Source organism: Eubalaena glacialis, chromosome 2 (genome assembly GCF_028564815.1).
Source record: "Eubalaena glacialis isolate mEubGla1 chromosome 2, mEubGla1.1.hap2.+ XY, whole genome shotgun sequence".
Taxonomy (NCBI): Eukaryota; Metazoa; Chordata; class Mammalia; order Artiodactyla; family Balaenidae; genus Eubalaena; species Eubalaena glacialis.
The window spans coordinates 102,922,666-102,994,754 of record NC_083717.1 but is presented as its reverse complement, the minus strand read 5'-3'; the positions used below and the strand labels follow the sequence as shown (position 1 = coordinate 102,994,754).

General features: G+C 36.6%; 2 protein-coding genes across 3 annotated transcripts; one reads left to right on the top strand and one right to left on the bottom strand.

Moving 5' to 3' along the window:
- Positions 1-16,053: 16,053 nt before the first annotated feature.
- Positions 16,054-34,709, top strand: SLC24A5 (solute carrier family 24 member 5). Its single transcript, XM_061180345.1, has 9 exons — positions 16,054-16,174; positions 16,861-17,040; positions 26,752-26,835; positions 26,924-27,027; positions 27,374-27,474; positions 29,167-29,450; positions 31,578-31,784; positions 33,707-33,808; positions 34,310-34,709. Exons 1-9 carry the CDS (start codon positions 16,054-16,056, stop codon positions 34,630-34,632), a joined length of 1,506 nt encoding a protein of 501 aa, XP_061036328.1. The 3' UTR covers positions 34,633-34,709.
- Positions 33,062-66,915, bottom strand: MYEF2 (myelin expression factor 2). 2 transcript variants are annotated; one of them, XM_061180346.1, is made up of 17 exons: positions 66,603-66,915; positions 61,480-61,688; positions 60,203-60,255; positions 58,968-58,975; positions 58,770-58,863; positions 54,560-54,751; positions 53,710-53,863; positions 53,122-53,171; positions 52,939-53,002; positions 47,846-47,947; positions 46,297-46,347; positions 45,932-46,000; positions 45,528-45,626; positions 45,154-45,225; positions 43,184-43,392; positions 43,053-43,104; positions 33,062-35,360 (listed from the first exon to the last, which is right to left on the bottom strand). In XM_061180346.1, exons 1-17 carry the CDS (start codon positions 66,761-66,763, stop codon positions 35,197-35,199), a joined length of 1,803 nt encoding a protein of 600 aa, XP_061036329.1. In that variant the 5' UTR covers positions 66,764-66,915; the 3' UTR covers positions 33,062-35,196. The 2 variants fall into 2 exon arrangements, with proteins under 2 accessions (XP_061036329.1, XP_061036330.1); XM_061180347.1 differs by lacking the exon at positions 45,154-45,225.
- Between the last annotated feature and the right edge of the window lie 5,174 nt (positions 66,916-72,089).

Here is a 72,089-nt window from a genome sequence, read left to right as displayed (position 1 = left end):
CAGGAACAAACACTCCCTTCTTTTTTAAATGCCCATAATGCCTTGTAACTTGATTCTGGCCTTTATTAATTCCTGCCTTGTTTTAGGTTATTTGTGTGTTACAGGTCTTGGTGACCATGCTCTAACTTTTCCACTGGGCTGTCAGAAACCTGAGGTCAGGGCTGCCGCCTCTATTGCTCATCCGCAGCTTGTCATCCGTAGCTTCTCATCCGTGTTCATTTTCACGTTGTGTCATCCTTATTGCTCCAGCCTGCATCAACAGCCCCACTTGATGCATGAGCAACAGCGATTAGAGATCCAAACTTACAGTGACTTTATATCACCACAGCCTCAGAAACCATGACACAAACCGAGAAATAATCAATGGCATAGTTTTTAATAGTGCAACTAAGATGGATTACCTGCTCCTAAGCATAGAGAAACAATTACAGCTGGAGCTGCTACGGAGGAGAGGGCTGATGTTCAATAATGTGAAATAGGAAATCTCATGAAGCTACAAAAATTGGTTATCTATTCTTAGCTCCAACCTGGAAGTGACTTTTTCACACAAAGGGATGCAAACCTCCTTACTAACCACAGTCCTTAAAAATTCAGCTTCTGGCCCCCAAATTGCTCATCCTTACAAAGGGAATGCAGTAGTCTAATCCGTCTCTTCTTAGAGCCACAAAACTCAGAAGTCTTACGAACCATAGGCAGCATGTTGGAGAAATATCGAAGGGAAACAAGGTCTTCTTAAAAGTACATCTGATGGACTCAGAGCCAGTGACAGCTCGGCCAGAAAGCGCATTTTCTTCTCATCAGCTTAAGCATACCTCAAAGCACATGTCATTCAGGGCTGTAGATACAATGCCTCTCAGACTTTATTCCAGCTTCTTTCCCCTACAGTATTTGGAAGAGTTACAAGGAACCCAGAAAGTAGGGGCAAGTCCTTATTTCTCTAATGATTTCCGCTGTCGTATTCAAGATTTATGTCCACATGATCCCTTGAAGTCTGACTGCTCAAAGCAGAAAGCCCATGCCCATCCTGCTCAGGTGCTCCAGTGAATTTTACCTCAGAAGTCTTGCCCATCCCAGAGCTCTGCTGGGAGCAGGGCATGGGTCCCAACTGCTCTCCAGATTAACCAGCCTCCAGACTTTCTTAATACCTGGGATTTCCCTGCTCTTACCTTGTCCTTGAGACGCTCCCTCGGCATCTCTCTTCTCCAGAACACCCAACACCATTTCTGTGACGAGCTCAAGATTTTAAAACACGTTCGAAGAGTTTTGGACCTCAAGCAGCTTCTTCTCTCTGCCCTGCAAAAGTTTCCAAGGTAAAGAAATAAGAACAACCTTGTTTCCCGTCTGAAACAGGGAAGGAGGAGAAAAAATTGGAAAACTCACACCAGTTGATACATCAGTCCTTTGTTCTGCCATAAATAAAGACTCTGTAATAAAGGCAAGAGCAAGATGCAGATATCCCAGGGCAGATGGGAGCTTTTCAGATAAGAGCAACATGAGACAGGCAGAAAAGAAACCAGCTTGGACCAGAGCTAGTCTAGTAAAAAGTTATCTCCAAGTTCCTTAGGGAGGAGGGAAAAGAGAAAAGGGCAGAATCTGCTATATATCTTTCCTTTGCAGCTTGCAGTCTATACATAAGAACAATGAATGGTGGTTCAATTCATTCTCCACAATACATTTACCACCTTCATAAAACCCAAGGTACAGAATCCTTTCTAAAAGTGTTAGAAACAGACATTAGATTTGGACGATGCACACTTGAACACCAGAGTCCAAATAAGTGGACAAAACCAAATAAGCAATGCCCCCTAAGAGGACTGGCTTAACCCCAGATTATTTCCATCTCTATGTGCAGAATATGAAAAATCACAGTTTTTGAAAGGGGATCCAGGTGTCCGGGTGAGACTTTTGCACGACATAGACAATTTGAAAAATATCAGATGCATTTATCCAATTTATCACGCTACTCAGTTACTAAGGACATGGATTCTGGAAGTCGGCCAGCCGTGCTTAACCTAAAGATTTGTGCTTTCCAAAAAGGAGTGAAGATAAACGTAGCTTATCTTTCCCATCTCAGACACAACCTACACAGGCAGAAGTTTTCCAGCCATAAAATACTGTTCCCAGGCTTCTTTTTCATTTTCCCTAATTGTTGGGCAAACGGTCCTGGATGAAACAACCAAAGAATCTTAAACAGGTGTGGTAAACAGGCAAACAATCAGTCTGCACACACGTGGGGAAATAATGTATAACTTTTTATTATGCAAGTCATCAAGTAATGCTTGTTTATTGTTAAACCAAAAAACCTAGTTATATGGGTTATATGGGTAAGTTATATGGGTAAGCCAATAGTAGAAATTAAGAATTGCCTATTATCCTACCACCCAGTAATAACCACTATTAACATCTTGGTATAAATTTTTCCAGACATTTTTTCATATGTACACATAAGTAGACTACATATCTAATTTTTACAAGATTAGGGTCATTGTACATGCTATTCTGTAACCTATTTTTTCATTTAGGAATATACTTTTATGTAAACAAATTTCTATTTAATCATTTAAATACTGACGGAGCACTCCATTATACCATAATTTATTAGAAAATGTAGGTTATCTCCAGTTTTTTGACATTGTAAACAATGCTGCAACGAATGAATATACTCTAGATGCATTTCTGGCCAGTCCCTTTGGAGAAATTCTTTAAAAAGGAATCTGAGGTCATGATGTTCAGATTTCATAGTTGTTTTGAGGTACAAAACTGCCTTTCAGAAGAGCTGTTCCAATTTATACTCCCACCTGCATGGTGTGGGTGAGTGTCCCAAGCATTAATCTTAATGCTGTGCAGTAAATGCACTGACAGACCCAACTTCTTACGGCTGTCAGAATCTGAAGCCCTAACGACACATTGTCCATCATTTGCAAACGAGCATACCTGAGAAACAAAATATGTTGATAAGTAATATACATGTGTTCAATCAAAACAAAAATCTTCAGGAGATGCTCATTTGGCAATGAACTCTTAAATCATGTTCTATTTTTAAGTACGTAGTTTAATCTAGTCACCGTGTGAGTCTCAGTTTCTTTATCAACTAGATGTTCTCTAAGGTCCCCTCTGTTCCAAAATATATGGTTCCATTCCACAACGGGAGAGAGAAAGGCCCCGGACCCCTGGCTGGGAACCGAAGGCCCTTCATGTGGCCCAGCTTCCTCTCTAGCCATCCCTGCACAGGTTCCTGCAGGAGCATCTTCCTGCCCGCTTGCTGTTTCCCGAGGGAGCCAGGTCACTTCTGAATTCTGTGTCTTTGGACACGCTATCCCCTCTACCTTAGAATATCACCCTCCTTTTCTATCTCCCGTGGCAAATTCTTCTCGTCCTTCAAGGCCCAACCCCAAGAGCACTTTCTCTGTGAATCTTTTTTGGGATTCCCCCCCGACCAAAGTCAGTCTTTGTTTTTCCCACGTCACCCCGTTTCTGCCTGTCTTACACCATCATGCGATGATCTTCTTCATGTCTGTCCCTCCCATGAGACTGTGTGCTCTCTATATTTCCTGGATTAAGAACTGTGATGTGCATATCCAAGGTGCTTTTAATAAGTACTTGATAAATGTGCAAATGAGCGCACAGGTTACAATTCTTCTGAGTCCATCTGTGACACCTCCAAAAACTTCAGAGATTTACTCAAATCTACATCAACTTGAAGACTGTTATTTTGCACATCTAGGTGCCAGGGTTTCTTCTGGGATTTATCCCAGATCCAGGCTCCTCTAAATAGTATGCTCTTCCCTCCTTCTTAAGAACAAGCACCTACTACTAGTTCCCATTCTTGGACTGGGGAAGAGAGGGATTAAACCCAGCCCATACACACAGTGCCATGGGACCAGCCAGGGACTATCTGCCATCCACGCTGAGGGTTCCAGGGAGAGAAGGGAGGGTTGCAGCGATTCTAGTTGAGCAAAGCTGGTCTGGTAAGTGTAATGGGACAGAGTCTTTGCACGCCCTTCCAGCAGCGACTATAGCATGACAGGGAAAATAAACGAGAGGGGATTAAAGGGGGAAATGTATTTCTACTACTATCAGCTTTATCTCACAGGACTCAGGCAAGGGCCCAATGTGAATTTCCCTCAAGCCGTGTGAACATCTGCAGGTACATCAGGTAACGCTTTAGAAGGTGCTAACACTGCACACGCAGTTCCCAAGGACACTCCCCTCCTGCTAATTTTCACACAGCAAAACTGTGAAAATTAGATTCCCAGCTGTTCTTCGATAGATTTTAATCAAAGATCTGTTTCTCTTTTTGCCATGAAACTGTAGCCTCGCCAAATGGCCGTGGCCAGAGCAGGGCTGCCACTGAGCCTCGGGGACCGGCAAACCCTGATGTGGGAAGCTGGAATTCCAGGAGCTGAGATCCTACCTTCAAAACTGCCCTCGAGGCCTGCAGTGAGATTAGCCCAGAACTTTGAGGCATGAGGTATGACGGCTGAAAGCGAAGCTTCCGGAGTTTGATACCCCAGGCTTGAAATCAGCTCAGCCATTTTCTGTGTGACCCTTGACAAGTTAAGTTACTTAGCCTTTTTTGAGTTTTTGATACGTCTTTTATAAAATGACTCACTCTCTCACTGTATACAAGTCTCTTCTCAAATGTCATCTCCTGAGAGAAGCCCTTCTAGACCACTCAAAAATGGTACTTCCTGCCACTCTCCATCCCCTCGTCTAGCTTTAGATGCCTCCTGGCATTTATTATTATCTATATTCTGTTAGTATTTGTTCATTGTCCTCCATTAGTAGGGAAGCTCCAAGAAAACAAGGTCTTTGTCTCACTCACTCTAAAAAAGTTGCCAGCACATATTAGGAACTCAATAAATACTTGCTGAATGCCTGAATGGGAATAGTGATTGTACCCATCATCAGATTGCTATGGGGATTAAATGCACAAAAATTGTTTAGCATATCGCTTAGCATAGTAGAAACTCACAGTCTATGATAACTAGAAGTTTTAATAACACTAATAATAAACATTCCATTCCTAGAGTCATTTTTTAAAATCAATAGTGGCAATATGACTTTATGTAGTCCTGTTTTATATTCTTTAATAAATAACCCAGCTTCTCCCAAAAAAGGATTTTAGGTAGTTTACAAAAATATGTAAAACTAGCTGTACCAACATAAGTTACATCATTCTGGAATATTTTTACAGTTGTCAATAAATTGTTAATGTGTTTTATTTGCTTACTCACATATTTCACGGCAAACACAATTAACAATCTCATTCTTCTCATACACAACACTTAATGAGACTAGTGATCAAACTTTAGAGAAAGAAGCATTCAGTTGTCCCCAACAAATACATGCAGTGGTCTGGTCTCCGCCCCACTGTGCGATCACCCTTGCTGAGCTGCGCTCCTTCTCTGTCCTGCCAGCTTCGCATCTCCATCTGAGGAAAGCAGCTCTTATAAAATACAATAGGTGTCAACGAGTGTTCTGGAATACAGTTTCCCACAATGACAGTATTTAACGGGCTTAATGTATTTAATGACTCTCCACTATGGTGTACTGCAAAGCTCACAGCTGTAACCTGTTTCCTCTGTTTTTCCCTTTCATTCCCTTTACAGTGTGTAGATCTTTGTGTTCAGTGTTCCCATGTGGTTAGTCCTATAGAGTTTCACTCGTCTTCTCATTTCCATTTATTCTTCTCATCCCGCAGTGGCCTCTGTCCATATGTGTCATCTTGATCTCTGCTTTAGTACCACATTTGCCTTTCTTATAAGGCTCCCAGAGTCTTTAGACGTGATTCAGTTCTTTTTACACTTCTTAAATTATTTGATTAAGCAAATATATGTCAAAAATTCATAAAATTCCTTAATTAAATTAATAAAGGCTCAGATAGGAGCCTTTGATTTAACTGATAAATCTTCAGAAATGTGTTTACTTTTTCGTAAACAATTTTGTACCTGGTATTGTCCAAGACAGATGACATGTTGAATATTATATATTGTAGAAATTCTAAGCTTAACTCAAATTAGCTCAATAAAGCCTCAGAAACGCGTACTGTTTATAAATGGACCTAATCTGAATCTTTACTATTATAGTTTATAACAGGCTTGCTTTCGACATGATCACCAGAAGTTTGCACCAGTTGAAGTGGTCAAGAGAAAACTTTATCCGACTGAACCTTGGGAAAACACTCTAACATTAAATATTCAAGAAAGATTCCAGAATAGAAACAAAAACATGAGAAGAAATCACCAAGATGAGGAAATCAGGAAAAGATAATCAGATAAAGCAAAGGGTAAAATAATTCATAACAAACAGATACCATATTTTTCTGCATACTTGCTGAAGTTGAGCCTCAGCCACACATCTGGCTGTAATGGGCAGAGCAAAGAGGAAAACATATTTGCATATGAGACTCACAAACTGTCTGTTCACTCAGGAGAGTCACAGGTCTTCCAAGCAATGAAATCCTAGAAAAAATTTCCCTTGTGGGTCTTAATGGAGGGAATAATGCGTAAGGGAGTGAATTACTTCCTCAGCAAGCCCCTATACTAAATACCATGGAGAATTAAACAGGAGTGCTTCTCACAGCATCCACAGCAGCAGTAAATGTCATTACCCACAAGGCCGCTCACAAAAAGTGGTCCATGAGGAGTCGAGACAGTGGTGTCCCAGGATGCACCTCTCAATCCAGGAATAACTTTTAGAATTTTTTAAAATAATAGACTTATTTGTTCATTCAGTAAATATTTATTGAGTATTTTATGGGTCAGGTACCATGCTGGGCATTAGGGAGGAAGTACTGACAAGACAAACGTCGTCCCTTCCTTCAGAGAGTAACATACTTGTTGGAAAGATAGACCAACAACTACAAAACGTTGAGATGTGTGCAAGATGAGAGGACATCCAAACTCTGGATTTCCAGCTCCCTGACCTTCTCATCTCCAGTTGCTTTTTCCTCCACTTTACTACAGCCGATCTAGTCTTATTACCACACACTACCTGGTTATTACTGCAATCAGCACCACCTCCAAATCTGCTTCTGAAAACCCGATCTCCTCATGATTTTTTAACCTCACTGACATCCCCAAACCATCAGCCATGTCCTCATCACCCACCAGTCAGTCCCCTCTTTTTATTTTCTTTCTTATTCATTTAGATCACATAGTCTATAATTTATAATCACCTCCTTGAAAATTTCCTCTCCTCCTTTATACCTCTCTCGTCTGTCAACACTTGCTTGGAACAAAACATGCCTGATGGAGTCCAGTTTATCCACACTTGCATTTTAAAACTAGAATATTACTGGAGGATAAACACACACACAAAATATAGGTGACCAGTTTCACTTTAAATTCATGATCAAAAACCTGAATAAAACACTCAACACTCCTCTTATGTTTGCCTGGTAAATTAGCTTTTCCAATATCATGAAGATTATTTCATATCGTCTACAGTTTCTCTTCTCAAACCTTCCTCAAATATGAATTAAACATGATTTTTAAAACGTTCTTTATGACTAAAAAATAGAAACCATCAGATAAGAATTTATGTATCCTCTTCCCCACCTAATCTGTGAATCTATATCCATCTTCTCCATTTCTCTTGTTTCAGTGGAGGAAGCAGAGCTTCTCCAACAAAAGCCCTCTGGAGCTCTGGAACCCTAACCCCAGCACCTTCTCAAGGATTCCCTTCTCTTTGCTGCATTTTCAATTCGTGCTTGTTTTTGGATCATCCCCATCAATGCACAAACATGCTATAGAATGTCCCATGGTAAAAACAGAAAAACAAAACCCCAATTCCCTCATCCAATATTCCCCTCCAGCTCCTCAATTTCTTTCACATACAGTAAAACAAACAAACAAAAACCCTCTGCTTTTTTCCTTCTCGTGGTTTATTCCAGCTTTACTTCTACCCATAGGATTCCAGTGAAACTTCCCTCTTAAAATCACCCATGATCTCTCTGCTCTGTGTTTTGTATTTCACCTTAACCTCTAACCAGTCCTCAATGAAAACTGTCCATCTTCTGCTCTGGGAATACCACATTCCTTTGGTTTTCCCTCTTGCCTCAGTGACCCTCTTTCTGAAACTCACCTGCTTGCTCCCCTTCCTCTACTGGGCTGCACCTCTGAGCTATGTACTCCTATATTCAACTGCCCACTTGACACACAGGTGTTGGAAGGACAGCTGGTGGCGAGAGAGATGATACCCTTGTCAGGAGGCTACTATAGAAGTCTGGGCAACAGATGATGGTAGCAATGGATATGGAAAGGAGTGTGTTGACCCAAGAGATGTTTAGGAGAAAGAGTTATCTGGACTTGGTGATTGACAGAGGTGGCAGAGGATGGGAGAAGTAGGAATCATGGATGACAACCAGGGCAGTATCTTTCACTAAGATTAAGTTGGAAGGAAAATGGGCTGCATACAATGCAACCTTTAGAAATTTTCCAAAAACCTGCCCATGGAATCAGTGGCATTCATTGTTTCAAGAAAAGGGTACACACAGTCTAAAACAAAGGAGTTATTCCTTTACTTTGAGTTTCAAATTCAATCTGTTTTTTTCTATCCATGGACGACAACATTTTTGAAAGCCAAGATTTGTTGAAGGAGAAAGGCATTTTCTCAAATCTACAACTCACTGTTCACATATCAAGGGTAAAGTTTGGAGTTCTGAGCATAAAACTCTACCAAGCTATCAGGTAGTCTAGGGCCTGTCACAGGTAGGGTTCTTTGAAGCTGTCATTTAGATGGCGTTTGGGGTATAAGATGTTTACTGGGGCTCAGCACCTGTGAGAGGAAAGGGAGGAAGCAGGATTTGGAAGTTAAAGAAGTTGAACTTCAAGGCAGGTCCAATGAAGCCTTGGTCCAACCAGTGGGGAGCTCTGAAATGAGCACTGTCTGTCAGAGTGGTCTGCTTGGGACTCAAATGGCTGGGCTTCTACACCCCTGCCTTACTTAGACGTGGGCTGCCCTGGGAACGGTGTGATCTCAGGTGAGGAGACTTTGCAGCTCAGGCAGTCCCTGAAGGGGCTAAGCTGCAGGCCAACTGCTGACAGCACCCCCCCATGCTGGGGCAACAAGTCCTCCCTCGAGGGGTATCTGGGAGGTACACGTCCATGTCTCCTACAGGGAACTTCCGGTTTGGGGAAGAACTGGAAAAAGCGGGAGAGAAGGGCAAGAGGTGAAATATGTGTGTCCTTAGGTTCTAGAAAAAAGTAACATAGTTCTAGTTCTTTGGGAATATCCAGCGAAAGACACAGCAGACTGAGTAGCCCCGCAGTCTGGAAAGCAAGCGTCCTTTTCACGGAGACTTGTGCCAACCACGCCTGCAGGTCTTTACAAAGAATGACCACAGTCACAGTACCAACAACAACACTGGCCTGCATGGGCATGGAGTACAAGCTACTGGTATGACAGTGGTCAATCCTCTTGGTCAACTCCCCTGCTTCTCCTCTAGCTCCATACCCTCCACGACAACAACAGTGGCAGAGCTATGACCACTTCCACCTCTACTTGCTAAGGAAGGACTTCGAAGCACATGAGGTGACGTGTATAGCCTATCCCAGCATGGAGAGAAATACGGAGCACTTACTGGAGTTCCCTCTTCAAGACCAGATTCTCTTATGTTCTGTCCTTATGAGCTCTAGGGCTCTTGAGTTCCAAGCCTAGGGGAGAAACTCTAAGCCCAGCAAATTTGGAAGAATCCCTGATGAATGCCTTTGTACCGATTATTTAGAGTAAAGGAGGCATCCATCTCCCTACATAGGGGTGGCAAGTCTTCACAGAGCAGACTAAGGAAAAATGATGATGCTAGCTCAAACCCTGAGGGGGTTTATTATATTAAAGTGAAAAAACTAAAGCTCCTCACTCCAGCATGTTTGAGTCAGGGTCCCCCCTCCTCTTGTCTCACTTGCCACCCCCTCAGAACACCCCAATGAAATAGAGCTAGAAGAGAAAACGACAAAGCTGGGTTGGGGCAGGCCCTTTTCCAGATCACTCATTAAACCACCAAGTACTGAAACACTTCGGAAGGCTTTTCTATCTAAACTCTGAGAACAAAGACAGAGTAAGGCTAGCACAAATGAAGTGGGTGGAACAAGGATCAAAATGCAGGCTAAAAGCAAAATTCCATTTTTTGGTAAATATAGCTAACGAAAATCCCTTATCTATTTATTTTTTTCCCCAGCTCATGGCCTGCCCTGTGCATTCAATTTCACTGAGCACTAAACAATCTGCCAAGTTCTGGTGACACAGAACGTGCTCTCATGGAGTTACAGTGTAGAGGGAAAGGGGATGAATATTTATGTTCTATGTCTGTAATCCCAGAGCCTAAAAAGCATGTGGTATTATCCCCATTTATTGAGTTTCAGAAAGAATGGAGGAGGGAGCTTTAACCCAGGTTTAGCTAATTCTAAAATTATTTCCACTCTAAAACGTTTTTTATTTTAAATCATATTTGATCTGCAAAACGCGAACCCCCCCTTAGTATTCAGAGAATTGGAATATGCCCTCCAGGAAAAGAAAAAAAAAATACAATTTTTGAGAAAACTCTGAAGGCCTTCTAGGAATTCAAAATGTTTTAAATAACTTTCACCGAGTTGGACCCACACAGCAGTGAATGAGACCAATCTGAACCGGGTTGGAAATTGGAAATGTTCAGTCATACTCTCAGCCAGTGCTTGACCCTGGGCTTTTGCCGATAAACGCACTAAGGATGAGGATGTGAGGAAATCGGCAGGTGCCTTGGGAATATGTGAACCATTGATCAGTTTGCTGCTCACTCACAGCCATGGCTATGGCCCCAGCTAGCAACTTCTGTGATGGTTAGAGATAAAAAATGAAGGAGCTCAGTAGACTGAGCTGAAAGCTCCTTGTCATGAGGATTCCCAGGTTACTCTCTTAGGAAAGCAGCCTGAGGGAGAGCCAGCCACTCATGGGACAGCAGCAACTGAGACACAGAGGGCTCCCTATGACGATGCACTTACAGTCAACATTCACTGCACCCCAGCTCTCTCAGGCTGTGCTTAACATGGTGACAATCAATCACTCATCTCATTAAGGGGTACCCATGGGGCTTGACTCTGCTTGTTTAAATAGCAAAAAGCAATGGCAAAGTATGTGCCCTCTTCTGTACGTATATTATATATTTTAACAAAAAGTTAAAAAATAAAAAGGTAATAATGACAAGCTGGAGTCAGAGCCTGGAACCAGCCTTACCCACCTGCTTCCTTTCCCTTCCTCTGTCATCACAGTAGTTGGGGCAGCCTACAAAAACCTTCATTTCAGGGTTGGGGTGCAGATAATAAAAGGCAGGGGCTGACCACCATTCCTAGCTCTCATTCCATGAAGGAAAGTCGAAATCTCTTTTCAAATGACTGATTTCACAGGGTTCCTCATTGTAGATTTTCTGTATTCCCTCCAACAGGAAGTTGGAAAGCTCAACCGTGTTTGGAGCACCAGCAGGTGGAGCTGGAGAGCTGACTGAGCCCCCTTGGTTAGGGGACACTTAAGACAAATGCTTGGGGAACTGAGCAGATGGCACTTGGATGGGACAAAAGGATCAACTTATAGAAGATGCTGTGTATTCTTATCCTGTGGATGTTGTCAAGGAAAAATCATTGTGGAATTCCTTATTTCATTCATTCATTCATTCATTCAACAATATTTAGTAGATGCCCATCACATGCCCAACACTGTGTTGAACACTGGAAATGCAGGACGAAATGAGATAGGCACAGTTTCGCCCGCATGCAAATTACATTCTGAAGAATTGGCTCAGCTTAGCAGGTAAGGACGTTCCTGCACTTTAGCATTAGACAGACCTTTGTCTGCATCCTGGCTCTGACATTTAGTTGGAACTATGTAACCTTAGATCTTAGGCAATTGACTCAATCTATCATCCATAAAACAGGGGTAGAAATATCCGTCCCAGTAGTTCTCAACAATCCTAGAATCACCTGGGAAATTTTAAAAAATATCCATGCCTAAGCCACTCCCTAGATTTTGATTCAATTGGTCTGGGTAAGTGTCAAATCATCAATAATTTTAAAAGCCACAGATACTTCTACTGAGCAGCCAGTGAAAACTACTCCTCTATCCTTTAGGGTTAGTGGGAGAATTACACTGAATAGTGCACATGAATACCTCATGCTTAGTAAACATAACTTCACTGTAAGCTTTGATTCCAAACATAAAAGATGCTAGCTCAGCAGAGGTCCACGTATCTGGGAGAAGACCGTGAGGGTGAAGATGGTCAGTGAGCAAGGAAGAGCTGAAGAAGATAATTTTGACAGTTTTATTCCTCAAAAGAAAAACATGACTACCAGCCTATACCCTGATCACAACTCAATAGCCACCTCTGCACTGATTTTAACAGGTTAGCTTACTTGGCTATTTCAACAGATGGCTTGTTCTGGGCTTCTTTATCTGTTTATTTCTTTTAATTGTCATTGTGAGTACAAACCACAGTTCAGAGTTTAATAATGTTATCAACATGAAAGAACTCAGGGAATATTGTTCCCATGAGCCCTTCCAAAGAATCTACTAGAATATAAGATTTGGGCATCAAAATATCTAGAGAAACATCAACCTAAGAGTGGTGGCAAGCATTAAAAATGTAGTTACGTGTAGTACCAAGACTAGATGAGTGTTAAAGGGAGAAAGAATATATTTAATGACTATATGCTCAGGCAATGCAGATAGGCTATAGCTCTTAGAATAGAAAGCGAATGGAAAGAGCATATGCAAAATCTTAAAACTCTTCTCAGTAATTATATGAGTAGTGGTGGTATCAATATCATTATTTTGAGACTCATATATGTAAATAGCACCAGTAAATGAGTAATTACGAAGCACTGGATATTCTATTGTCCCCTAAGTACTGGGACCCTTGAGAACTGGGACCCTTGAATGAGAAGTACCAGTTTGAACTCATGACGTATTCTATCAAGAGGTGTGTGTGCGTCTGTGAGACAGAGACAGAGAGAGACAATGAGCATGCCTAGCAACCCAGATTGTTAGGTCATGGTCTTGATGTACTTTCCATTTAAAAAAATAAAGAGGCGTTTTGGAGAAATGGCTGGTTTGAGGTATAAGATGGGCCTAGAACATCTTTTTATGTCAGGTAGTAAGAAAGCTACCAAAACTATTAAGATCATGTCAAAGGCTCTCAGAAGTCAATTTGAAGAGGCTCCCACTGGCTAAAGATGAGACAATTTGAACTTCAGAAAGGATAATAATTACAATTGGAACCCATCAAATATATTTAAATACACTAACTCATAATAATTGTTTAAATAGAATTGGTTATTTGGGAAGGAAAAGAGAGCGCCAAACATCTTGAGAAGTGATAAATAAAGAAGAGTCAAGCATATACATTGCCATTGGTACATAAACTGAGTACCCCTGGGTACCCACAAAGTGGATGATAGAAATCACCTTATTGTAAAATATTCCAAGTAATAAATGAAGAAGAAATTATAGAATAAGAATGCCATTCTTTTGCAAGCTCTGAAGGATTAATAGATTTAGTTAATGAGCATGAATGGCTGCTAAAATCACCACAAAAAGAGAGAAGCAGATACCGTGTGCTTTATGAGGGAAAGACCTCACCACCACCTTAGTGGTGCCAAAGTGTAGCCCAGTAGCAGAGCAGATTCTGAGCATGCAGAGCTAGTCTTGCCAAAGGGGCAGTACTGAGTCTGAACAACTTCTGCATCCAGCTGTCAATCAACAAAAATATAGAAAACGGAGGAACATATTGAGCTATACCATAGGACACAATCAATAAATCAGGACTGTGGGACACTCTACAGATCAAATGCCCTGGGGTTTTCCAACAGATAAATTATAGGGAAAAGAAAAAGAAGTAGGGGAAACCTATAAACTAAAAGAGACTTAAACGACTTCTTTTACGGCTAAGCTGTAGTATCCTTAGCATGCCCCCACTTAGGGATGAGCGATAAACTATTAGAAGTATACACACAAGGAGGTGACTGCTACAGAAGCCAGGAGACTGGTTACTCTCAGAGAAAAGGATAAGCTGGGATTGGAGCACATGAAAGGATTTCTGGGACGGCTGGCAAACTTCTATTTCTTGACCTGGGGAGTTTATAAGGAAGTCCATCTTATAAAAATAAATAACAACAATAGTAATATAATAACTATACACTTATTTTATGTGGTTTTTAAAATCTGTTTTATTTTACAATAAAGCTTTTTCAGATTCTTTTGCAAAATGAAGAATAAATGTATAAAGCAAATCTAATGAGCCTCCTAAATTCTCTTTTCTTGGTAAACCTATATTTTATTGGATAGTTTGTTCAGAACAAGTATACGTGTGTTCTGGGAATGTGTTTTCAAAAATCGTTACAGTCTAGTCAACAAATGTTTATTAAGTACCTACTATGAGCAAGATTCCACTGGAATTGTTTCATTGTAATTGGCTTATATCTTCAGATACTTGCTCTGTTCCCTGGATTAACAACATTCACTTTCACTGTGGGTTTGAGTTTTCCTGTTATTTTGTTTGTTTATAATGTTTAGTTCTATTAATTGATTGAACTACTGCATTTTGGAGAGGAAAGGTTCATGAGACACTTCCACTTACACAAAGGTAAGTGGTCTCTTCCCTGGGGCTTAGCACTGCTGGCATCGAGGCCAAAGGCCAGTGGTCCAGGGCGCCACCTCCTGCAGGTGTCAGCAGCCAGAACTCTGCTTGCTGGGAATCTGCTCTGTTACTGGGCTACACTTTGGTGACTCATCATCCCAGCCTCACAACCACACCACGTATCTGGATAGTCAGTTCCTGGAAATGACGGTTTCAGAGAGGTTTATAATGGGTAGCAATTCCCAGCAAAACAAAAGATTGTTTGAGAATTTTTACCAACTCAAGATCACAAACTTACTCCTTTCCACCAGAAAAACGCAGTTTCTAAATTTAAAACTTAGCAAGCACATCAATTTTTATGCTTTTTCTGCAAAGGAACCATGAGAGTTGCAAAACTAAAACATTCCTTTATGGCCAAGAAGCTTCTATCTTAATCAAAAGTAATACATTAATAATAATAATATAGATGATAGACAATGGATAGATAACATTGACCATGGGGCAGAGGCTGTTTTAAGCAGATTGCATGCATTCATTTATGTAATCCTCACACAACCCAAATACAGGGCACTATAACCTTCCCATTTTACAGAGAGTGAAACAGAGGAGCAGAGAGGTTAAATAACGTACCCAAGGTCATATAGGTACTAAGCAGCAATGCTAGGACTCAAGCCACGTGGTCTGGCTACAGAGCCTGTGCTATTCGCCACATGTTACTATACTGCCAGAAGTTCTTAACACCTTGGCAAGCCCAGTAAATGCTAGGGTAGGGAGGATAGTAGTTTATATTTGAACACTCCCTGGCTTGTCCAATTTGCATTTTAGAACCTCTGGCAGAGAGCACAGCTAACCAATGATCAAATAGCCTCCATCCACTACGACTGTTACTAGTTCTTGAAGCTGCCTACTTCTCTTCATCCCCATTGCCACTGCTCTGGTTCAAGCCACCATCATTTCTCCACTAGATTATTGCAGGAGCCTCCTAATTGGAGAGAGGACGAGAGGCCAAAACAGAAATATAAAAGGGTGACAGCCTAGCCAAAGAAGGCACATACACGAGCTCCAGCAAATTCTAGAAGCAAGGGCTGGAGAGAGAGGTGGAAGCAGTTATAAACTCAGGTCCTTACAAATCTAGAGAGAGTCAAAAGCAGAGCCAGTATGAAGACAATAAATAAAATCACTCCGTAAAGAGCAAGCCGCCTGGATCTGCCCTCGGGGACTGTGGGCCACGGGACTGTCTGCTTCCTCCCTGCCTCCTCCAGCCTCTCTGGGGCTTGGGCTCCTGATCAGAGTAGCTCGGCTGGCTCCAATCACCCTCCCTTGTCCACTGGCCTTGCTGTGATGTGCCCTGGGCAGGGCACTAGGCAGGAAGGAGACTCCTCACATGATCCAGCTTAATCCTCCTCTTCTCCCTTCCCAAGGCTGCACGTTGCAGAAAGACCGCTGCAGAAATGCAGACCAAAGGGGGCCCACGGTGGGCAAGAAGGGCCCTGCTCCTCGGCATCCTCTGGGCTACTGCACACTTGCCTCCCCCAGGTGCCTCCCTGCTCCAGCGGCTCCCAAGGGCTACAGGTAGGTGGACGCTGGGGTCAGCTATCCCTGCTGCTGCTGCCACATATGGATAAACAGACAAAGAGAGGGAAATTCTTACTTGACTCACTTTTGCTTATGCTTCCTGCTGTATTTGCTCTGAGTTTTAGCATTTGGTAGGCTATCAAACACTTTTGATCCTTCGAATAAGTTCTCAAAGATAGCTCTGAAATAATTCACAGACATCATGAAGCAGGAGAGTCTTCAGTTTTTATTGTTGGAGACTTCATCATGGAAAAAGAAATCTTCTTTCATCCTAGAAAATCTCTACAACAGCGGATGATTCTTTGTGGGCCTTGGGCTTTGCGGACAACTTGGGCTCTGAAATGGGAAAATGAAATTGTACAGATATTAGGAATCTCTACCTTCAAAATACAGTTTCTGACTGAGGAGGAAAAGGGGTTCAGAATTCCCTTTCAGTAATGAAGCAGACAAGAAAGACTGATTTCGTTATTTCCTCTTTTTAATTCACCTGCTCTCATTATCTTATTTCATTAAAGCACCTCTTTCAGGTCCCAAAGACAATTTTTTTTTAAGGATCTACAATTACATCATATTCAAAAGTGATTTAATCCCACACTTCCTGTTTTCTTAAGGAATTTCTCTTTGTGGGCTTGGAATGTGTGACTCCAACATCCTTCAAATTTTCACCTCCTTTTCCTTACCAGGAAATAGCACCCAATGTGTTATGTCCCCATCATCGGAGTTTCCTGAAGGGTTTTTCACAAAACAGGAGCGTGCAGATGGAGGCATCATAATCTACTTCCTAATTATCCTTTACATGTTCATGGCCATGTCTATTGTCTGTGATGAGTACTTCCTACCCTCCTTGGAAATCATCAGTGAATGTAAGTAGCTGGAAATCTCTACAACTTTCCAGAACAGGAGTGCCACACACATATACAGCTGTCTTTGGAGTAGCTCAGGAGCAATCCGGTCCATCTCAACTGGCTGCAGAACACTGACTTCTGCATTGTGGTGTCCTGTATCTTGAGGGACTGGCGTGAGAATGGTTTTTCTTGGTAGTTAATGTGCAGCAGAACATCTTTAAATGAGTACAAAGCAACTATTGTTATAGTGCCTATCTCCAGAAACGTGCAGTTTGTCTATTGTACTGCCTAGCTGTTTGTTAGTAAGCTGTTCCAAGTTTCATATACATGCACTTGGTATATACTCCTAATACACTGGACTCCTAATACTTGCCATCAAATACTTCAAAGTTTTTTTTTTCATTTTTACTCTAAAATCTCTGTAACTTTTTTGAAAAGGTAGATGATAAACAAATACCTTTAAGGACCGCCCTCCTCCCTCTTCCTTTCCCAGCCTCCTACCAGTAAGGAAACGAATTCATGTTTATGAACCAATAAATAAATAAATAAGTCCTGCATCTTATGTAAAGTGCCCTTTGGTATCAGGTAATTAAACATGAAGCTCAGTTACTGGTTTCTGGAAATAAGATCTGCCAAGCCCCTCAGTTCTACCCCTTCAATCATGTATATCGCCCAGAATTCTGAGCACAGACTTTATATTAGCACACTGGTCCCTAAAATCAGGATATCAGTGATGTTTTATGCCAAATAAGCAAAAGTGCCGGCGTTTCCAGTCTCTTGTCTCCTGCTTAATTAGTTTAATTGGTTGAGCATGCTCACTTCAGAGAAGGTCAAAGTTAAGGGTTAGATTTCCCACTGCATACTCCCAGGACTGCACAGAAATAGCATCCCCCCGCCACACACACACACACTGCTAGCACTTCTTCACAGGGAAAGAGCATGAATGTAAACTCTCCCTTTCTCCCTTTTCCCATGGTCCCATCCCCAACCCCTGCTGAAATACAAGTCATTTTCTCTCTTGTTCAGTGCAGTACAGCAGTATCCTTAGGACTTAAAACAGGATCTGGCAATAGCAGAGGCACTCAACACCTATTTCTCTAATGAAAAATAATTATAGAACAGGTCAGCGTAAGTTGATTATAATTATTATTTAACTTATACATATAGTTTTACATTGATACTACATTTGACATTGACATTGATAGTTTTCCTTAATAGAAATTAAATTACTTTAACATAATACTTTTACTTAGACTGATGAAATGCAAGCAGAATAGAAGAAAAAACAAATTCCTCTACATTTCTATCACCCAGAGATCCCCACAGTTATCATTTGGTGTATTTCCTTTCAGTCTTTTAGATCTTGCTACATATACAATTTGAGGTCGTTTCCTTTTCCTAAGATTATATTTAATCATTTAATCATGCACATTTCCCTATATTATTAAATACCCTTCAAAAACATGATTTTTCATGGCAGCACGATAGTTCCTGATTCTGTAAACGATTTGAGGACCTAACACTGGTTTTTATACATAATAAGCACCCAGTAGAAATTTATCACAATTTTTAAAATTATTAATCTTATTAGACATTTGAGTTTTAATTTTTTGTTCTAAATGATGTTATGTCCATACTTGTATCAAATCTTTGCAAACTTCTCTGATCATTTCCTGATAAAGATACAGAGCTATGCATATCTTAAGCTTTATATTATACACTGCCAAAAGCATTTCACAAAGGGTGTGCCAACGAAAACCTCCACAATGTGTGGTAGATTCCATTCCAGAAAACCAAGAATAATATCTTTTTTAAAAATAATTCTTATTGGGATCATTTTAAATGTCTTTGTTAATTGCTTTCAAATGGAAGTTATTTTATAAAATGTGTATTTATCTTATTATTTGTGAGGTTGAACATTTTATATGTGTATTAAAATTTGTGGTTTTGCTTTTGTGTTTTTTGCCCATGTTCTAATATGGGAGTATTTGTCTTTTACTTACTGATTTCCAAGATTTTTTTAAATATAAGGGTATTAACTTTCTAATATAATTTTTATATGATATACTTTTTATGGTTTGCTTGGTTTTGTATTTTATGTGTTTATCACATTGAAGTGTACATATTTTTAAGTGAATTTACAAATATTTTCCTTTATGATTCCCCTTTTGGTTTTATACCTAGAAATACCTTTTTATCCCTAGGTCAGAAAAATTGTCATCTTTTCTTCTACTTATAGTTTCTTTTTTTTTTACATTTATTTATTTATATTTAATATTTTTATTTCTTCCACTAAGAATTTGTTTTGCTATAGGATACAATGCTATTTTTTCCAAAAGTTGATCCATTTTCTAAACTCTCAACTCTATACTCTATTCTAATGATCTATTTGTTCATGTTTGTGCCAGTACCACACTTCTCATTAGAAAAACTAAATCATATTAATTATATAAAACTAAGAAATTTAAAATTCAAGGTACTATATCCCCACTTAGAATCCTTCTCATCCTGGAAAACAAACAAACAAATCACTTTTTTGTTTGTTTGTTTTTTGTTTTCACATTTCCAAACAATGACTTGACTTCTTTCAGTCAAAGAATAAATCCATCAAGAATTTTTTAAATAAAAACCTGTCTTGGGAGTGGTAAATAAATAGATAACTTTTGTAGCCCTGCAGAAGAAACTACTGCATTAAAATTTAGATTGCTACTTCAAAATAATCTTCATTAAGCAACTTCATAAAATATCTATAATAATGACTTCCACCATGCTATTTGTGGAATTACTTTGGAACATCATCAGCAAACATTCATTTCTCAAGTGAATCGCTCTTTGCTCTGAAGTATAACACAGTAGCTATTATGGATGTGTGATTGATGGATGCCCACATCACTGCCAAATCTTCAGCTGCTAAGAATTGACCCCGGTCTTGAGCATTGAAAATGCTGGCAACGAAATGAAATAGAAATAGTGCTAGCTGGATTCATTTTTAAATGCCTCTAAATTAATTCTGTCGTTTCTCTTTCCAAGGTCTTAGCATGGTCTTGTCCAAATTAGGACATCAGCAATAAAAAACAATTTCTCTGGAATTTCTTTACACCCACAGAAACTAACTTCAGAAAGTCTGCAAACGCTTTACATTTCCCCATAGTTCTTTGACAAGCTATAATAGTCCCACCCAACTAATAAGTATTAATATAATCCGCAAAACAATTTACAGAGCATTCTACAATGTACTGGAACGCTATTAATTATTTATGTATGTATTATAGTTATTTATCATAAAACAATTATAGAAGACCAAGCATGGTTCTAAATTAAACATATATGATCATATTTAGTCTTCACAAAAACCCTATAAAGTAGGGACTATTAGATTGGTTTTACTAATGAAAAAACCGAGGCTGAGAGAATATATAATTTCTCAAGACTACACAGCCAGTACACAGGAGAGCCCTGGTTTCTCTAATGCCAAAACCCAAGAATGTTTTCAATTGCTGTGTGATATAATTTTACACGTCCTTGTTTGAGATTAGCTGCCGTAATATGGTTGTTTCAGAAGAACTGTTCTTTTTGAACAATTTTAAAAGGTATTTTTCCTCCCAAGGGCACTGAAAATTTTGACCACAAAAATACATCAAATACTCACTGTAACTACAGAGGAAGTATACTACAAAATAGTGAGAATCCACCAAGTCACTTAAAAAAATCAGTTAAGAATTTTAGCAACCTACTGGGGGTTGTAAATTAATGTTATAAATGGTTACCTGCAATAATTAGACTCTTAGAACTAAGCATTTTGTCTATAATGTACATGAAATCATAGTGCAGCACTGTGGAACCAAACCATCATGTATAATGCAATGACTTTCTATGGAGTACATGTCTGAGTCCCAACCTAGGATACAATGGTTGAATTGGCACACCCCTGGCCCACCCCAGCCCCATCACCCCATGAACCCCTCCTCAAATCACTAACAGTGGTTCATTTGGTTAGCACAAGGGTCTTCAGCAAGGTGAAGACTAGAAAAGGCTCAGGACTGGAGTCTCCATGCAGGGGATAAGTTGGAAGTGGTGGAGGGCAGAGCCTCTTGCTGATGCCCTGGCCAGGCCCAACTCAGGCAAGTGAGTGCTCTTTCTCTGTCTGTAGCTATATATGCTGGTCTGTCAATTACCATTAGAACCACCACCACTTGAGGCTTTCAACAAGGATCTTTCCCTTTCTTGCTCAACTCATGATCATAAAAGTCACACAACCTCTCTTCCCCACCTCAAAACTGGAAAAGCAAGCACATACCCTGAGACATTTTGCTGTCATCTTAACTATGTAGAACCAATACAAGAAAATGTTGTTGCTATACCCCCCTCCTCTAATCCTATTTTCTCTTTTATCCATTTAAGTTCTAAAGGAAAAGAGACTAAAGATGATTCTTTGAACACATTTATATATAATATAAACTATATTAACTTGTAGCCCAAATAGTAGGACTATTACCTCTCATCTTTATAAGCAGTTCATTTTTAGAAACACAAAAGTTCAGTATAAAGTCAAAACAAATCCTTTTTATGTATTGTTTTAACATGTAATGGGGATCTCCTAGAGTTATTTAACCACTGTTTAAATCACCTTTCTTTAACTTTTCCTAAGCTAACTAGAGAGAAAAATGAGAACCCCTAATGACTGGTCACTTGATATAGCCCAAAGTCCATAATGAGCTAGTTATGAAACTTTTCTTTTTAAATGTTACACTAATATGCTATTCAGTTAGTAATTCTAATCCCTCCAGCATGTTGATCCTTTGAAGTATAACATGTCTTAAGTGAAAATGATCTTAGTAAGGTTTTCAGAAACATACTTAAATAAAATATTTACTTTTTTATTAAAAAATTATTCTTATTCACTCTGCTTTGAGCTAATATTTGCCCATGTTCTACTTTATGTTTCAGAAATAGACAATAAGAAAGAAAGGCAAGTTTTAATTCCAGGTAGAATTAATTCTAAATTGATAAAATTGAAAGGGAGTGGAATAATTCTGTGAGTATGGCATTTGGATAGCCGACAGTTTCAGGGGATTGTTTGATTCTTAATCCTTATGAAATTTACAGAGGCAAAGCCTTCCCAAAGAACAAAGAATCTAAGAATAGTGCTTCCTCCCTGCCACACAGGCACTCATTCTCCTCTTAAGAGCATTTTCATCCTCTTTGTTTTTCTTTTCCCTCTGATCTAAACTAATCTAAATTTAAGATATAAATAAATATATTGTGGTCACCTTGCATTGCATCTAAATCTACCCTAGGTATATGGATCTAAATAAGTGCCAAGTGGTCTGGATATTACCAAGATGCTATTCAGGAACAGGCAATGATGATGATCATGATGATAATAATAATAATAAAGCTATGTATTAATCTCTTCACTTACATGGGTAACAGAAAGAGCAGTTTTTTAAACTCAGAAAGGTCTAGCTGCCCATTCCATCTCTGCAACTACTACCTATGTGACCTTGGGCAAGTTATGGAGACAAAACTCAGGTAATTGTGAGCTTTGGAGATAAAATGTCTTACATATGCTTTATATGATAGACTTAGGGCAAGTGGAAATTAATTAATATTAAAGCTGTTAGATTAGGCCATGGGGGAGTCTTTCTTTTTCAGTGGAATCAGGCCTTTCAAAACATTATACAGGGTTTCAGAATTTATTCCATTATAGCTCAGACAAAATATGAGATGATAACTATAAAGTACTTCAAATGTTTTTATTTACTGTTAAAAGCACCACAGAGCATATACATGCAGTTGTGCATTGAGAGGCTAGGCATTTATTTCAATGATGCTGACTTCATTCAAAACATTTCTAGAATATATTTGGAATTAATATCAGAACCACTTTTGCAAATCATAAAAGACATTGGTTTGCTGTCATACTTCATTTTGAATAGAATTACTCAGCATGACTACCCACCCTAGTCACTAGAGTTGGGTCTGAATGACTTTTAATTGCTTCCAAAATTCAAATCCATTCACAAAGCATGAAAATTTGCTATCACTGAGGACTTTATAAAATTGTGCCAGAAGACACCAAATTGCTTATAGTCTACTCTTGTAACTCTATTAAACGCACATTGTGAAAAGAACTGGAAATACATAAAGAACGGTAGCAGTGGTTGAAATACAATGTTAAAATTATGAATGATCCTCCCCATTCTGTTTTCTCCTCCATTTTCTAAATTTTCAGCAACAAAGGGGATTTTTATTTATAAAACTAATTTATTTAACAGTAAGAAGCAGTACAGAGGCTTAAGGCATAGAATTCATATTTTATATTTTTTGTAAAAATTGATAAAATTAGAAGATACCTAAATATTGTGTAGTCCAACCCTCCATTTTACAGATGGCAAAATACAAGGCTTGTCTGAATGACTTATGTAAAGTCTCACATTAAGGTACTGGCAAGGCCAGAAGCCAGGTCTCCATTTTAGTTTAAAACTCTTTCTACTATATTTCCACAAGAGGATTTTCAAAAACCGTTATGAACTTTCCAACATGGTATCAGAGAAGAGAACTTTCCAACATGGTATCTGATGAGTTCCAGTAATCAGTTCATTATCATAAAGTTGCACTTTATATAAACAATGTAATATCTAAACCTATAAAGAAAACTCACCTTGAACATTTCTACTATATCCTGAAGGAAATATGATTATTCCTTTAGAGTAATAGAGAGGGAAAAAAGTAATAGCTCTTGGGAGCGGTGGGGGGGGGGGGCGGAAACCAGAACAATTTATCTTTAATAATAAACTATAGCAGAGAGAAATGCTACCCAAGGGTCAGTGAAGACAAAGCCAGTCGATTCTAAAGTTCAAAGGTATAAACCATTTTACAAAATATGCTTAGAACCTTAAGATATAACTTGTTAAAGTATCTTTGAAGTTTTACACATCCATCTGTACAGAACCTTTCTTTTCGTAACTGAAATAGAGCCCAGTGAATAGCAACAAGCTTTATTGTTACTGCCTTTTGAGAGTGAAAGTGCTCAAAAGGGCCACCTATTTTCTTACCTTGCAGCAGCTGGATGGATCACCCTTTCTCTCTCAAGGCTGAATTTTTCTAATGAAGCATTCTTCAGCCAGCATTAAATGAAGATTGGCCATTCACTCTTCAGCTGCCCCAAGTTTAGACAGTTACTTCAAGATAAAGCACTTTGTTCTTTTTCAATTTCCTCCACATATTATCTAGCCCTGGTTTGATTTGAGAAGAGAATTCATGGTAATATCACTAAATTTATACATTCTCTGGAATATGCTGGAAAACATCCAAATTATTCCTGACTCCCATTAGCTATTTTCCCCCTAGCAAGGAATGGAACAGTGGTAGTTATGTACCAGTACCATGAGGCAGGAAAGAAAATGACTCAATTGTCCCCCATAATTGGCCTAAGTGCCATTCTTATATTATATTGAGTTTCTGTGATGAAACAGAAATAGCACTGGGTTTAGAACCAATAGACTTGTGGTTTATGCCCTAACTCCTCACATTTAAGATCCTTACTCTCCATGTAACTTTTAGTTACTTAACCTTCTGGACCTGTTTCTTTATCTGTAAAATGGAAATACCACCACTCACATCTGAGGATAGCTGAGATGATTAAATTATGTATATGATAGTGAACTGTATACCATGAATATAAGATATTATTTACTTCATACATAAAATGAAAAAGTTAATAACAGAACAATATGCTTCATTTTGTTCTATTTTAAGTTTCATGGCCAATCGGTCCTACTACATATCAGAGTTGTAGTAAGAGTATAAATACTATATACTATATATATACTACATATTTATATGTAAAATTACTCTAACCAGTAAAAGAAATGCTATGAAATGTCACTTACATAAATTATTACTTCTCTCCCTTCATTAGTCACCACAAGTAGATGTTCATCAAGCAAGATGACCAAAGGAAAATAGTAAGGAATAGGATAGAGGGCCTGGATTAGATAATTCCGACTATCCTGAGAGGATTTTTCACAATGGAGGCTTAACAGGTGGCACAACAAGCTGGTTGGGCCTCTGAGACCAGATAATCTCATGGGGATAAAAAAGATGACTGCGGCTGGTATCACCAGCAAGCAATATTGTGGATGTCTTTCCAAGCACTTCCCATATTCTTCACAATAAAAGCCCAAGTCCTTGCTAGGATCCACAAGGCCTTACATGATCTAGCCACCTATTTATTACCTTTGACCTCATCATCTACAGCTCTCCTTCACACACTTTATTCCAGACATTCCAGTCTTTTTCTGTTTCTTGAACACACAGGCTAGCTTCTACCTCAAAACCTTTGCACTCACTCCTACCTAGAATACTCCTGGGTCTGTGTGAGGCTAGCTCCCTCACTTTGAAATCTTTGTTAAGTTACCATCTCAGTGAAGTCCTTTCTGGTTACCTAATCTAAAATTACAATCTTTCCTCCATGACATTTTATATCCCCCCACCCTGCTTTTGCTCCTTCTAACATAATACATAGTTTTCTTATCTTGTCTGTCTGTTCTCACTACAATTAAATTCCAGAAGATGAGAAACATTTGTCTGTTTTGTTACTGCCACATTCCTAGCACATAAAAAAAGCATCTGGCATACTAGGCAGTCAATAGATAAATAACAAATAAATGAACAATAGTCAGGTGTTCCAGTTATCTATGGCTGCTTAACAAATCACCCCAAAACTAGTAGCTTAAAAGAACAATCATTTCATACCTCTCACAGCTTTGGGGGTTTACTGGCCTCAGCTGAGTGGTTCTTGCTTGAGGTCTCTCATGTAGCTATAGTAAGAAGAGAGGACTAGAATTATCTGAAAACTCCCTCCTTCACATGTCTGGTGCCTGGGATGGGAAGATTCAAAACTGGGGGGCTGAACCAGCCAGGGTTCCTCAGGGATCTCTATTTCTATGTGGGCTCTTCACAAGGTCTTTCCAGGATGGTAGCCAGGGTTTTTATGCGATCACTTAGGGCTCTGAAGCAAATGTTCCTAGAGAGAGAAAACCATGAGAAAGTTTTGTCACCTTTTATGTCCTAGCTTCAGAAATATTACGGCTCTGCCATACTGTTAGTCAAAGCAGTCACAAAGGCTCATCTAGGCTCAGATGACGTAAACATAAACTCCACCTTGTTTTTTGTTTTGGTTTGGTTTTTTGATAGGGAATGGAGAGGTTCTGGAAAATCATGTGGGCAGAAATATTGTAGCTATTTTTGTTTTGTTGTCACACCGCCAACAACAAAAGGAATCAGTAATGTCATAGGTAGATGTCTCAGCAGAGAAGTAGAACCTGATGTGGACCTGAGAGTGAGCGACAGGTAATGGTCCCCACAGGCAAGAATAAGGAAATACTGACCACAGGTGAAAGGGACTCAACAAAGCACACCAGAGTTTGAGAGTCTGGAAAGACTGAGTGTCAAATATCAGTAGATATAGCAAACAATAAACATCAACAAAGGATTGCTATCAAAGCCTTGGAAACCTGAGTTTTAGTTCTAACTTTGACACTAACTTTCTGACCTAGGGTAAATAATGCCTAGCATGCTGCCTCTATCGGCTATTTTCCAGCTAAAGTTAATATTAGTGATTTTCTGTGAAGATGTAGCTTTGATATATATCTATTTAGTTATAAAGACATACTCTTTCATTTGTCACGTTACCAGGCATAACATAATTTCATTTGTCTTCAGACTTTGGATTGTCCCAGAATGTTGCAGGTGCAACTTTTATGGCAGCCGGTAGTTCAGCTCCTGAATTAGTTACTGCTTTCCTAGGTAAATATTGCTCCTTATATTTTCTCTTACTCCATGTGATTTGATCTTCTCCAAGTCAATACTAACTTAGCTACTGTCTTGCTTATAGGTGTATTTATCACAAAGGGCGATATTGGCATTAGCACCATTCTTGGATCTGCAATTTATAATCTCCTTGGCATCTGTGCAGCCTGTGGCTTACTATCTAACGTGGTATGTAAAAAAACTTTATTCAACAAAATTTATTGCCTTGACAAATTATAAGAACCGTTCAGCGTCTAGAACAAACAAGGCACTAGTAATGTGTTCAGTTAAATGTATTAATCGGTCGAAAAACAACATGTATTCAATTTTAAGTTAACCCACAAATACCTCTTGGTCAAATTTATGAAAATCAGACTAGGTTTAGAAACACAATTTTTCTTAAAATTCCTTTCTCTATGCAATATGCAAAAGATAACAATATTTAGCTACAAATATACAAACAATTTTATTATTGCACTAAGCAAGTACTTGAAGAAGTTACCGTGTAATGGAGAACATTAAATTATTTTTATAGGTTTCAACGCTATCATGTTGGCCCCTATTCAGAGACTGTGCAGCATACGTGATTAGTGTAGCAGCAGTTCTTGCCATAATATTTGACAACCAAGTTTACTGGTAAGCTTGAAATAATCATTATTCTTAATGTAAAACAATTACAGAGAGGATTTTTATAAAATTCTAATGGTTTAGTAACATTTCTTTTTTTTCAAATATGTTATTTCAATCACTTCTCAATTATCCACCACTTCCGTACCTTTTCCCTGTAGGTCTCTGAGCTAACCTCCTCACCACGATTGCTAGTTGGGTTCTTCTCCTTTCTTTGCAATTCTTTAGTCAAGTCAGTCTTCTTTTGTCTAACCACTGGATGTTACCACCCTTCTTTCTCCCCACTGCCTGTTGAGAAGATCTCCCAACTTTTTTGTCCGTTAAAGCCCCAACAGGTGGCTTTTTCATCTATTGGGTGGTTTACCTTTCCTCCGTTAAAAGTGACCATGGTCACAAGATTGGAGAAGATGACAAAGGAAGTAAAAGAAGTTCCTTTAAATTCCTCCAACTTTCTCCCTGATGTTCATTTAGTAAGAGGAACTATAGCCTTCTTCCTCTAAAAATCAAAAACGTTTAGGTTTCAATATTGAAAACTATTTGCTTTCTTTATAATCTCCCCATGCCTTGCTGTTCCAAGAAAATGAAAAAGCGGGTGACTTAGTGAACAGATAGTAACCGTTTCAGCTAACAAGTAGGTGTTTATCACTACACTAGGAATCTTAACGGATAAAGAAATGTAAAACACAGCCATACGGATTGTACATTGCCCAATGCCAGAGATCACCAGAAAAATAGAAAACACTGTAAATGGCACCCCTCTGGAATACTACAATTTGGCAGTGCTGCACCAATATCTGCTATCAAAAAACTTTAAACCTCGCAGGGAGCAAATGTTTTAAATGCATCATCCTGAAATCTAGCCTGTCTCCCAAGGAGAGACTGTTGGTTACAATGGGGATGCTTCTGGGACTCAGCAGTTGTCTGTAAGGGGACAATCACTGTGAGAGCATCCAAGCTAACGCTCCCCCCATTAGGGAAATCAGAAACTCTGTGCTTTCAAGCTGTAGCAGAGATTCACTGGCTATAAAATAAAAGGTAAATGCAAGGTTCAAATGTGATGGTATTCGCTAATGAAAATCCTTTAAACAGCAAACCAGGGTACAGGAAAACGATTCTCAGTGCCTTAGGTATAACTTTATTTTTGAGAACATCCTTGCTTTCTTGTGACTGCAAGCCAAACTCATTTACATTAAAATCGTCGAAAAATCTCTGTATAGCAAACTGAAAAGCTCCAGCCAAGGTCTAACATATTCTGAATATTTTACACAAAGTTCCTATACCAGAACAATTGAAATGAACAGATACTATATTTTCTTATAATTATTATATTCTTCCAATGAACTGAGGTGGAGAATGCCCATCACTATTCATTAGTTTCACTTTTATTTTGAAAGTCTATGATTACTATTATGTTTAAAGAACTTTTCATGCCTGCCATTCGGAAGGATTCTACAAATTAAGAAAATGAATTTATAATCCTTGTTTTTGAAATACAGAAAGGACAGTGTCAAGCTTTCATCAATAAATTTTTAATAATGCTGTAACCAAAGGTGGACACATCTACAAAACCAAAATATATCTAGAACATTTCCGTTCTATTGCTGCATTCGAAAATTAAGCAGATACTGCCCCAAAGCTACTAACTCTAAAATAACTTTCACATTTTTAATTGAAAAACACACAAATTTCTCTAATTTATAGGTATGAAGGAACTTCACTGCTTTTGATATACGGATTATATGTTTTGGTGCTGTGTTTTGACATTAAAATTAACCAATATATTATAAAGAAGTGTGGTCCTTGCTGCACCTGCCTTGCCAAAGCAATGGAAGAGAGAAGTGAACAGCAGCCACTGATGGGATGGGAAGAGGAGGATCAACCATTCATCCGCAGGCAATCAAGAACTGACAGTGGAATATTTCATGAAGATTCTGGCTACTCCCAGCTTTCTATAAGTTTACATGGTCTTAGTCAGGTTTCTGAAGGTAATAACCACATCCTGGCCACTGTTAAGTCTATTCACTAGCAAAACTTAATTTCATTTCACTTAATTCATTAAGTACTATATACTTACTATGTAAAAAAACACTATGGGGATTCAGGGATGATCAAGAGGCAGACCTATCCCTAAAGAAGCTTCCAATACTACAGGGGGAAAAAAAAAACAAACCCAAATAGCTAAAATGTGAACATTTAAGTACTGTAAAGAGAAACAAATAAAGCATAACTGTGGTTCCTAAATGGGACAGATGGTATAAAATTTGATGAGGATGGTTAGATAGGAAAGATTATCACGGAGAAGGGAGCATTAAAACTAAGCCTTGTAGAATAGTAAGATTTTAACTAACAACCTGATTTATGAGTAATAAGTAACAGCTATTGAAGTCTAGACTCCAATAGCTGTTAGTTATTAGTCATAAGTAAATGATGCAGAGATAAGAGTAAAGAGTATTCCATGGACTGACAAGGAAATAACATGAGCAAAAGGCCTGCTCAAGTACTAACATAACTGGAGCACTGAATGTGCAGAATGGAAGCAGAAGAAAGGTGGATAGAAAGGAAGAGGATAGAAAGAGTCTTAAATGCTAGATTAAGAATGTTTGCAGGTTTGTGAGTAGAGAAATTATCAGAACTGAAATATGGGATAAAGGACATGGAGGTCTTTAAGAGGCTACTAAACCAACTGATGTGTTTAGCAGATGTCTAGACAAAGTGAAGGCAGGGGGAATACAAGAGAACAGATGTGAGACATTGCAAAGGAAGCATCACCAAGACCAGGCAACTGAAGGGCTACTTGGGAGCAGAGATAATTCTGAGGCTTTTGATAATGACTGACTAAGAAGATAAGAACACCACTTACAAAAACTAGGAATTAAGGAAGAAAAGCTGGTGTGGGAAAAAAGAAAGTAGGAAGGAAACAGTTGAATTTTAAACATGTCATCTGAAGCAGTAGCAAAACACTTAAGTAAATATATTTAGTAGGAAGTCAAATTCAGCTACGGCCAGAAATACAAATTTGGTGGTTATTTTTTTATAAAGTGGTTGTAAGAAACAGATTCTAAATTTTATTTAGTACTTTAGACAGGGAACTTATTCTAATTTATTACCTTAAAAAGTTAAAATATGACTTTGCCCCTTCTTACAAAAATTATAGTTTCTAGTCTTTCAGGCGCAAGAGGTACACATGTCTAAGTTAAATTTTGTAACAAGAAACTCAAAAGAACCAGTCCAAACATTTTTTATTACACTAAAATTATATCTCTTACTTTCTGGCCCATTGGCTGAGGCTTGGCAAAAAATTTTTTATGAGTTATTTTACTAGCATTAGTTGTAATGTGACCTAATATATGGGTATAGTATTTTATAAATGCCATACAAATTTTAAACAATTTTAAAGTGAATTCCCCTTTTTATCCAATATATTATTGTCTTCCACTAAGTTAATAAAAAAAATTGAATTTAAAAAACATACTCAAGTCTTATAAGTTACATTGTAGATTCTATACTAGTGCCTATTTTCTCAAGGTTCTTTCTAAGAATTGTGGTGAATTCTGTGTTTGGTAAATTAATTAAAGAAAATAATGAAACAAGTCCCCTAAAGTCACTTACAATGAGAATTAGAAATATTCCACTTAATAAAAAGATTATGCTATAATTATCTTATACTCCCTAAGTATACATTATGTGATACATAGGGCAGGCTGGAGGTATCATCAATATTGGGAAATGGAAACAACGCGGATAGTTAAGGTTAAGACACCCGGTTAATCCCATAAGCAAAAGTTACTAAAGACCATCCACACTGTAGAAAACCAAGAGAGGTCGAACTGACACTTCATAAACATTATGTCTCTAACATACTTAGTGAATGACCCAAGACATCTTGATGGATTTAAGGCCCCAAATCAAGAAACGCTGAGTATCACATTTTACACCATCAGCCCTGAAGTCTCAATTAGTTTCTCTTTGCCAGCAATATCAGTAATGAGGTATTAGAATGCCTCTTAAAAACTGATACAGCTAATTTATTTCAATACAGCTTTCTAAATGAACATTTCTAACTTAATTGGCCACTTGAGAAAACTCAAAATCGTTTAATTTTTCCTTAACAGATCCACCAAGTGTTTTCAACATGCCTGAAGCAGACTTGAAAAGAATTTTTTGGGTACTATCCCTTCCCATTATTATACTACTTTTTCTAACCACACCAGATTGTAGAAGAAAGTTTTGGAAAAATTACTTTGTGATAACCTTTTTCATGTCAGCACTGTGGATATCTGCATTTACATATATCCTGGTTTGGATGGTCACAATAACCGGTATGTATCTTAAGTATAAGAGCACAATTTAAAAATAAAATTATCAGTTTTATATAAGAACAAAGCATATATTCACTAAGTGTAGTCTAGTTAAAGAGCAAATTTTTTTTCAGCAAAGACTAAAGATTAGTGCTATTTACAGAAAGATTAAATATTAATACACCAACAAGCTCATTCAGGTTTTGTGAGTTGTATATCACATGTCAACTACATTCTCACTGTTATACAGCCCAGGGGTACAAGTCAAAGGAATGTACATGTTATAAATGAAATCAAATTCACAGAATGTCTTTCTATTATGCTAATAATTAAATCACATTGCATGGGTGCACAATATAGTCTTTATATTGAATTCCATTCCATAATAAAAAATATGGCAAGGTGCCAGTGTTTCGAGAAAACGATGGGTACTCACTGTTTAACTGGATTACATTTTATTTTGCTTTTTAATATGGGAATATAAACGTAGTATGAAATGAATAAAAAGGGTATAAAATAAAGTTTCATTTTAGGTTTCTACTACCTTCATGATTAAGATTTCACTATTACTGCTTGGTCATAAGCAGCTCTAGTCCCACAGAACTCCTAGTCCAGAAGGAAAAACTGAATATAAACAATGAACAGAAAAATCAGGAATTTCTCCCAGAAAGGTTAAGCTGAATGGACTTATATCATAGATGAGCAAACCACCACCTGTGTGCCCAAATCGCTGAGTCTCCTGCTTTTGAGAGTTAAGTTTTACTGAACACAGTCATGCCCATCCATTTATATATTATCTATGGATGCTTTCACATTACACTGGCAGAGCTGAATAACTGCAACAGAGATCATATAGCCTGCAAAGCCTAAAATAATTACTATCTCACCCTTTCGAAAAAAGTTTGCTGACCTCTGACTCTTCTCAAATTAATATATGACTTAGAATAGTATGCTATTCTATTTCTTTTTACTTTTAAGAGCAAGATGAAAAAGTCCAATAGCTTGCATATTAAAACTCTAAATTTTCTCAGACAGATCACATTTGACATTAGGAAAGCAAGAAAAGAACAAAATGAAGTACTAGATCATAGAACAGTCCCCAAGATGATAAACATTAGTGTTATTTATGTACATATGAACTCTGGCAAACCAGTAACAAAATTAACAACCAATTACAATTCCAGTATCAATATATAAGCATGCAATAAATATGCTACTTGAAGTTCTTTTAATTAACATTTTAAGAAAAAAAAATTCTAAAGTAAGTTTTCAATTACAATATTAAGAGCAGTTACAATTACTTTTTTTTTAAAACTTCCCTCTAGTTCTGTTTCCCAAAATGAATACATTTATGAAAAATGTTGAACTGACATCAGATTTAACAGAAGTATTAAACTGGGACCATAAAGTTAGAAAGACTGAAGCCGAATCCTATTTTGTTTTCCTCAGATTTATGATTTCCCAAAGAAAACACTAAACGAAGGTCTGTCACTAAAGTAGGAATTTAAAAATGCATACCGTGTTAACACATTTACAGCTTAAAAACAGCTACAAATAATTTGCTTAAATCTGACCTCTTTAGCAAATGTTTTTAAAAGGGAAAAGAGAAAATGACCAATCTCATTAGCATATTTTAAGCAACAGCCTTGACAACAGTGGACAGCCAAAACTTCTGTTAAGCATACCAGGTAGGGAAATTACTCCTTGGTAGAATTTTGTGTATTAAATATCGATATCTGTCATTAAAAATCTGTGCTACCTGGGTTACCAATTCACCAATATTATTCAATATTTTGGTAGCTAAAATCTAAGTAAATACATATTGGTTCTGAAATCTAAATACGCCTATTTTCTGTTTCAGGAAAGAAATATCTGAAATATCTGCAGAGAACAGTTAGCGAATCTATAAGATTTGTAACTTGTAACATCTATGTTTATTACAGGGGAAACATTAGAAATTCCAGATACAGTAATGGGCCTTACTTTATTAGCAGCAGGAACAAGCATACCAGACACGATTGCAAGTGTGTTGGTTGCAAGAAAAGGTAAGAAGTAGGTCCCTCAAGCTGCAGTGCCCATTCTTAAAAGGCTGGCTGAAATACACTGAGCAAAGGTACCTTTAAAATATTTATTTCCTCAGTAACATACTTCGAAGAAAAAAAAAGGAGTGACTCAGAGGAAGGATTTACTATTTAATAGCAGATTAATTTCACTAAATCTAATCGCCCAAGTAATATTCATCTGAAATGTGCATTAAATCATAACTAACCATGTTAGAATGAAAAGCAACAAGTAATCTACATACCTTATTGAAAAATGGTTTAATAAATAAAGATAATTATTATTAGATAAATAAATGTTAAGACTTTAAATACTAACCCCCCAAAATTTAAAAATACAAATTCATTAAGACTTTTGCTCTAATACAACAATTTTCCAAAACAAACAGAGAAAGTATCCAGTGTTTTTTCTTATGAAGCTTATTAATAAAATACAGTATTGGTGTGCATATTTTAACAACATGCTTTTTTTTTTTTTTTTTACAGGCAAAGGAGATATGGCTATGTCTAACATCGTGGGATCCAACGTGTTCGATATGTTGTGCCTAGGAGTTCCATGGTTTATTAAAACTACATTTATAAATGCATCTGCTCCTGTAGAAGTGAACAGTAGAGGACTAACTTACATAACCATCTTTCTCAACATTTCAGTTATTTTTCTTTTCTTAGCAGTTCACCTTAATGGCTGGAAACTAGACAGAAAGTTGGGAGCAGTCTGCCTATTATTATACTTGGGGCTTGCAACATTATCAGTTCTGTATGAACTTGGAATTATTGGAAATAATAAAATAAGGGGTTGTGGTGGTTAATGTTATGTGGAAAATGTGAATGATGGGGAAGGGCAGAGAAGGAAAACTCCATTTCTCCATTTAAGTCAAATAAAAAATATTCTGAACTTTAGAATCTAAAACTTACTTACAGTAATTCTTTATCACCAACAAAAATTTAAAACCAACCAAAATCATATCTTAATTTGTCTGAGCCCTTTCTTTTCAAGGACAATTACATATATTAAACAGAAGTTTTGAAAAAACCATCTATGTTTTACCTTACAGTAAGTTGATAAAAGCTGGGGACACTTGAACAAACAAATCCCACTATGCAGAACTGAAAATAACAAGAAAATGGCTTATTTCATTAAAAATAGTATAACCATTCATTTAAACTGAATGACCAGACTTGCTGTCTTTAAAAATCCAAACTTGAGATTAACAAAAATCACAGTATATTAACACTATACTGTTAAAAGCTGGTGGGAGTTTTAAAAGTTCATCTTTACAACTTTTGTAAGCATACAGTATTACTTAAAAAAATGACTTTTATTAGGAGATTCAGCAAAACAGATGTAAGAATGTTCCAACCGTGGTTTCAAATTATGCATTACGATCCAAGCGAACATCAATTTCTCTGCCACTGATTTTTATGCCATTCATTATTCTGCAGGCTTTTTCAGCTGATTCTGGGGAGTCAAATCTGACCGTTCCACAGCCTTTTGACTTTCCATTCTCCATTTTTATTTCTGCAAACATTACGTGACCTGTAAAAGAAAAATTATAGAATTACTAGTCTGTTTAAACAGGTTCCATTTCACTACACAGGTTTGAAATTTCTCATAGCCAATGAAATGACAACTTGGCTAAAAACATCAATGATTTTAAAACAGCACATCATATAAGCATTATTCTCATCATTTTATATTCTGAATATAATGCAATTCATATAAAGTAATGAATATATACAGGTTATAATATACAAAATTGAAATCAAAATAAATTTGCTTAGGATTTAATATTTTATTAAAATAAAAATTTTTTAATGTTAAATCTTTACTTCTAAAGTGAATTTTATAGCAAGATAAGGTAAGCTAGCACAAAATGACACCAAGTCACCATGCCTAATAACAAACTTACAAATTCAAACAAAATTATTTTTAGAAAAACAATTGCTCTTTTATGCCCAATCCCCTAATCTCTCTTCCTTCCCTTTTATCCTCCATTTCACTCTTTTATCCCTGAAAATAGTAGCAACTGCCCAGAAATTTAATTTTTACCAGGCCACAAAGAGCTCCGCTAATTCTGCTTTTCAACCACAGTGCCAAAGTCATTTATTCAATATGACAATTTGAACTCCACATGTAAGAGTGGCACCAAGTATATTACAGAAACAGGCATGGACGAGATACTGTAGATTTGAATCAATAAAAGTAGAAAACAGTAATGATAAGAGCACAAAGAAGAACCTTAGAGAAGCTTCCAGGAGGAGGAAAACCAGACAATGGTTCTGTTTATAGTTAATATCACTACTGACTCTATACAGACTGGTATTTGAAATAAATGAATATCATTTATCAAAATACGTGGCCATAAAAATCCATCATCCAAACCAGAAACTTCAGAGAGTAAAAGGGAGAGTTATTAATAATTACACACAAATAACAGATGTAAACATTGAGACTATCCCCAGGCATACAAGGATGTATGATAACCCAGTTCACACAGATTTAGATGTGAGGTGTGTGACTACTTACCATAATGTTTCCCACCCCTTGAATATTATAGTTGCCAGATCACTATGGGCTAATTTGAGTCTGGCAATAAAATCAAAAAGCCAGACATATTTAGTTCTATAAAAGGACAAAAAAGGAAAAGGGAGGAAGGCAAAGAAAAGGGCTTGGGCTTCCCTGGTGGCACAGTGGTTAAGAATCCACCTGCTAATGCAGGGGACATGGGTTCGAGCCCTGGTCCAGGAAGATCCCACAGTCCGTGGAGCAACTAAGCCCGTGCACCACAACTACTGAGCCTGCGCTCTAGAGACCGCGAGCCACAACTACTGAGCCCACGTGCCACAACTACTGAAGCCCGCACTCCTAGAGCCTGTGCTCTGCAACAAGAGAAGCCACCTCAATGAGAAGCCTGCACACTGCAACGAAGAGTAGCCCCCGCTCGCCGCAACTAGAGAAAGCCTGCGCGCAGCAACAAAGACCCAATGCAACCCAAAATAATAAATAAATTAATTAATTTAAAAAAGGGCTTATCAAAAAATTGCATAAGCCCTTTCCAGGCAATGGGATGAATTTTTAATCCCAATGCATAAGATTTTTTTTCCTGTTTAAATTTTGATCTGAATGATTTCTACAACATCCTAGACTATTTTTCTTCTTTTGTTTATTCATCCATCCCCGCCCTGCCCCATTACTGTGTTTTTTTAAAACCAACTGATAGGTGGTCACTCACCCACTCAATACTAATTAAATGGTTCAAGTTAATAAATATCACACTGAACCAAAACCATGATCTGTAACCCAAGCCAGGCAATCTTTAACTGTGTTCTAAAAGTATAAAAAAGACTAATTCCCAGAGAAATTATTATATGGTTAAAGTAGATCCAAAAAATTTTTAACCTACAACAGGTAAAAAACCAAACACACCCCTGTGCACCATTAGTGGGAATGTAAACTGGTGTTGCCACTATAGAAAACAGTATGGCAATTCCTCAAGAAATTAAAAATAGAACTACCATAAGATCCAGCAATTCCCCTCCTGGGTACTTATCCGAAGAAAATCAAAACACTAATTAAAAAAGATACATGCACCCCTATGTTCACTGCAGCACTATTTACAACAGCCAAGATATGGAAGCCACCTAAGCGTGCACTACTCAGCCATAAAAAAGAATGAAATCTTGCCATTTGCAACAACATGGATGAACCCAGAGGGTATTATATGCTAAGTAAATAAGTCAGAGAAAGATAAATACTGTATAATTTCACTTATATGTGGAATCTAAAAACCAAAAGAAATGAACGTAACAAAACAGAAACAGTTATACAGAGAAGGAACAGGTGGCTGAGTGGAGGGGGCTGGAGAGAAGAAAGAAATAGGAAAGGAAAATTAAGAGGTACAAACTTCCAACTGCAAAATAAATGAGTCACGGGTATGAAATGTACAATGTGAGGAATATAGTCAGTAACTATGTAATATCTTTTTATGGTGATATATTGTAACTAGACTTATCGTGATGATCATTTGAAAAGTACAGAAATGTCGAATCACTATATTGTGTAACAGGAACTAACATAGGGTTGTAGGTCAATTATACTTCAAAAGCAAAGAAACAAACTCATAGAAAAAAAAAGAGATCATTTTGTAGTTACCAGAGGCGGGGGGTGGAGTGGAGAGGGGAAACTGGAGGAAGGGAGTCAAAAGGTACAAACTTCGAGTTATAAGATAAATAAGTACTAGGGATGTAATGTACAACATGATAAATATAATTAACACTGCTGAGTGTTACATATTAAAGTTGTTAAGAGAGTAAATCCTAAGAGCTCTCATCACAAGGAAAATCTTTTTTTCTATGTGTTTAATTTTGTATCTATGAGATGATGGACATTCACTGAACTTCTTGTGATAACCATTTTATATGTGTAAGTCAAATCATTATGCTGTACACCTTAAACTTATACAGTGCTATATGTCGATTATATCTCAACGAAACTGGAAGAAAAAAATTTTTTTTAAAATACAGAAATCACATTTTCTAACAAACATCATAAAATGAAACTGGAGACTATATATATATATTTTTAAAGCTTTAAAGACAAATGCAGAGCAATTTCCAGAGTCCTCTTAGTATCTCAAATGCTGGGACCTGAAAAAAAAGCAAGTTTAATTAAAGAAGCATACCTTGGTAAATGGGAGCACTTTACAGTGATTTTGAAGAGGACTGTGGAGAATTTTCAAGAGCTTTTAAGGTTAAAGGTTCTTCATTATCCTAAATTTACCTGTTTTTCTTAACATAAGTATCCCACCATAGGTTTATTAGCAATACTAAGGTTCACTCAAGCAAGAAATCTTCAAAACTTCAAAGGAAAATATGTAATAATCTCTTGCAAAATCTGTTAATCTCCCAGGACAAGTTTCTCTTTTTTTCTCTTAAATTTCCTCTCTGTTTAGGAATCATGACTCAAACCACCAAATTCCTGACCTCACAGTGATCTCAAGGCTTTTCTAGCTGACAAGGTCTATCAGCTAAGATACTTGAACCTTCTTACAGTTTGGACACTCAGGTTTATAGAGAAAGTGGCTTATAGATACTTGTTTCACAGTTAGATTGCCCCAAAAAACCCCTAGGTATAGAACTAGAAAGTTGTTTTCTAACTTTCTTCTTAATCCCATAAAAACACCAATTGAGATATTTTCTTTTCTAAAGATAAATAATTGAGGAGAAAAAAATTTAGTTTTAATTAATTAAAATCAGACTTCTCTGGTTTTGTACATGTTCTGAGGACTCTTAAATGACTTAAATATCTACTGATCTTGTGTGATTCCAAGAAAAACAAAATAGGGCTGCTATTTTAGCAACAGTGTAAGATAAAAGAGTATGCAATGAGAAATCAGTATTACAGTAATCAAAGATACTGCTGTTACATATACTAACTACAAAAAATGACTTTCCTGCAATAAAAGAAAACTTTCTACTTTATTTAACTCAGCCTATTAAGTAATCTTGTGGGGTATACTCTGCAAAATGATGATGTAAAAGCATATCTAAAAACAGACCAAATTAAAGCATAAATAAATAAATAAATGGTTTAATAAAACCTACTTCCAAAGTACAGCTGTAACATAACCACAGGACAAGAAAGCAAAATCAGATATTCTACAAGAAACTATAATTATGATATGGGGGACAAAAAACAAAGTTTGAGTGTTTCTTTACAAACAAAAGAAAGTGACTATCTATGAATATTCTTCATATATTGTTTTTACTCTTACTGCATTATTTTTACTGTTATGTTAATCTAGAGTCCACTAGTCATGCTTGAAGCACCATGTGTTTTAGTAAATAAAATCCACCACAAGTCTCCATTTTCTATGCAGTTAACAGGTAGCATACTGATGTAAAAAATGAAAATAATGGAAACCTGTGGAACAACGTTATATTTGGTATGGTTTATAGCAGGAATAATTAAGAATGGGCTTTCCTTGCACTGCAGTTCTAAAACATACTAAGCCAGAGTATAGTTAAAGTGCATAGACAATATGGAAGTTTGAAAAACTACACCTATTTGACTTCATTAACACAACCTGAACTAATGTGGGGTCCAACTCTGAATGGGTCAGTTATTTATACTCAGTCTTCTTAAAAATGTGTATTCTGAGGAATTACATATAGCAAAATAAAAGAAGATCTACTTTACTATACTCACTTCCTTCTCATCTTGTTATATTTGGGGTATCTGAACACATTTTTTCCTGAATTATACCCGCTAAGGAAATGTTGTATTGAGGGTTATATAACTCATACTCCAACATTTTCTCAATCTTTGTAATTGCCCCACCAAGGACAATTAACCACTCTAGACATTTAATAATCAGAGGGCTTGCTGATGGGCCATTTACTAGCAGTTACTGTCTACAGGAGAGCATGGAGTACCACTGGACTCCTACTAAGAAGTAATCAAGAGAATATACTTACTCACCTTGGGCTCAGGGGTTTAAAAAAACAGCAAAAAACTGACTTCTACTGTGAAAAGGGCCACTACTGGCTTGGAGCAGGTTAAAAAGAAACTTTCCATTCTAAGAAAGAAAAGCTCTAAGATTTGAAAATTAATAAAGTGATGTGGCAGAAAAATAGATGGTTCAGTTCATACAAGCCAGATAATTTCCATAGTTGTCAATAGCTGGACACTTAATTCTATAAATTATTACTGTAACTTATCTTCCTTTCCATCAATGTAAGTTCAAGGTTAAAAACAGGAAGATGGTAGGAAAGTATTTAGTACGGTATTACCTTAATATAAATATGAAAGTCAAAAGCTTTTACAATTAGAATTGAGAAAACAAAAACAAAAATCATTACTCTCATGATATAATACAGACTGATCAAAAAGGGACATAAAAATAGAGCTAAGGGGCTTCCCTGGTGGTTCAGTGGTTGAGAATCCGCCTGCCAATGCAGGGGACACGGGTTCGAGCCCTGGTCTGGGAAGATCCCACATGCCGCGGAGCAACTGGGCCCGTGAGCCACAGCTGCTGAGCCTGCGCGTCCGGAGCCTGTGCTCTGCAACAAGAGAGGCCGCGATGGTGAGAGGCCCGCGCACCGCGATGAAGAGTGGCCCCCGCTTGCCGCAACTAGAGAAAGCCCTCGCACAGAAACGAAGACCCAACACAGCCATAAATAAATAAATAAATGAATAAATAAATTACATAAATTCCTTTAAAAAAAAATAGAGCTAAAATAACAGAGTTAAGAACTTTATTTTATTGGCTAAAATGTTGTACAGATTTTTTAAATGTAGATTTGGGGACTAGTTTTTGCTTTTAAAAAATGTTTTTGAATTGTTGATGTCCTTCTGTCAAAACAATGCCAGCAACAAGTATACAAGCCCACCAAAAGACCTCAAATTTGCTGCAAGCCTTGCTCATATCTGATCTTGAAAGGAAATCTGCCTACGTACAAGGAAACAGTCAACTCAGTATTGGTCACATTTTCACTAACGTCATTTGTTTGCCCCACTTTGTTCTTTATCTTGTTTCATTTCTACTTTTTAAAATAAAGTCATATGTCATCTGGAGATTCTTTTTCACTGAAACTACAACAGCAGGGATTATCTATACTTGCTGCCACTGCTCCTCATCTGATGGATCTCACTAAGGCCGTAATATGCTCGTTTCCCCTGTAGCCTATGGGATTCATGGCTAGATGCTGCTTACTCATCCTGGTAGATCTCCTTACTCCTACAAAGACTACCAACACCTCAAAACAACTTGATAATTCTGCTTTCTCTTAGTAGCGACTATTTACTAGTTGACTTGTTTACAACAACTTTTTTATCAAGAAAAATTATCTTTCTCTTCTTTGAATAAAATGTAAATAAATATAAATAAAAAGATGATCAACAAAAAGGAGCCACTAGAACATTGTAGATAGATCCACACTGTATGTTCTTTGAGGGCAGGGGTAATATCTTACTTTCTTCCCCTTTCTAATCCTAATGACGAGCAGACTACCAAAAATACAATATTTGTAGATTTACTTAATAAATAACCAAATAAATGAATGAAGATCTTTTCAGAATGCTTAACTCATTCATAACATTTAATAAACTCCTACTATACGTGCAGAGGCAACGAAAGGTGCTAGAATAAAAAGATGATGGTTCTTGCCCTCAAGAGCCTCCATCTGGGAGGGAAGAAAACATGTGAACAGATTACTACAAGAAAGTTAGCTACAAAGTATTCTGAGAACACATTAGAGAACAGTTTCCAGAAGGATCACTTTGATCCCTTGTGACAGTGGCTACAAAGGCTACTTTTGTGGGCGAACACTAAACTTATCCCCTTCATGATCTCCAGAAATTAAAGATGTATTCCAAATACTCTTAACTTTCCATTAACTCTCAAAGGTTGAATGTACCACTTTTACTTAGCTATTTTTCATCATTATATCCCACCTACATAGTTGTACTATTAATAATTATACTCTCTGGGTTACCATGCAATAGCAAAAAAATACTAGCAGGAAATCTGTTACTTTGTTCTACTCACACTAAATCTCTCATCATTACAATAAAAAAGGCCCTCTTTTAAAAGTAATAAACCACCTAATCATCTACAGACCTAATGAACATATTACGGTTGTATAGGTAGTATCATTATAGCCAAGAACAGTTTATGAAAGAAACAGAAGGGCCATCAGAATGTACCTGTCTAAGGCATTCTAGGCAGTGGGTTCTACGCTATCAGCTAAGTTTCCTTTATTGTATAGGTGACAGAGTGCACAGAATGGGTCTCATCTATTAACTCCATATCACTTGGATGTCAGCATTTCATTGGGTCATGTTGACAAAGCACTGTACTACATTATAAACAAAGAAATAAATATACCATTCGTTAGTATTTCCCACATAAAAAACATCCTTTTAAATTCAAGCAATGATGATATAGTAACCATTTTAAAATCAGGTAATAAAATAAGCCCTTTCTTTATCCACAAGAGACAATGACAGACTCTACTCTAAATCTTGTTATTTAGTAGTAATTTGCACTGCTGTACGTCAGAGGATAGCAAAATAATTCATTTCTTTGAAGTGGAATTAAACCTGTCATACTACCCAGGAATAAGCATCTGGACAGGAAAAGAAAGGTCTAAGCAGTATTTAAAAGTTTAAAATCAATTTTTCCTCCATAATCAATATCAATATATCTACAGTCATTGGCATACTTACCACACTGACTGAATTTCTCTTTTAGTTTCTGCCAAGTCAAGTCAAAAGGCAGCTAGAATGAAAAAAGGTATTAGTAACAGATATACAAGGAGAAAAATAATTTTAAGTATACTTTACATTTAGTTGCTTACATTTCTGACAAATATCTGGTTGCCTTTGGAGCCTATTCTGTCTCTCATTCCGCTTCCCATAGGACCTGATAAAAATCCTCGATCCATATCGATGCTCCTTTCCAGGATAGCTCCTATACCTGGTCCCATTCTATCAAAGCTGGAACTCATCCGATCCAGTCCCATCCCCATTCCTCCAGTCACACTGTTCATGCCACCCATTCCACCACCTGGATTTTCAAGAAGGGAAGGGAGGATTTGGGAGTTTGGTGTTTTTGTTTTAAAAACAGAAGGAAAAGGAGAAGGAAGAGGAAGAAGGAGAGAAAGAGGAGGGAGAGAATCATTTTTGAGAAAGAAAGAGAAAAATTAATTCATTTATGTAATTAGACAATATATAAACAAAATTATTTTTATACACACAATATAACAATCTTCCAAGGAACAGATTTTAATTTTGTATATATTCAGTTAGTTGAATGTTAATGACTAACTGAATCTGTTCATTCTATTATACATATACATTTCTAAAAAATTATATTCTGATCATAAAACATAAGTTATATAAATTTTCTATCAATGACTTTATTCATTAATGTTATAGTAGTTTGTATCCTCATTTTTATCTTTTAATAATACCAAGCTTAGTAATTGTTAGAACAAAGACATATGGGGTAAATTCAAATAATTACAACTCCAACACATCAACTGTTGCTCTCATCATACTGTCCTACATAATATTCTTTTCCTAGCTTACCTTTCACCTCAGTATCTTGTTTCGCATACAATTGCTCTTTTCATATCAATTCGATTTTCAATAACCACAGAAAAACCTAACTTTTAGTCTCTATGTTATACAGAACTTGTGGAGATAACAACAAAAACTGGAATCACACTCCTTTAGCCAGAGCTTAAAAATCTAGCTTGTAGCTCGTACCCACTTGATTCTTATACGTTGAGTCCCCTTTAACTATTCCACGCCTACTCTTTCTCAATCGTATCCTTTTTTCTCGTACCTAATATCCCCATTCTAAAAATTAACATCACCCTCAAATTGGCATTCTGTGAATAACAAATATAAAATTAGGGGAACAGAAGTATAAACACTGAGGTGAAAAAGGAAGGTAGGGAAGTTATAATTAACAGGAAAATGGCCAAGGCTGAAAAGATAATGAAAAGAAGGAATAAAATGAGAAGCAAGGTACAATGGAAGTAAGTATCTTCAGCTGACAAGATTTTTTTAACTCACTCTTAGAAGAGTTCAAGTAGACTTTGTTTCCTATTTGTGAGATTTCAATCAATTAAAGGAAGTCGGTAACTATGGAGAGCTCACATAGACGTGGTTCAGTAAGCAACACGGGCCAAAAACTAAGCCTTGTGTTAAGGCTTAATATAAGGCCTAAAATGTAGTAGTGGAAACAGACGGAAGAAATTTGGCATTCCCCAGTTTTGCAACAATAGTACTCTTGATTCTATCAAAGAAAAGGTTTAAGAAGCAAGGAAATAAGCATTTTTTTAACCTTGCCCTCAACCTCAGGAGGTCTCCAGAAGTGTTAGATCTGAGGTGATTCACCTGTGTTTACCAAAAGACACAATTTTTTTTCACAGATGAAATAAGCTAGTCTCCAATAGCAGTTATAGAGAATAAGCAAAGAAACAGAGTTGGTGCTAAAGCTAATGTTGTTCATGACATATGATCAGAAAAAGCCCCAGATTCTTTAGTTGGAATAAAGGTTCTTGAATTGGGTGACAGTTAACACATATTCTGGTGTTAGTTTAGAAATGTCAAAGAAGTAAAATTCAAAGTTAGTTTAGAAATTTCCAACAGCGATAAAACAGTAAAGCTCAATAAATATCAAAATTTATTTCTAAATTATGACAAGTCATATTAACATATAAGAACAAAGTATTACAACACTACAATAACTACTCTTGCAAAGTTTTTTGCAAGTATTCAAATATTACTGTAAAATTCTAGTAAAATTTAAACCTACTTATTCCAGATCCTACTGGACCCATGTTAGAAGCTCCTATTCTTCCTGCAAACCCTCCAATCATTGCACTGCCTAAACAAGGATGGAAAAATAATATACTAATTAATTTAAATAATCATAGTTTAAAATTCCCAAGGTATTATGCTCTCAGAAGATGTACAATAACTGAAAAGTATAAAGTCTTCTACAAATAGGGTTCAAATATGTAAGACACTGAAAAAGAGAGCTAGTACATTAAAACCTCTGAAGTATTTTTCTTCAAGTAATAAATTGCATGAAACATTATAAATTTCTAATTTTTCATACAAAAAAAGACAGCCAAACTTCAAAAAATACAACCTGCAAAAAGAAAAGAAGTAAACAGCCAGCCCTACCAAGTCTACCAAAGGAATCTCCAAAGCCTCGATTTATTCCAATATCACCACGTCCAAAATCTCTCTCCATGCTACTAGTCATCGCACCACGGTATAGCTCTGAAAAGATTATGCAACAAATTAACCCTTTTTCAAGTATTATCACTAAACAGTAATCCATTTAGGAACTTATTGAAACTAAACTGTAATGACAGCAAAAGTCACAATACAAGAAGTCCATGATTTACCCAACCTACTTCACATGCCACAGATACCCCAGTCCCGCTCTGCCTGGTCCTATCCCCTGGTGCCCATACATCCTCTGAAAACATCTACAGTATCCATTCCTAAGTAAAGGGGGGACATTTTTAATAATGGGGAAAATGAAATGTAGCATACACATCCCACTATATACATTTACCTACCTCCCATTCGACCAACTCCTCCAAATCCTCCCATGCTACTCATTGCTTCCAGACCACCAAACCCAATTCCTATGGAATAAAGATTAAGTTTGAGATCTGTCAGTTATATAGCTGAAAGGTACATTTTGTAAATATTAAGTCTCATCAGTAAGCTCTTCATCCACCCTACCTTGTGCAACTGCTTCCTAACACATCACCTTCCATATCCCTTAAGTATGTACCAGGCTCAATTTCTCCTAGCAGCCTTTAGGACGTGAGCCAACAATAAACCATGACTTTTGTTTCCCTTGGAATTCTCAACATAGTTTCTAACTTACTAAACATGGTGATGGGTACATACAAAAAAAACAAATGCTTATACATACCTCCTCCAATTCTATTCATTCCTGCAAAACCTGGACCATCCATTCCCATACCTCAAATAAAATACACAATATGTACTTTCAGTAAATCTTATTTTAATGACTGAAGAATGACATAATGCAACACAGCAAAATAGATACCAATGGTCTAGTCACAGGGGAATACTAGAGAAGCAGCAGGGCACAGATGGGACGGTTTAAAGTGCTATGCCACAGCAGTTGTCTAATCATGAGTCTTCAAAAAGGCCTCTTTGAATATTAATTAGACAAGAAAACAAAATTCACTGGTCATACTCACATTCAGTTAGAGAATACCTAGGACTAGGTAATCGTTCATTTTTTTTTTTCAGCTCAGACACACAAATATCACTACAGCAGATTGAGAGATCAGGTCAGAAAGTAAGGACTCCTTTAAACATGGCAGCTAAGGGAGCAGTAAAAAATGAAAGAATAAAAATAGTATGTGTTTAGGAGGGTAGAGGGCCTAAGAGTAAGGGAGAAGATTTCCATCTGTTTAGATCATAATGATTACCATAACTACCCTCACAATTTAAAATGTAACTATAGCATCTCAACAAAAATAGAAACCAGATAGCATTAATTAGTCCATCAATTAAAACAGCAATTCTCAAAATATGGTCTAAGGACCTCTGAGGGTTCAATAGGTCGAAACGCCTTCATTATCCAAATAACACTAAGATATTGACTATTTTACTCTCATTTTCTCATGAGTATAAGGTGGAATTTTCCAGAAACTACATGATAGATGACACTGTAACAAATTGAATGCAAAAGCAGATGTAAGAGCATGACTGTCTTGCATTAAGCCAAACATTAAAGAGATATACAAAAAGGTGAAATAATATCACTCTTCTCACTAATTTTTGTATTGGAAAATACAATTTATTTTCTTAAAAATTACATTTATTTTAACACATAATGGGTTTATCATTGTTATCTTAAATAAATATGTAAATTTTTAAAAATTTCTAAGTTTTAATTTCTAATACAGTAAATATTGACAAATATAACCACATAAACAAAAGCACTTTGGGGTCAACAAATTTTAAGAGTATAAAAGGGTTCTGAAACCAAAAAGTTTAAAAATCAATCTTCAAAGATAAACTGTAGGTTAGTCTATGTGAATAGTCAAACAGCTATCTGAAAAGCTACCCTCCCAACTAGATATTCAAATTTTAATTGCTTATATGGTAGTATTTCAGCCATTCCACAAATACTGTATATCCATGATACACAAGGCATAGACTATGTTGAATATTCTCCTTCTACCTTAAAGACAATTCAAAATCCAAAGTGCTAAAAGGCTAGCTGTAACGTGGCTGGCCTCAGAGGAACCCTCCTGACCTTCTGTTCAACCTCTTTCATGTTCTCTGCTCTCCAAGGTTTCTTTCCTTTTTCTGACTAAAGTAACATCTTAAATATTCAACTATAAACTACAGTCCTTTAAATATCATTACAAACTAGTAAATATAAGCTTTACAATGTAGCAAATGTATCATTTAAAAAGAAATAATAAAGTTAGAATACTCACCACTTGGACCTAAATTTCCCATTACACCACCTATGTTCAACTGGCTGGCACTAATAGGCTGTCCACCTGGACCAAGTCCCATTCCAATGCCTCCAAGACCACCTAAAACACAAATAAGAATATTATTACCAACTTATATATGATCAACTAACTGGCACTGAAAAATTTTTTAAAGCTATATGCCTGTAGTAGTATTTCTAAAATTTGGCAAATTTGTAAATAAGAGCACCAGTTCTTGTTTTCATTGGAATGCAGCACATTGAAGCCTCACTATAATATCATTTACTAATGAGAAGTGTTTTATGAAGCAGATCCATCTTATATCCCAGTTAAAGGCATACTGAAAAAGAGTAATGAAATACCAAGAGGATTTTGAACCACCTTATAAATGACATACATATCTGAAAATAAGAATATTGCTTGAATCTGTAGACCCTCTTAAAACCTAGGAATTACTTTTCAGATGGTTCAAATCAAACTAAAAAGTCAACAAACATGAAAACACTGAATAAAGCAAACGTTATACTACCTAGTTTTATCATTGACATATTTATTTATATAAATAAATATATTTATTTATATTTATATGGTATTTTAATTTATTTATAGACTATGGTATACAGTGTTTTCACATCTATTATCCACAGATGAGGTAATTTTTGAGACTGTTAAGTTACTTGTACAATGCCATTTAACTACGTGATTAAGCTAAGACTAGAATTCAAGTTTTCTGTCTCTAAATCCAGTATCCTTTTTACTTTCTCTCTTAAATTAAGTTCACTGAAAAGAGACTGTAAGAAGATAATCTGATGACTTAAAGACAGTGGGAACTGTTTTATTCTACTAAATCTGAGTTTGGCTTAAAAGTTCTTGCTAGTCAATGTAGCAATTAGTAAGTGGTAAGGGCTGAGAAAACCATATACTATATATGTTTTTTAAAAAGAGTACAGAAGCATGTTGTGTTAAATTGGAGAAAGAGCAATGTAACCTGGTAAAAGAAATATCTTTTTTAGCTCAGTCCCTAAAAATGGTTCAAAGCAATAGCACACTTGACTATCAACAATGCTCATGTCTACACCTAAAACTCTTATTTTCATCTCTGATATCATTCTTCACTAAAAGGAACCAGGCCTCTTTGAAAGTAGGCCAATCTCATGTCTGTGAACAAGAAAAATCTTCATGGATCTGGGAAATCCCATTTTCACCAGAAAGTAATAGCAGAGGCATAGGAAATGAGAGGCCCCCACTTACCAAGTTATAATAATTTGAGAAAAAGAAGTGGGGGGTTGGGGAGAAAGGAAAAAAATAGGGAGGTTAATAATGATTAACTTAACTAAAACAACAAACTGATTCTGTTAAAGTCTATGAGTTCATATTACATCTCAATAGAGTACATAAAACCATAAATCTTGAAAAGAACAGATATAAAAGTATGAATGTAATTTTTAAATCTAAATACATTGAAAAGTACTAACAGTGGAAAAGTAAATCGAAAGCCCCTACTTTATAAAACCAGGATATTAAAAGATGACACCCTGAGTGATAAGGAAGGGCAGGAAAGGACTGCCCTACAAAGGGAGAACAGGTAATATTCAAAGACATGTAAGCTGAGCATTTTCGAGAATTTATTTTAAAAAACTGAATTCTCAATTGTGAAAGCCCTATAAACAGTAATCCACATCCACACTGTAGTAAAACTGCATGCCAAAGACAAAGATCTTAAAATCAGCTACATGAAGAGCACAGCTTATCTATAAAGAAAGGACAGTTCAACTGATAGCTGACTCGATAGCAACGATAGAAGCCAGTAGACTGGAATATTTTTAAAGTGTTGAGAGAAAATAAGTACCTTAAACTATATAACCAGTGAAACTATCTTTGAAGACATTTATAGACAAACCAAAATTAAGAGAATTTACTAACAACAGATACTCATTGAAAGAGCTTTTAAAATACATGCTTCAGGGGGAAAAAATAGTGCCAGGGCCTGTGAAAGCAGCTGATAAGTAATAATAATGCCTAATTTGTGGGACTGGAAACAAAGCAATATATAACTAAAACACTGAGCAATAATAGCACATAATTCAGTAGGAAAGTGATTAGAGTTAGAGCATTCAAAGGTCATTCTACTATTGAGAATAATTATATTAACTTCAGACATTATATAGACATATTAAAATATCCAGGATAATCACCAAAAGAGAAAGATAGGAGAAAAATAAATATAAACATTTGTAAAAAAAAGAAAAATAAAACACAAAATAAGATAATGGGAATTAATCCAAATAAATCTACAAATGTGAATAAACAAAACAAAGCTGTTGTATCTACATTACTATTAGACAAATGACTTAAAGGTAGTTACTAAGTATGAAATCACTCTATAATGATAAAATCTTGATTCACTAAGAAAATATATCAGTTCTAAACCTGCATGCACCTACTGAATTAGTCTCAAAATAGTTCAAGTAAAAACAAGAAAAAATACGCAAATTCACCATTATAGCAGGGGATTTTACCATAAACTTATCTCAGTAATTGATGGCACAAGCAGACAAAATTACTAGCAGAGATATAATTTAAATGATTAACAAATTTGATTTAATGGACATATACAGAACAGTATACTGCACACCTGGAGTATTTATTAAAATGTATCATATATTAGGCCACAATGCAAAGTCCAAATTAATTAATTAATTCCAAGGAATCACAGAGACCATCTTCTATGACCACACTGCTAAGTTAGAAATTAGTAAGAAAAAAACGTATACATTTGGAAATTCAAAAGTATATGACTTAGGAAGAAATCATAATGGTAATTTAATAAAAATTAAATCACAATAAAGACACTCCATAGCAAAACTTGTATATAGTGGCCAAATTTATAGTCATAACTAATTGTATTAAAAAAGAGGCTGCAAATTAGTGAAGTACACATTCAACTTAAGGAGTTAGGACAAAAATAAGAGACTAAACCCAAAGAAATAGAGAAGGAAATAAAACTAAGAGAATAAATTAAAATATAAAAAATGGAATTCACTTCTTTGAAAGCACTAATAAAACTGACAAATCTCGAAGAAAAACTGACTAAGGGGGCTTCCCTGGTGGTGCAGTGGTTAAGAATCCACCTGCCAATGTAGGGGACATGGGCTCGAGCCCTGGTCCAGGAAGATCCCACATGCTGCAGAGCAACAAAGTCCGTGCACCACAACTACTGAGCCTCTGCTCTAGAGCCCGCGAGCCACAACTACTGAGCCCACACACCACAACTACTGAAGCCTGCGCGCCTATAGCCTGTGCTCTGCAACAAGAGAAGACACGGCAATGAGAAGCCCATGCACCGCAACGAAGAGTAGCCCCCGCTCACCACAACTAGAGAAAGCCCATGTGCAGCAGCGAAGACCCAATGCAGCAAAAAATAAATAAATAAAATAAATAAATTTTAAAAAAAAAGAAAAACTAAGAAAAAAAGAGAAATTGCAAACCACTGGAATTTAAAAAAGAACTATAGATGTGGCAAAAATTTAGAGAGGCTATTTTATTCCAATAAATCTGAAGATGAAGAAAAATGGTAAAATTCTCAGAAAAGCAGAAATTACCACAACTGAGTCAAGAAGCAATAGGAAATATGAACAATAAATAGTTAAAAATCTTCCCACAAACAATACACCAAGGCCAGACAGTTTTACAAATAATTTCTAGCAAACATTGAGAACATATTCTAAGAGAAAAAGAACAAAACACTCCTCAACTTAGTATTGTTTCTAATAACAAAAAATTAGAATAACCTAAATTATATATATGTAAAATGTGGTATTAGCAGTTAAAATAAAGGAACTAGAGCTACAATCTATCAACATAAATGAATCTCAGAAACAATGTTAAACCAAAACCAGCAAGTTGCAGAATAATAGGCACAATATAATTTCACTCACACCAAATTTTAAATCCAGCAAAACAATTTCATATAATGTTTATGGATGTATAAATGTGTGATCAAATTATTAAAACCTAAATGATAAACACTGTACTCATAAGTTGTTTCCTCTAGGTAAGGTATCTAGTGGGAGGTGGTAGGGGAGAAGAATCTTTATCTGTAAAATTTTATTTTAAAGAAAAATCACCTAAAACAAATATGGTCTACACAGCTACACGAGTGATTTTATATTTGCCTGTATATTTTAAATATTTTATGGAAAAAAAAAAACTTTAATAATAACCAGAGAAAATACAACAAAAAGTAAGAACACGAGATAGTATTTACTGAGTGCTTACATTATGCCAGAACTGTTCTAAGTGCTTTACATATACTATATATTAATTCATGTAATACTCATGCCAACCCCATGAAGTAGGTACTATCAAGCATCTTCATTTTGAACATGGGGTATTGAGACACAGATGTTAAGTACATCATATTGCTGTTTTATAATCCTTTGGAAAACAATTTGGTAATACTGATCAATGAGCATACCTGAAAACCTGTAAATCTACATCAAGATATCTATCTTAAGGAAATAACCAAAAACATACCAAAGATTTGTATACAAAAAGAAAGAAAAAGAAAAAACTCTATTGGTGATTAAAGGGAAAATGTTAAAATACCTAAAATATACGTAACAGTGAAATAGTTATGGAGCATCCATATGATAGATTATTAATAGCCAATAAATTTTGGAAAGAATTTTTAACATATAATAATGCTTTTGTTAAACAAAAAAATAAAAAATTATTTATATGGTAGTTCTCAACTATGTAAAAAAATACACCTAGAAGGAAAGACTGGAAGGAAATGAACAAAAATGTTATAATGGAGGTTACTTATGGGTGGTAAAATCACAACGATTTTTTTTCCCCCTCACATATGAGCTTAACAAATTTTTTAGTATATACTGCTTTTATAATCAGGAAAAATTACAAAAAGAAAGAAAAGTGTCACATATAATCAATTATGCCAAACTAGCTCCGTAACTCCAAACACCAAATTGTGGGCAACTTGGGAAGTAGGCACAAAAATAAAGTTTTGCTTAGCATATAATGAAATTGAAAAAGAATAGTCTGTATTACTTCTAATAATAGTTTTTACTTACGTGGTAATTGTGGTGTTTTACTATCATGTGAACGGTAGTCTTCATGAGGGACAGACTTGTCATCCTAATTGCAAAAAAGTTTATTATATGGTTAATATATAATTAAAAAGATCTGTAACATAGAAGAGAGCAGATAAAACATTTGAAGAGGTTGGAGAGTTGAAGTGATATACAGGAACTCACCATTTTCACATGCATAGGTCTATCAAACAAAAACTGCCCATTGAACATAGCTGTTGGTTCAGTCAAGGAAAGCCAGTTAGGCAACTATGAAATTATACTTGAACACAAACACATTTTTAATAATCATATTTACCATCAGACTATCTCTAATATTTTTAAAAACATCTTTAGTATTTACTTATTTGTATTAGTCTCTTCCGCATACTCAAAAATCTTCAGTTCTTTGCTTTATAGTTTTATTTTATAAATATCTTTTAATTCAACCACTGCAAAAAGAAAATTAACAAGGCTTCATTTAAAGCAACTGTATTAATGTACAATGAATTACATTACTGTCAACAGCATGTATACAATTAGTTGTGGTAGGAAGAGGAAGTAGAAAAAAGTTCATACCAGGCCTATACAATATGGCTAATTCAAGTTTTAAGAGTGACTTTAGTACTTGGACATAGTAAAGGTTTTATGTGCTGGAGACCAAATTCTAATACACATTTCTAAGCCAGGCAACCTTAAATTCCATAATCCCCACAAAATGGTATCAAACTTCTTCAACCTTATTAAATAATGCTAAAGTGTAAATCAGGATACAAATTGCTTGAACTGCTTCAATTGCTTGTTCAAAAGTGACTGTGCCCATTCCTCTGCTCTTGCCATCTTTGTCTTCTTTAATATCTGCCCGCTTTACAGTTCCAGCTATGCTGAACACTTCCTTTAGCTTCTTCCAACCAACTTTGAAGTCAAGCTTAATATAAAATTATATAAAGTTACATACCTATTAACTCCTCTCCCCACTTATAAATACAAATCTTTTCTAAACTCTCAAAAATATAAAGAACTATAATTCTTGTTAAACAGTATATCAATAGTATTCACGTAGAAACATCTTAAACTGTTAAAGATCGGTTAAGCTACATCTACATTGTTCCTTACCCTTAATTTTTTTAATTCCCAAAACAGTCTCTCAGAGCTGCTCAATCCTGTTTTGTACATTTGAAACTTTCATATCTATTTTTACTGACAGAAATTCAGATTTTGGAAAGTATGGTTGATATCACTGACTTTCAAAAGCTTAGAACAAATGACAAACCAACTACAACATGCACATTCACAAATATCAAATATCAAAGCTAAAGAAAGAAATCCATTTACCAATATGAACAAAAATCACATATAATGTTAAGTACATAATTTCAAGAACTGCTTAAGTGTTTATAAATTCCACAGTTCTGTTTTAAAAAATCCTAAATACTTGTATTTACACTCTGACCTTATATTTATGGACTTAAATTGGGTTTGAGTTTACAATAATTACTGTTTTGCTTAGTTAAAAACAAGCAAAATGTTCTATAAACCTATGACCCATTCATCTAATTAAATAATCTCATGATTAGAACTAAATATCTGAATGGCAAATTTTTAGAGTAAAGCTTAAACTTACATTAGCAACAAAAATTGTGGAACCAAGTCTACCAGCCTGCAAATTACTGATAACCTCAGGAGGAATGTTTGGATTATTGAGAATGGAAGGTGGTAAATTCATCAATCCCGATCCCATGTCGGGTACATGTCCTCCTGGAAATGATCCTCCTGTTCGTTGCAATGCCCTACGAGCATTTTCTCCATCAGGATCCTATAACATACAGTGAATGTTAAATGCCACTAGATACATCAGTAAGTCTATATCACTAAAATAACTTCAAATTCTACAGCAGCTATCCCAACTGGCTCAAATTAGTGGCCCTCTTGAAGAGTGAGCTTTTTTCTCATCCAGAGAATTCAGTCCCATAAAAACCTGTGGATAGACAAAAGATTTCAGTCTCCAGGGATGTCAATTAAATACCTCTTTCCAATCACTAAAGTCACTTAAGAACTTGAAATTAGTTTAATTTTGTCCTCATACAGGTATACAAGTATATGGCACACACACATAAATCCACATAACTCAAAGAAAACAAAATACTTACTGTGACTCTTATTCTCATCACTATATGCCCAATGTAATGCCAAATTCATACTAACTCAAAGTTTTCAACAGCAGAACAGCCTGTTATAAAACCCAGGAATACTGGGGTAGAGGGGAACTGTTATAATGTGTAAATTTCATTCCCAAACAAAATACAATTATCCACTTTCCAAACTCTTGCCATCCTCAACAATGATTATGATCTGAGATGGAGGGAGAAGGGAGATAAAGAAAGGTATGAAGAATGGTACTAAACATTGTTTGGTTTTTGTTTTTGTTTTCTTTAGTTCATTGACTTTTAAGAGAAATATGCTGCCTTTAAACAAAACAAAAAAGGCAAGCTTAAACATACTTCTCACTCATCTCAGTAAGTAGAGTACAAAAAGAAAACAAAAACCACATAAACACACAGATAGACTATCACCTGCAATACCAAATGATTATGATATATGTAACCATCAACTCTACTCTGCTGGCCTCCATCTGGGAATACTAATAAAAAGAAAGTTGGATGACTTTAATAAATTTTCTAGGAAGGCTGGGAAATAGAAGGTGAAGTGAATGTAAGAGTAAAGGTATTCTGGCATCCAATGTATTCCATCACCATGAAGAAATAAAAAGAAATACAAAAGCAAAGAAATTAATGTTTTGAAGAATGCTATAAAACTCTTTAAGTTAATAAATAAATGCTTCAGGTCTAAGGTTTCAAAATCTTGCACAAATACAAACTTAGAATAGTGGTTACCTATGGGGGAAGGAGGAGGACATAGCAGGGAAGATGCTTCATGAACCATTAAGATAGTCAGATTGTCCTTCACATCTTAACATTAATAAAACATTGTTATATTTTGATTTTTTTAGGTATGACATATATATAAACATATACACACACAAAAATATAAACACACATATATCATAAAACATATATAAAATACAAATTATGTAAAACCACCTACTATATAGCATGATTTTTATTCCTCTTTTCTCCTTAGATGTCAGCCTGCCAGTCATTGCCTGCTATTGCTATGAGAGGGCCTATAATAAGTTTACAACTGCTATTAAACCTCACTTAATTAAATTTAAAAATGCAATCCTAATATCTGTTAATGAACATTGGAAATATACTTATCCCTAGACTCGAACTAGTATTTCTCAGCACTGACCCCGGCCACCCATGTGGAAATCAGATAATTCCAAGACAGGGACCTTTAGAGATATTAATCTGAAAAAGTTAACTGAATAAAGAACACCTCATCATTTAGCCAGGCCAAACTCAACCATTTCTCTCTTTAGGAAGTAAAAAATGGGAGTATCCTATATCAACTTGGATCACATAACTCTACTATAGGGTCTCTGAAATATTACTGAGGATCTACAATGTGCTAAAACTTAAAAGAACACAAACAATATGGGCTTGGCCTTTAGCATCCAATAAACTTTTTTTCCAGTTTAAAAAAAAAAAAAAGACACAGAATCTATAATACTTGTCTTTTTTTTTTTTTTTTTTTTTGGCCGCACTGTGAGCCTCGTGGGATCTTAGTTCCCCGACTAGGAACTGAACCCCGGCCCTTGGCAGTGAGACCACAGAGTCCTAACCACTGGACCGCCAGGGAATTCCATGTAACACTGGTCATTTGAAGAGGAATAGGAAACATCATAAAAAAGCAAGTCATAATCCTCAAAATAATAATTTCCCAAATGGTGGCTGTTCTACAAATGTCACCTTTATGGGAAATTATTAGGGTATCAGCATATTTCTGGAAAACTGGTCCTGGCTTACGCATAAAAATTACCAAATAAATGGCTGGCACAGATTACAACAGTCTAAACTTTCTCTACCGATTTTCTACATCTCAGTCAAAATATTTAAAAAAAAAAGAAAGGAAAGAATAAGCCCCTAGGCTCAAATAGAATTAGAGAAATTCAGAAGCTGACTCCAATAAAGGGATATGGGATACCTGTATTTGTTGGCAGCATGGCCTTTAATTTTAAGCTATTATCACCTCATATCCAGGAACAAGAGACCAAGGACCAGTAACACTCCCACCTTGGGCAGGAATAACAACAATCAAAATTATTATTACAGGGACTTCCCTGGTGGCGCAGTGGTTAAGAATCCGCCTGCTAATGCAGGGGACATGGGTTTGAGCCCTGGTCCAGGAAGATCCCACATGCCGCAGGGCAACTAAGCCAGTGCGCCACAACTACTGAGCCTGTGCGCTAGAGCCCGCGAGCCACAACTACTGAGCCCACGTGCCACAACAACTGAAGCCAGTGCGCCTAGAGCCTGTGCTCCGCAACAAGAGAAGCCTCTGCAATAAGAAGTCCGTGCACTGCAATGAAGAGAACCCCCCCGCTAGCCGCAACTAGAGAAAGCCCATGCAAAGCAACAAAAACCCAATGCAGCCAAAATAAATAAATAAAATTTTTTTTAAAGTTAAAAAAAATTATTATTACAGCTAACATTTATTATGTAGTTACAATATTTTCAGCACTGTGCTAAGTGCTTTATATAATAGAATTATAACAAATATGTAACATTTATTGTTTTACATATATTAACTCTTTGAGTCCTCATAACACTATCAGATAGATTCTAGTATCATACCCATATTAGTGATAAGAAAACAGAGAGGTTAAGTAATTTGCCCTGGGTCAGATTCTCTGATGCCAGAGCCTTAGTTTTTTTAATCCTCATAAGTGTATCTCATTTAATCCTCATAAAAACCTTAACTAGGTAAGTATTATCTGTATACTATTATAATTACTAAGGTTTAGAGAATAACTCAACTAAGTCACACAGCTAGAAAGTGATAGAGCTGGGACTCAAACCAACACCATACTAAATTAAATTGTGACTGACAGTACTGCTCTACAATGATTTGTATCCATGTTGGTGGAAACTCTTCAGGGTCCCAAAGTTACATCCTCTATCATTTTTTACTATAGACTTTAGCAAGGATATATACATATGTGGTCTGTGATCAACTATTCAGATAAGATCAACAATATGAACTAAAGAAAGACATGAAAATGACTTCTATTCAAGCTAATCATTTCCAAGGTAAATTACACCTAACTGTAAACAGTTTTTCATGTATGTTCTGATCATTCTTTTGTCAACATATTTATACACTGTTTCATACAACGGGAACATCTCCACTTTAGGGGTTTCCAAGTTCCAGTTATAAATTTCACTAACCGATTTATAACTTTTCTTAAATTTTAATCTGGCATAGTTTCAGGTTAATTTTATTAAAAGTGAATATCAATTTTATTCAAATCCATAAGGTATTTGCATTATTAAGCAAACTTTAATTATCAACTAGAATATCTACAATATTTCTTAAATCTAAAACAGTCTAAAAACTGAAAATGTTTATACCAAGTAAAGTCAGCACCTTAAGTTTGTCATCTTTAAATTTCTGTGTCCTGTAATTTTTTAAAATCATATACCCCTGCTTATAATAACTTGGAACAAATCATATACATAGGATACTGCTTAAGGGCAAATAGGAAATCATGTACAAGCAAAACTATCATCAATTGTATAATGCTTTAATAAGCATCTACCCTTTAAAAAAAAATGCTGTAATCAGATAAATAACCTTACTAGATGACAATCCAAAGAAGACATGTCCTTATATTCAAATGTTTAAATTATTCCAAATATAAGAAATCTTACCTCTTTGATATTCAAGGGTCTTCCGCTAAGATCATATTTGTTCATAGTTTCTAGTGCTTTCTTGACAAATTCTTCATCTTTGAATTCAACCACACTTAATGGGGAAAAAATTTATAGGAAATGTTTATGTACTAAGATTTTTTTTCCAATCATAAGTTTAAATTTGACTTAAGATACTTAAAAAAAAAAAATTCTTACCCACAACCCTATATCCAGGTAGATTTGTCAATATATGCAAAAGAAAAAAAGTTCTGGATCAGTAGACGAAGTTAATGGCAGATTCTAACATTTAAATCATTAAAAATCAATAACACAATCATTCTTTGTCTTTTAGACCTCCAGAACCTAACAGGCACGTGACCACAAATTTTCTGTAAATTTTTAGATCTATCTATTTAAGATTGTAGAATCTAGCATCTAACAAGCTTGGAGCACATTTTTACTTTTAGATGACTCTTCTTTAAAACTAAAGTAATGTCATCCCACAAATTCAATCAAAAGTAACTCAAGGAAGTAACTGAAGGCTCTCAAATACCTATCTTTACATTGTTACAAATATTTTTAAAAGATATATGGTACACAAATAGTTTTTAATGTAAATTTTTCAATTTTATTAAAATCAAAATAGGAAATATTAATCTAATGTTAAACAAAGTTCTCAAAACTGGCTGCACACAATTTAATAGCATCCAGTTGTAAGTATATATATATAAAAAAAACTATGCTAAAGAAACAAATTAGTAGAATCATTTTTTAAATAATTCCTTGTCAATATTACTGTTCAAAGTGCCATTTGAATGTGATGACAAAGTTTTTATTTCTCATGCACCCAACTGGTTTTTGCTAGTATAATTAAACATTGTTAAAAAGCTTTCCATTATATTCTTCAATATATTGCTTTCTTGCTAAAAATCAAAATCTACTATCAACCAATTCCTTCTATGTCAATTTAATCATCAATGTTATTCATACCAATTGGTCAGAGCACTGCCTTTTATGTAGTCCTGCAGGCTACCAATTTAGGCTCTTCAGTGCAAGTTTCAAACGTACATTCTGAATTAACACCTTTAAGCTATAGGCCTCTCATAGAACTCTTAGGAAATATTATCAATTCAGTGATTTTTAAAATATCCTTAAAGACATCAAAACACAACAAAAAAAATCCTATATTAAAATCTATTGGCTAAGAAGCATTACCTTAGAGCATTAGAAAAGTGAATGCCCTTTATGAGCATTTACAAAACCCATCCCTTCAAGGCAGCTAGTTTGGTTTGTATAAGTGTCAGACTTGCTAGTATAAAGCCTCAAATCTTTCATAATAAAGTAAAACAAAATGAAACTTAAGTTTCCAAAAACTGGTACAAGTATTATACAAAAAGTAAACTGCTGAGGAACTTTTAAACCTCAAGCAGATTATTGCCCACAGCACTTACCCTTGATTTTCCTTCCGCATCCTTAAAGAGCTCCACGTATGTAACCTCACCAACTACATAAGACATACAAAAGGAAGATACCAAGAAACAATACATTTAAACACCAATATCTTGCTTTACTGCACACCTGTGCACAACTCTACAGAAAAGCACCTATTATTCACCAACAATCAAAACCAGACCAACATACCTCCTGTCAATGGCTATGTAAATTTAACTAATTTTCAGAAATGTACATCATCCACATTCTCTAAAAAAGCTAACAACCATATTAACCTAATTCATGCTACAGATCATATTTTGGCCAGCATGATATAGTTGGTGAACAAATGCACATGTACATACAAATGGTCCCTTAGCCTATCATATTAAAAACATCAACATTAGCACTTTTCAAATAACTTTGGTCGCCTACACACAACAGCTGTTTTAAGGTGACTTTCTACCTGAATGTCTTCAATCTTGTTTGCCGTCAGTAAACTAAATTTACAAGTCATGCTTCACAGCAAGCCACACACTTTCTAAATAAAGTCAATGAATAAAACCAATCAAATAGTTGTCACCTTACAACAGATACACCAATGCAAATTTTTTTTTATTTATTAGAAGAGATCAGCCTCAAAACCAAGTACGTAGTTTGCAGGACTGTTGAAACTCAATTTTTCAAGAGATAACAAAACTAACTTTTACAAGATCAAGTATTAAAAATATTTTTCCCCAAAATCAACCATGTATATAAAATGAAAGTTTTCAGGTTATTCTGAAAACAAAACTGCAACAGCAGTAACGCAATTTTAATATAGAACTGCAGAGACAGCATCATGGCATTCATGACAATGCAAACAAAATGAATTCCACAGCCAGATTCCAGACTCCACCAAGAAAATAACAAAACAGCTTTTGGGAAAAAAAATAATCAGACCTTATTATTCATACTTTAACACGCTAAATGTATTGCTTACCTAATGCAATAGGCCTTTAAAAATCTATAAAAACTTCAACTAGACAAAGCAATCACTTTAACAAAATTCTTGGTGGCATGCATATGCTGGCTCGCTACTACCCCACTAAAATGGCAAAAAAAAAAAAACCTTCATTTATCCATACTACCTTGTAATGAAATTGTGTCAAGTGAAAGAAGAGGAAAAGATTAATTTGTGTCAAAAAAATCAATTTTTTGAGTCTGTGTGGCTAAGAGGAATAAAAAAAAGTTTGCTTAGCTCCCTCCTCATTCTATATGAAAATAATCCAACAATGGGTTTATCAAAAATAGTTACCTTTTTCTCTCATTAGATCTTTAATGGCTTGCCATTTCATGTCATATGGGATGTTGCTAATAAAAACTCTGTTACGATTTGGACCCTTCTTTTCTCCAGTGCCTGAATTCTTGTCTTTTGAATAAGGATGAAATCTGTTGGCTTTCTTATTTCCTGTAGATTTTTCTTTTAATTCAGATTTCTCTTCTTTGACTGATTCATCATTCTCCCTGTGAATTAAAAATAAAACAAAAAACAGAACAACAAAAAGAAAACCTCAGCGGAGCTTCCATAATGTAAGTCTACGTTAAATAAATATTTCTTATTTATCACTTCACTTCACAAAATTCTCCCCTAAGTTAGACCTCAGCAAAGCAGCTGGAGACTCAGCCTACTGGCTTTGAAATTACCCAATGTCTTTTCAAAGCAATGATTTGGGCATATTACCAAAGTTCTCATTTAACAACCCTCCTTTTTTTCTGTATTAAACAGCTGCAGCATTCAAACAAACCCAGTTTTTCCCATCATACTACTTAATAAACGTTGTTAGAACCTAACAAGAGGGTAAAATGGGTGATTTTATTCCTAGAGTATATTAAAACTTCCACCTTTAATGGAGAATTAACTTTCTGGGCCTCATTCAGAACTCTACAAAAATTAATTTACAAAATGACACCCAGAAAAAGTTTCTCTCTTAAAGGTTAATGGTTTCCTCCCAGAACTTTCCTCTTCCATCGCTTTAAGAACATAATTAAAACATAATTTTATCTATATACTCCCATATGACTCTCATAATTTTTATCTCTTCCCAATTTGGTCAACATAGAAAAATGATAAGGTATCCTATTTTCATGCCCAGTATTTTCTGTGTTTTAACCTATAAACTAGGATAGCGTACTTCATAGAATCATGCCATTTTTATTAGTAGTATCACCTAAAATGGTGGGATGGGATGGAGAAGGGAAGCAGTACTTAAATGCAACATGAACCAGAATTTTATAAATCTACTTTTTAATGAGGTCCTAACTGGAAAAATATTTAACTTATAAGACTGCAATCACATTACAACTATATGATGCTATCCACCAAGCACCTATAACATGTTAAGTATACACTTAAAGCAAACCCTAAAGATAAAAATCTGGAGATACATTTTAAAAATGCAATTTACTTTTCAAAAGTAATTTTTTTTTTTTTTACAGAAGAAACAATAGATTTCTTTTAAGTCACTAATTACCCTAGTGAATTTAAAACTATTTAATTAAAACTTCGATTTTAAAGCAATTTTTCACAAACATATATTAAGAAAAATCTCTGGGAATGACATCCAGGAATCTGAATCTTTTAAAGCTTTCTGGATTATTCTGACAACCAATCAGGCTTCATAATCCAGGCTCTATATTATCTTTTAAGCCAAGCGACTGTGGGAATCTATACACTGCAGTGCTCCACACACACCTCTTACTGTAGTCATTTGTTCCACAATATAGTGAAGTTTTCAGACACTGTTTTTCTGAGCAGGTAACAACGCAGCCATAAATATAGTATGTAAAACTCTATGAGAACAGAAACTATCTGCATTGGTGTCAGCAGCATCTAGCGTGGTAACATGTGCTCGATAAATATTAATTTTTGAATGAATAGTCAATTAAGAACCCATAGATGATGCTACTGTCTGCCAGAAAAACTGCTAAAATCAAGGAAGACACATTAGGGCCAAACATGCTTTGCTACCTCTTCAGACCTTGACAGGGACACCTTCACTATCAAACATCTTCCCTCATCAGAAACAGCATGCCTGGAAGTGGTCTTCTCAACTGTCCAACTCTAGCAAGTACCTACCTGTCTGAACACAGTGGCACTCCTATAAATGGCAGCAAGCAGTCAAAAAGCCACAGAGCACTTTTCTCTGGTTTCTGAGTACAGTAGATACAAGAACAAACCCTTCTTTTTAATCCCCCAAAGAACCTATTTACATAATAGGCTGAATTCAATGAAGGTTTTTTAAAATAAACTAAGTCTCTGTTCAGGTGAGCAGACATCTATACAGTCCCTATCCAAATACACCCTCCCCTGCTTATTTTATTCCTAGATGAAACCAACTGTGAAAACTGCACAAAGTTCTGAATCACTCGCTATGTTCTTTTATTCTTACATGGATGTTGTAAGCTTACAACAATCTGACAATTCCATTAAGAAGTGGTAAAGTTATCATATAGGATATGTTCTTTATTACTCAAGGGATGACCAGAGGGAGAGATTTCTTCAAGTTTTCCCCAATTAGTGGCATCTTAGAGATACTGCTAAACTGCTCATCTACAATGCATAAATTAAGATTACTATGGAAGGTAGATCAGTTTAGTTGCTAGAGGTGTAGTCTGATTATTAAGAAAGTGAACTATAATTACTCAATTTCTGAACTCATTTCTAAGTCATAAATACACTATGGGAAAGACAGTAAAGATATATGTGAAAACTCATAGGAAAATGATACTACATAATATCAAAATATTGGCACTATATCCAGAATTCCACGTAATAATTCCGGAACTATTCATCTAAGCAATCTCCCTTGTAATGTACTTGAAATAAAGACTGTGATGATTCTAAGTCACAAAAACATTATCTACTCTTAAGACTAAATTATGTCTACCCGAATTAACATCAATCTCTGAAAAATCAGTATCCAACATCAAACGAGGACACACAGTTTCAATATGTGACTTAAAAAGCATAATGCTATGAGATCCAAAATCAAGCCCGGTCCCATTCTTTACTCCTAATATGATAAAAAATACTACTCTACTTCAAACACTACACCTTGCTCCAATACTTAATATTTTATACAACCACCGTAATGTAACTCTGAATCTCCATATGCTCCAAGGTGTTACTGAGTCACACATGAATAATAAAGAGTTATAACAATACTGCTATTTTTCTTCCCATTCACTTAAGGAGAGCTAGTATACCATTTTGGCATAAAGAAAAAGACTAGACCTAGGGAAACATCTTTAATTTCTTGTCAAAAGATGTGAACATGACAAATAAATCCTCTGTACATGAGTTTCATGATCATATAAGTTCACTTCTGCATTTCTTCAATGTTTACTGTGCCTTTTTAAATATAAGGACTTGGGAAATACAAACAGGAGTAAGACACAGCTGTCTCTGACATAGCTGCCTCCATCCTTAATTACTATGAATTAACCTCAGTAAAAATCATTTCAGTCTTGATGACAAACAGCACTGTCCACTTCTAAGCAACATATATTTTAAGGCAATATTTGGTAATTTTTAATCACCTCTATGATTCTTATCATTAAAAATATATGGTGAATCAACTCAAGGTTTATGTGTTGGGTTGTAAACTACTCCAGTTGGTGCCCAGGGTCAAAAAAAAAAAAAGGCTGTTAGATTGATGCAGGTCAATGTCCCTAGTTATTCAGTGTGAGTGACCCATGATAGACCATTATATGTTCTTAAGGAATAAGCAGTACAAGAAACCCCTGATAGTAAATTGGCTTCTTTACTCAACTGAGAAAAGAGGAAGGGAGAGAGATGAATTATAAGCAATATGAAAAGAATCTGCATTTGTATTTACTGGTAACATTGCTTCACCTTATATTTTCCTCTTCCTCAATCAGAAGTGAAAGGGATTCTTTTCCCACCTCTGTCCTCTTCTGTCTAGCTAAACCCCAGTGAGACTTTAAAAGGGATTAGAGCCTTTTAGATCTAATGGAGGTTTAGATACCAGCTTTATCTGTACCAAGACTATTACACTAATCATACCCAAGTATAGCACGGCTTCTCTCCATAATTCAAGGCTGTACTTTTTGTTCAGGAGGTGGCAGGCCCATATTTAGGTATAAACAAAATGCTTTTATCATTCTACTAGTTTTCATTTGTATTTATGATGCCAAATCCCTGAAAGCCCACATTTTGGCAGGCAGGGTAGAAAGTGCTTCATTCACTTTCTGGGTCTTCAGTTACTAAGTGCACCAGGTTCCACCTCTGTTTCGCCTAGAAGATACTGCCTATCCTATTCAAATCCAGTTGAGAGCAAGAGTACATAACAGCTGGGAGACCTACCTTATCTTATCTGCAGTCAACCCTTAAACAGACTGGTCCAGGTCTGTTCTTATACAGGTTCTTATACAAAAGAAAAGTAAGAACATTTACCTTTCCTATTTTTGTGTGAGCATTATGTTCACTTTCACTTTCTACTAAATTTAGTGTTTTCACTAAATTATTAACATACTTTCAACTTCAGGTTTAAAGAGCTGGGCATGTGCAAATCAAATGCCTGACTTCATATTCCCCCTATATAACAAGAACAAAGGGGAGCACAGCATTATTATGGATTCGAATCGACTACATTCTTTATCCGTACTGATGACAGCTGCAATCTTAAAAGTAGTGGGTTTTCTTCAAGTAAAAAACATCTTATTTTACCATTTTACCAAAATTAAGATCCTACCATCCCGCACTGAGTTTTTTTTAAAATAGCCTGCGTGGCTGACAAACGTGGGGAGGGAGTTGGGGTGGGCGGAGCAAGGCACCACGCACAGTTCCCTTTTTAAAGTACCTCTTACCAATTCAAGGGTAACAATGGATTCAGTCTCACAGCATATTACTAAACGTCCTCTTGCTATAGATCAGTTAAGAAATGAATACATACTTTAGAAAACAACAACAGTGAACTTATAAAGCTCAGAATGAGGACGGGGAGATGGGGGGATATTCCTTTTACAAACGTCTTCGGTGGTTGAGAAAATGTCCGATGATGTCATCCCTAGTTACTCCCTAGTGATGAACACTAACTACTGGCCTTTAAAAGGGGGACCATTTTTCTGCAAACCGTGGCGGCCGCCGAGCTCTGCTTAAAGGTTTTCCAGCCGAAGTCAGGGAAGAAGGGGTGACTCGCGGTCCTGGGCCAGAAGCAGGGGAGGGGCGCCAGACCCCAGGCCCACACCCGGGATCTCCCGCTTCGGGGCGGGCGGGGAGGGTCCGGGAGAGGGCCGGCTGCACCTGCACCTCCCGCCGCCCACGGCCCAAGGCTTAGCCCTGCATGGGGCCACCCCCCGGTCGACTTCCCGACCCCCCCCCCACCTCGTCCCGGTCCCCAGAAAAAAAGACAATACATTTTAACGCCATTGGAGCTGCTGCTGTGCTGCGGCGGCTGCTTCTCCTGCTCGGGCGGGTGAGCTTCTCGCCGGGGCTCGCCCGGCGGCTCCGCGGGCTGCCGATGCGGGCTGTCGTCGCCAGCTGCCCTAAGCACCTCGGGCTTGTCGGCGTCGGCCATCCCACTGCCACGGCCTCCGCCTGCGCCGCCTGCGTTGAGGGGCTCCGAGCGCCACAATGGCGGCGGCTGGGAAAGCGGTAACGGATCCCGATTTGAAAAGGCCCCGAGCGCTCAGTTGCCCGGATCTCGCGAGAACCGGTCGGGCTTGGAGACTGGGAGATGGTGTGAGCTGATGGGGGGGAGGGGGTGGGAGTGCGGGGGGAGGGAAGGAGAGGGGAGGGGGGGAGGGGAGGGGAGGGGGGAGGGAGGGGGAGGGGAGGGGGAGGGAGGGGGAGGGGAGGGAGAGGGGAGGGAGAGGGGAGGGAGGGGAGGGAGGGGAGGGAGGGGGAGGGGGGAGGGAGGGGGGGAGGGAGGGGGAGGGGGGAGGGAGGGAGGGGAGGGGGGGAGGGAGGGAGGGGAGGGGGGAGGGAGGGAGGGGGAGGGGGGGAGGGAGGGAGGGGAGGGGGGGAGGGAGGGAGGGGGAGGGGGGAGGGGAGGGAGGGAGGGGGAGGGGGAGGGGAGGGGATGGGGTGGCAGGTCATGACCCACGCGGCCGCAGTCGGCCCTGCTCCAGCCCGGGGAGGGCTTGATTTGTCCAGAAGCCCCTGGTGGGGCCGTGTTCTGACCACCAGCCCCATCTGTCGTTTGGCACCCAATGGGGTCTTCGCTTAAAAAAGTCGGCTCTGGGTGTTCGAAATCCCTAGAGTTCTGAAACCCAGACTATTCTAACCATTCCGTGTAGGGGCAGTTTAAATTAGAGTAGCACACACAGCTTTGCATCTTTAAAAACGTCTTCAAATCTTCAGACTTCCCTTAGAAATCCTTTGAATAATGCAAATAAATCACTAGCCACTTCAATGCCTATGCACCCTGTGGACATTCAATAAATAGTTATTGATGACAGGTTGCAATTCACCAGAATGAGTGGCTTTGAATTTCTTTGAGTTCTGGTTGTTCTTGAGAATGACGCCATGAGCTTACAAAAAGACTAAAGTTTTTAATTCTCCAGGTAGCAATCAATGAGGAGAAACTACACTTTTCATAAGAAATCTTCTACTAGATTGGCCAGTAATGGACATTTTGGTTTTGGGTTGTGTTTATTATATGCTGATGGAAATTATATCTGAAGCAGTTATAGGTTCTCAAACAAATTTAATTACCGTATGGAATTTTAAAATATAGTCATAGAGTTTTTCCTCTAAGTATGAAAAAGAAACCCATTAAACTTAACTCCTAACTTGGGAGTACTATAATAATATTTCATGTTGAAATACACTTCTTCAGCTGAAAAGTTCAAAGACTTTACCAAATCTTTCTTTTCATAAAGAGGCAAACATGTATGATTTACATGTTTTGCAGAATATCATGCACACATTAGCAGTAAAGCTGTATTAGAAACTAACACTCAGGTAATACATAATTTCTTCACTTTCCCCCATTCTTTGACATTTCAATGCGTAGGTTTTTTCCCTGGACTAAAAAATGCCATAAAACATCCAATACTATGCCAGAAGAGTTGAGCTACTTCATCAAACACACACACATAAGAATCAGGACAATTTTAATCATGATGAGTACAAATGGTAAAATACTGCTGTTTAGGGTGCTACTGACATTGTTTCATAAACACAACACAGGCTATTATAGTTGCTGCATGAATTGTTTCTCTTCAGTCAATCCCCTAAGATTTAGCATTCGGAGTACAGAAAAGGCATTGGATTTTGACACAAAAAACCTGGGTTAGAACCCCAGCTCTGACACTTTTTGCCTGTAACTCCTTGGGCAAATCACTTAACTTCTCAATCTTTCCATAATAAATAAGGATAATAATACCTACTTAGCAAGATTAAGATGAGGATTAAAAGAAAACACTTTATGTAGGGCAGAGTGCTATATGAATATAAAGTAGTATTACAATTCCCTTTCTCCAGGCTGAGCAGGGTTTTAGTCAAAGAGAAGTCAGGTGATATTCATAGAACTGAATTGTAGGTACTTTGAAAACATTCATCACTCTGTTATTCTTTGGCTATTGTTGAATTTAAGATAAAAACTTAACCCTGCAGTCTCTAATATAGTACATTCTTGCAAAATTCTTCAGTAGATTCAATTTAATATTTTTAGGAGGTCTTTATGCTTAAAATAGAGTAGTAGGCACATGTGGAATACAAAAATGAGTACAGCCTATTCTGTTGGGAGAGAACATTTATAAAAAGCACTATTTGAGTGCTGTAATAGAGATAAATGTGAAGTATAATTAAAAATTTATTTAGAAAAAGAGGAAACTGGCTTGCATGCTGTAGTGTGCTAATTAAAATATTTCATTAAAATATTTATCTTGATTACTGAGCTTTCTGGCACCCCTTAAATGGTGTGCCTAAGACAAACACCTCCCTCACTGTACTTTAGCCCTAGTCCTGATAAATGCATAAAGAGCAGAGGTTAATTTCTATAGGGGGAGCCGTGAGAACTTCATAGGAGAGCTGAATCTCAAAAGATGGAGAGAATTGGGGCAGCTTCTGAAAAGAAAATGATTAATACCTACTATTCCGTCTGAGTGCTCTGTAGATTGATCTCGCCTCCCTCGCTTGCTATTAATATTGTACTTACCTTAAACCTGAAAAAAATTAAAAAATAAAAAATTTACTAACATCCTATCGCTACAATCCATTTCTATATTTTCCTTCCTTCCTTATTTACTTTTTTTTAGTCCATAGACACATACTGAAAAATCCTTGAGTTAATGCTTTAGCTTTTATCTTCTCACAATTCCTACTGCAAAATCCTTCCTTTGCAATTGCACAAAATGTATTACTGATACAACCTCACATAGTTTTCTCTCTTACAAATTGAAATGTGTGTGTTTACAGGTGTTTGTAATAGAGTAGCAGAAGGAAGGCGGAAGAGAGAGAGAGAGAGAACCATTATACATATCTGGAAACTTAACCCTAAAATTCCAAAATATTTTCAAATAATACTTTAATATCTGTATCATTTAGGAATTGTGTTCACCTGCTAGTAACAGAGCCTAGAAATAACAGTGTCTTAAACAAGATAGAACTTATTACCCTTTTAAGTAAAAACAGTGCAGAGGGAGGCATTCCAGAGCAGATACAGTAGCTCCACAATGACCATGAACTCAGGTTTCTTCTATCTTAACCTTTCACCATCCTAGTGTGTGGCTAACATTCTTAAGGTCACCCTATGGTCCAAGATGGCTACAGGAGATCTAGGCATCTTGTCGCACTGGAGGCCAGAAGCAGTTCAGAAAAGAATTCTATCCAGAAATCTCACCCAACACTTCGACTCACGGGTTAGAACTTGGTCACACGACACACCCAGCTGTAAGGGAGGTGGGCAAATAATTTTTCAGCTGGGCTCACTGCCTAGGGTTCTGCTACCAAAGAAGAGAATAGAGTAGCAACTAGCATCCTTTTAATTTGCCTTAAAGAACTGAAGGCAAAGACCAATAATATGAAGTCAAAGAAAAAGTATACTATGATTTTTAAGTCAGTTTACTTGTCTTCAAAAAATGAAATGGCTGGATTTGAAGCCACTGTTTCCAAACTTTAGAGAACTGAAACTTAGAAAGGAATTTATAACTTTAAAAAATATAACAGGTTATACTGAAATCCATATATAGTTTACTTTTTCACCATAGAATTCTATGGTGAAAAAGTGGATGTTGGCTATTGTCACTGGAAAGAACAGGTTTATTCTGACAATTAACTACTTATTGTCTCTCTCTTCCTTTCTCTCCCTTTCTCTCTCTCTCCTTCTCCCTCCTTCTATTACTCTGCTTAACTTAGGAGTCTATTTTTTAGCATTCACCATTCTAAAATTACATACTGAAGAAAGTTCTCTACTAGCCAAGAGAAGTTTAGAATTAAGCAATTATCTGAATAATCCAGGCAGAAATTCCACTTTCACCTCAATTATTCAAATAATTCAGATAATACCAAGAGTTTTGCTTGAATTCCTTAGATAATTGTTTCATTTTTCCACTTTACAATGCTAGGGTCATTGCCCATTACCAGATTTACTATTGATTTTTGTAAGCAATATTGGGACAGTTTTTTTCTTTGGAGACTAAAGACTGCTGTAATTCCTGGTTACTTACTTGAGTCTCAATTTTTCTTCACGTTCTTATTTCTTAACTTAAATCACCCTGCCTTTTCCTCAATCTCACCCCAGTAACTCCACTAAAAGGACGATCAGAAGAGCAGATTTCCAACAGCTCTGCCCTACCTCCCTTCCTATAGGCATAGTTACTCCCTCCTCTTGAGTAATTCCATGAATTAGGCTTCATCTGCCCAAAGCCATGGATATCGTATGGTAATATTTTTAACTATTCCAAATTTGGTATCCTAACTCAAAGAGTATTAATGAAAATGGTTACTTTATAGCAAATATTGTTTTTAACTTAAATAATTGCCCCTTTTAGCAATATCATTCTCAATTTTCAATGACAACATTTAGAAGGGAAAATACATTTCTTGGAGTGTTGAATAATAAAGTTCAATCCACACACTGTTCTGCATATTTGAATATAATCCTATAAATGGTGATGATAGACTTAATACCTAACATAATCCAATTCCTTTTTTTTTTTTTTTTAAACTGTATTTCACCAGAACACCATTTTAAATTTATTTATTTTTGGCTGTGTTGGGTCTTCGTTTCTGTGCGAGGGCTTTCTCCAGTTGCGGCAAGCGGGGGCACTCCTCATCGCGGTGCGCAGGCCTCTCACTATCGTGGCCTCTCTTGTTGTGGAGCACAGGCTCCAGACGCGCAGGCTCAGTAGTTGTGGCTCACGGGCTTAGTTGCTCTGCGGCATGTGGGATCTTCCCAGACCAGGGCTCGAACCCGTGTCCCCTGCATTAGCAGGCAGATTCTCAACCACTGCGCCACCAGGGAAGCCCCAATTCCTCTTTTTATTTGATAATAGAAATTTATTTTAGATGACTGTGAATACTGCCCAAAGTCCACATTTCCTAGCCTCACTTGCCACTGTGCATGGTCACGTGACTATGTTCTGGCCATTAAGGTATGAGCAGAAATGTTGTGAGGACTGAGTAGGAGGTTCCTTAGAAGGAACTAACTTAACTGGAAGAATGGCCTTTTTGTCCTCTCTTGCTTCCTTCTGCTGCTGGCTTGGAATGGAGAAATGATGTCTGCAGCAATAGCAAATGTGATGGACCATGAAGTGACCTTATGACTGAAAGCTAAGTACTGAGGATGGCAGAACAGGAAAATAGAATTAGGGTCTCCGATGACACCATGAAGCCACAGTAACAACGCTCACATTCCTACCTCAAACTTGTTTCCAATAGGAGGAAAATTTCTATCC

Bases quoted from the DNA above. Each gene is read 5' to 3' on its own strand.
- SLC24A5 (XM_061180345.1), top strand. From the start codon at position 16,054: ATGCAGACCAAAGGGGGCCCACGGTGGGCAAGAAGGGCCCTGCTCCTC. The intron at 17,041-26,751 runs GTAAGTAGCTGG...ATTTGTCTTCAG, and splicing joins CTTGGAAATCATCAGTGAAT to ACTTTGGATTGTCCCAGAAT. The intron at 29,451-31,577 runs GTAATAACCACA...TTTCCTTAACAG, and splicing joins TCTTAGTCAGGTTTCTGAAG to ATCCACCAAGTGTTTTCAAC.
- MYEF2 (XM_061180346.1), bottom strand. From the start codon at position 66,763: ATGGCCGACGCCGACAAGCCCGAGGTGCTTAGGGCAGCTGGCGACGAC. The intron at 61,689-66,602 runs GTATTGTCTTTT...TTTAATTCACAG, and splicing joins AGCTCCAATGGCGTTAAAAT to GGAGAATGATGAATCAGTCA. The intron at 46,001-46,296 runs GTATGTATAAGC...TTTATTCCATAG, and splicing joins AATGAATAGAATTGGAGGAG to GAATTGGGTTTGGTGGTCTG.